This window comes from Sorex fumeus, unplaced genomic scaffold (genome assembly GCF_029834395.1).
Source record: "Sorex fumeus unplaced genomic scaffold, SorFum_2.1 ptg000002l, whole genome shotgun sequence".
Lineage (NCBI taxonomy): Eukaryota > Metazoa > Chordata > Mammalia > Eulipotyphla > Soricidae > Sorex > Sorex fumeus.
In genome coordinates this window covers 18,482,027-18,554,115 of record NW_026606059.1, presented here as the reverse complement: position 1 = coordinate 18,554,115, position 72,089 = coordinate 18,482,027, and the positions used below count along the sequence as shown (strand labels likewise).

At 43.8% G+C, this 72,089-nt stretch overlaps 2 protein-coding genes across 2 annotated transcripts in view; one reads left to right on the top strand and one right to left on the bottom strand.

Moving 5' to 3' along the window:
- The window catches only part of ZFAND1 (zinc finger AN1-type containing 1), an 11,515-nt gene extending 6,354 nt beyond the window's left edge, over positions 1-5,161 (bottom strand). Inside the window, exons 1-3 of the mRNA XM_056110793.1 lie at positions 5,064-5,161; positions 1,695-1,737; positions 350-389 (exon numbers count right to left, since the gene is read on the bottom strand). Coding sequence (XP_055966768.1) covers positions 350-389; positions 1,695-1,737; positions 5,064-5,118 — 138 coding nt within the window. The 5' untranslated portion in view covers positions 5,119-5,161. The remainder of the gene's footprint in view (positions 1-349; positions 390-1,694; positions 1,738-5,063) is intronic.
- A 10,112-nt stretch (positions 5,162-15,273) lies between these two features.
- On the top strand, positions 15,274-51,297 carry CHMP4C (charged multivesicular body protein 4C). Its single transcript, XM_056111095.1, has 5 exons — positions 15,274-15,592; positions 41,550-41,727; positions 45,461-45,575; positions 49,650-49,800; positions 50,145-51,297. The coding sequence occupies exons 1-5, from the start codon at positions 15,403-15,405 to the stop codon at positions 50,210-50,212; spliced, it is 702 nt and encodes a 233-aa protein (XP_055967070.1). The 5' UTR covers positions 15,274-15,402; the 3' UTR covers positions 50,213-51,297.
- Positions 51,298-72,089: the final 20,792 nt, after the last annotated feature.

The following is a 72,089-nucleotide window of genomic DNA, read 5'->3' as shown; positions in this document are numbered from 1 at the left end:
TCAGGAGTAAGCCCTGAGCACAGCCAGGTGTGACCCCAAAACAAACAAACAAACAAACAAAAAACTAAAATTATACATATCAAGTAGATTAATTTTCTTTTAAAACAAACTAAGAAAAATAACACTAAAGTCTCATCACATAAATCAGACTGAATTGAAGAGCAATGACTGATTTTGAATACAATCAAATTCTGGGCTATGGATCTGATCTCTAACAACCCTGGTGCCACAAGCAACACTGAGTACCACCGGGTGTGTTCCCAAAATCAAAAGAGCAAAACCAGCGACATTTCTGAACAGAAGTACGTGACTATAAAGGTGTTCTATTACATAAGAGAAATTAACATACCTCAGGACAGTTATGTGACGATCTGCTTCTGTGTTCAAGGCTTCAAGAAGTAAAAAGGAAAAAAAGAAGTTTATTTCGATATAATAAATTAATATAGCTTAAGATACTTAAAGTCATTTCATTATACTCATACTACATAAAGAACTCTGTGGATATGAATAAATGGAAATGCTACATAAATTTGAGATGGAGCATCTGTAGTTTCAAAAGTTGTTTTAATTTGTGGTGTCGTGATTGAACCCACGTCTCCTGCATGCAAAACATGTTCTTTATAATGCACTGAGTCCCACATCCAGCCCAACTTCAACACAACTGTTCAACCCCAATGTGTTCCCCCCAAAAAAGAATTCACCACTCTAAATCAACTTTATTTTACGTGCTTTATGTGTGAAAAAGAAAATGAATCTTTTTATTCTTTTACTTCCCCCAATCATCAGTAATGAAATATTGAACCTAGCTTGTTTTTGCTGTATTAATTTACAAAGATTTGCTCGAGCGGGCCCAGTAACGTCTCCATTGGAGACTTTGTTGTTACTGTGTCTGGCAAAGAACAATAAGCGTAACTGCATTCTTTACCATATTCCTTAGAATACGGAGATGTTGCCTCCTTGAGAATAAAAGATATAAATACAACTAGCCTGGCAAGCTACCGAGAGTATTCGATATGCCAGACACAGTAACAACAAAGTCTCCAATGGAGATGTTACTGGGCCCGCTCAAGCAAATCGACGATCAACGGGAGGGCCTTTACCTTTACCTTTACCTTATTATGTAAAAAATCACACACGGTGGGGCTGGGAATAGGGCGTTTGCCTTGCACACAGCCGACCTGGTTTCGATTCCCAGCATCCCATATGGTCCCCTGAGCACTGCCAGGGGTAATTCCTGAGTGCAGAGCCAGGAGTAATCCATGTGCATCGCCGGGTATGATCCAAAAAGCAAAACAACAACAACAACAAAAAATAAAAAATCATCATGGGCTGGGGAAGAGAACTCAAAGGGCTGGAGCACACGCTTTGCGTATGGAGGCCCAGGATCATTTTCTGGTTCCACCGGGTCTCCGGGGCACCAACAGGAACAGGCACAAGCACTAAGCTGGCAGCTGTGGCTCCAAAATAAATGAATCACAGAGAAATCCATTTTAGAAATTTAAAGATAAGATACATGTATGTGCAAGATCAGGGCTTAGTAGTAGTTTTTTTTCCCCCCAAGTAATTAACCATAATGGACGCCAAATATCAATGGTGAGGATTATACGATTTGAAATTATTCTGCTTTTCAGAAATAAACCATACACGATAAATCCTGAAATTACACAGAAATCCTGCATAAAAACTTAACTTACCAGAATATTCCTGAACAACCATCACATTTAAATGGGAGAAAATCTAAAATTGAGGCAAAATGTGACAGTTACTGGTCAGTATCAAGGTCTGATTAGTTTTCTTTGCAAAAAAGAATCTTAAAGTACTGAACCACCTTTAGAGAAGTTTTCCCTCTAGATCAATATTCCAGCGCAGCAAAAAACCATTATAATCTCAAGAACTCTGAAGTAAAATAATGAGATTATTGGATGTTTTTTGAAGGCTGTTTACTGCAAAAATCCTGCATCTGATGTGAAAAATCTGGGTTTTGATTCTGACTCTACCAGCATAACAATACCATGCAAGTTACTTAATAGTAGATATTAAGTAACATATTTCTATATGTGTGTATATACATATATAAATATACAAACATACAGATATTCATACATATAATACATTAAATACATAACTTTGATGTGTATAGTGTATATGCATATTTGATACAGTATATATGGATATGCACATGCATGTAGTATAAGCAAACAAAACTAAAGTTCTACTATTAGGTAAGAGATATAAACAGACATAAGTATATAGTATCAGCATGTATATATTTAAGTGTGTATTTAGGGGGGTATATATGTATGTTATAAGTTACACCTACTTCAATATTATTGTGAAAAACAAATGAGACATATATAAAAGATGAAAACAGTAAGATAGCAATCATAACACAAATGTTAGAAGAATTAGCCTGTTACTAACATACTCAACTCCAGAAAAGTCATAAGTGATTAGACAGAGATGTTTTCAAAAAATTTCCAGAAACTCAGTAATTGAATTGACTGATACTGAAAATTTTGGTTGAGTATTTTTTTTGATGACATGTAAATCAAAAATAAATAACTAGAAAGCTAGTTAGAAACTAAAATTTCGGAAAGCATAAAATAAAAACACCATTCTCCGATGTGGCAATTAGCCACTAACCAGGAGGTGTTTTTAAAGCAGCCCACATTCCAGGAATAATAAAGGGCATGTGCTTTCTCACTCAGTCCACAACCCCACCAGGAATGATCCCTGGGTGCAGAACCAGGAATAAGCCCTGAGCACCACCAGGCGTGGGCTCCAAACCAAAATATAAATACAAAGATAGTAAAGTAAAATATAAAGTGTATCCCCTTAAATTACAATATATAGCCAAGTGAGTCTGGATCTATCCAATCATACTGCTTTCACAAGGTGACACACAAAGGCAACTGTTCTTTAGAGAAATTGCTATGTCCTCCCAAAGAGGTCATCCTATACTGGATATACTTAATATGAAAGAGAAAGAAAAAGTGCTAGTGTAGCCCAAGGGACCCTTGAATAACTCTGCCTGTGGGGCACAGCCTGAAATACACCCCTCCCTCACTAGGGAGATGACTTTTTATTCTGTAATCATGACACCTTTTTTTTTTTATTCTGTAAGTGTTTCAAATTAGAAACTATGTCCCCATTTCTCAATAACAGAAAGAAACTGAAACAAACAATAGTCTGCAAAACTTCATGTATTTCTCAAACTGAAAGGATATTTTGAGACTATGAGTGACTGACTAGCAAACCCAGAGGACCCAGGGAAAAAGTGTTAATCATTTCCTAACACCTGGCAATCACCTTTCCAGATATGCAGAAGTGAAATACTTGCTTAACATATTTTATTATTTGTGGGGGGAGGGGCCGAGGCAAGGGGCTATGACTAGATATATTTAGGGGTTACTCTTGGCCCTGCTCTCAGGGATTACTCCTGGTTGTGCTCGGGGACCATATGGGATGCCGGGGATCGAACCCAAGGTAGGCTGCTTGCAAGACAAGTGCTCTCTACCCACTGTACTATCTCTCCAGCTGGTTTAACGTATTTAAAGTCTTAACCATCTTTACTAGTGCAAAGCCACTAGAACCTGATCTCATCTCAGGTATTTACCATTTAAGAGATTCACAGAATTGGAAAGGGAGACAAACTAGATCAAAGACGGCAGATACCAAGCAATCCATCACCAAAGTCCATAAAAAATGACAGCAATTGGGGGCTGGAGAGATACAGTACAGCGGATAGAACAGCTTGCCTTGCATGGCTGACCCCTTGGGTTCGATCCCCAGCATCCCATATGGTCCCCCCACTACTTCCATCCCAGAGCACTGCCAGGCTTAACTCCTGAGCACAGAGCCAAGGAGTACTATCCCTGAGCATCGCTGGGTGTGCCCACCCACCAAATGACAGCAATGGAGTAAACCAGGTCTACAATAACTCAGAATTAAAACCCAGCTGTTAAACTTCTGTATGAACCACCTGCGGAGTGGATGGTGTCTAAGCCGGTGGGACATGATGCACATGCAGAAAGATTTGCCCGCCTTTGCCCACTGCCACCAGCAAGCACTAGGCAACTGGGACCCCTTCCGCTAGATGTAGGTTAAAACCTTGGCGTGATTCAAGAATCTGTTATCAATGACTGAAGCTGGGACAGGAAAAGATTTGCCACTCTGCGTGATAGGAGTGAAATGTGACAGCATACACTTGAATTGGCACAGCCAGAACAAGGTCCGAATCTGCGGCTCCAATGTTTCAGGCAGTGATGACCCACTGCCCCTGGTTACTAGGATGGGTTATGCGTTTCCTTCGGTGCAGTAAAAACATCACCTTATTGGGGCTGGAGCGGTAGCACAGCGGGTAGGGCGTTTGCCTCGCACGCAGCCGACGCCGGTTCGATTCCCAGCATCCCATATGGTCCCCTAGGCACCGCCAGGAGTAATTCCTAAGTTCATGAGCCTGGGATAACCCCTGTGCATTGCCGGGTGTGACCCAAAAAGCAAAACAAAAAACCCATCGCCTTATTATGAATGCTATCACATGCTGGATTCGTTTCAAAGGACACTGCAACACATCCTGCATCCTTCTGAAGCCCAGCATCCGGAGAGACAGACCGCCGAACGGATGGTCATCACAATCGAACGCGGAGAGAGCAATCAGTGAACATCTGGCGGAACAGCGGAGGATCGGAATTCCCTTTTAAGAAGCTTACTGGGACACGCAATCAACCCAAAAGTTTGGAAAGGAGTGGCTGGCCCCTGGGGGCTGCGCGGGATCGGCGGGGAACGCGGTTACAGGCGCCGGAGCTCCGCATCCTCCTGCCCACGCGCATCAGAAGGGACTGGTGGGCATTGCAAGGCCCAGGTTTCGGGTCCTCCTTGCCCTGCCTGGCTCCTTTCCAGGAGGCCGCGACTCTCTTCCAAAAAACGCACCAGCTCCGAGCCGGCCCCGGACGGGTCGCGCCCTCCCCGTTCTCCTCTAGCTCCGCCCGGCCTCAAGGCCTCGCCTCCCCCGGCAGCACCGATCGGGAAGGCAGAGCGAGACCCGCGGTCTCCAAGATCACCTTTCTGACGGCAATGTGCCACCTGGCAGTGCTGCCCGATGTCCAATTCCGCCATCTCCCAAGCGCCGCGAGACCTGGAAGGGCAGCAAAGACGGAAAACGCCGCGCAACGCCGCGCACAACGCGCGAGGCGCCTGCTGGGAGACGGGCGAGCTCGGGGGCGGGGCCTGAGGGGCGGGGCCTGAGGGGCGGAGCCTGGGGGCCAGGGCCTGAGGGGCGGAGCCTGGGGGCCAGGGCCTGAGGGGCGGGGCCTGCGGGGGCAGGGCCTGCGGGGCGGGACCTGAGGGAGGCCTGAGGGGCGGGGCCTTCGGGGCGGGGCCTTCGGGGCGGGACCTGAGGGAGGCCTGCGGGGCGGGGCCTTCGGGGCGGGGCCTTCGGGGCGGAGCCTTCGGGGCGGGACCTGCAGGACGGGCCTTCGGGGCGGAGCCTTCGGGGCGGGGCCTTCGGGGCGGGTCTTGCGGGGGCGTGTCGGAAGCAGAGCGTTTGAAGGCCTGTGATCAAGGCGCAGAGCACAAAGTCGAGGGATTGCATTGCAAAGTTTGTCTCTTCCCTGAATGAAGGTCGTGCTCTAGTCCTTAAGGAAATACTCCAGACTTTCTAGAAATTTACTAATCGTTGTTTTTTTCTGGCAAGCAACAATAATCGGAAATGACCTCAAAGATTGTCTTTTTAAAAAAATTTTATTTATAACTCCAGGAATCAGGATAGTGTGTGGCACACATTTGCAAAAAAAAAATCAACTGAAAGAGAGGGACTTCGGTGGTTCAATTCCTGTTTCATACCACTCCGATGTTGGTTAAGTAAATTCTCTTGCAAGGAAGTCATTAGGCTTTTTAAAAATAAAAGGTTTTCTTTTCCTTTGAAAAGAAAAATTTGCTCCAGGGGCCAGAGTGATAAAGCAGATAGGTCACTTGCCTTATATGTGGTCAACTGGGATTCCATTCTTAGCATCCCATATGGTCCGTCAGGGGTGATCTTTGAGCACAGAGTGTAAGCCCTTGAACACTGCCAGGTGTAACCCAAAAAACAAAAATTCTGGACAAAATAATCTAGTTATTGAGGTGTGGAGCTTCATAGGGTATCCCCATTTAGAGGAGTTGACTCATTTAGCACTTAAAGAGAGCGTGTGGCATTTGTGGTTGGGGTGTAGGGGAGTGCCCTGTGCTTCCTCAAAGAGCCATTTGGAGGATCTGCTAGGTGGGGTACAAAGAGATGCCATTCCTCTGATGTGACACCAGACAGACTCAGAGTGGATGAATGACTTGTGACAGCAGCTGGCAAAGTATTAAATACTTTGGGCATTCCCCAATGAGCATTCGCTGAGGAAGGGGGAGGGGTGGGGCAAGGAATCAGAATTTACCGCAGAATAAACCTGCTGAAGATTTCCAGCTCAGACCTGCCCGGGATTCTGGAAATATTAGATTTTTAGAAGCAAGATCTCATCATGCTATCCAGCCTCCTGAGAATGGAGTAGCTCCCCAGCAGAGCTTGGGGGCCTTGAGCCTCCCGGTGCTACTCTCTCGGGCAGTGTGCCAGATGCCAGTGCTAGGACCCAAGAATGGAGACCTGCTTGGATGCTGTGGTACCAGGAACTGCCAGAACTACAACCTGCAGTGCTGGCAGGCCACACTTAGATTGTGTTCTAACTTGGGCCCTGGTCATGCCAGGAGTGTTTTCTGGGGGCTGAATTATCTCTTGGATCCCTGATTTTTCTTTTATAAGACCAGGAAACATCTGGAGATAATAATGTGTCCAAAGAAGTGAGACTCAACTAAAATCCTAATATCTAAATATCAAAGGCTTACTGGTCTTCTTGAATCTAAGAACCAATGGCTTATGTGGGTCTTATATGTTAATTTTTGCTGATTGGGCCAACCGAAGGAAAGTTTTCTAGAATTTTACTAAGTATTGGAATTTTTTAGATAGGTGATAAATATATTTTATAATAAGTGAAGTCATAGTAGAAATATTTTTATTTTTTCTCTTAGCTTGGGGACATGGTATTGGGTTAGAGTAGCCAAGATTGCGGTGGCTGGCTTTTCTGTTTTGTTTCCCTGGATCTCTCCTCTAGGTGCTACTTAGCCTGTCTCTTCCCCACCCCCCCACCCCCATTTTTTGCTTTTTTACCTATTCACCGTCACGGTCCTCCCATTGTTCATCAATTTCTCGAGTGGGCCCAGTAACGTCTCCATTGGAGACTTTGTTGTTACTGTGTTTGGCATATCGAATACATCACGGGTAGCTTGCCAGGCTCTGCCGTGCGGACGAGATAATCCCCATAGTTCTAATGATTTCGTGACCCATATTCTCCACTCAGAAATTTCTTTCAAGGTGAAGGATTGTATTTCCATTAATTTTGTTAAACACTTTGACTTGCTATCATTTGTCATGCAAAACTCAAATCCCAAATGCAGTGCTTCTTATTTGGGGCCTGAAAGGGGGCACACCCATCAGTGTTCCAGGCTTACTCCTGCCTCTGAGTTCCGGTATCTCTCCTGGCAGTGCTTGGGAGACACCACATGGGGGGCCAGGGAGGGAACTGGGGTGAGCCATGTGCAAGGCAAATGCTCTACTTGTTGTACTATCACCATCATCGTACCCTGCAATGCTTCTTTACCATAACATCTGTCTATAATGAAGATAATCTTCCAAATAAAATTTTTCTTTTTCCCCTTTTTTTTCTCTACTACAACTGGTAATTAAATACTCCCAGTTATGCTTTACAAATCTCTCTTCTGAATTCTGTTCTCTTCAATGTGTCCAGTTATTTCTTCCTCCCAAACTTACTTTCTTTCCCAAGATCTTGCATTATTCATAAGATTCCTTAGCATAGGAAGAAAAGGTCTTATGGAAAAACTTGTCAGAACGACCAGCCTTTGGTAATCATACTACCAGTCAGCTTTCCTATTAATACTTCATCTGGTTTCCTCACATTCTTTCTGGCTTTTTGATATATTCATACTTTTGCACATATCATTCTTTTCCCTATGAGTGTTTTCTATATCAGAATTTTCCAGATTTTACTGAGAACAGGAATGAGGTACATTGTTAGAGGTATTGGGATAGGTGCTGGGAAAAAAATGTACATTTAATAAGTTCTCACATTCATTCTATCACCATATCAGCCTAGGAAGTAGGTTTCTCTCTTACTCACCTAAAAAATGTCATTCTGAGGCCTAAGAAAGCACACAAAGCTGAGAGCAGGCTTTGTGTGTGAGCAGCCGTGGGTTTAATCTCTGTCATCACACAGACCTCTGAGGACCCTCAGGAACAATACCCCAGGACTGAACTGGGAGTATCATTGGAGCACCACTAGGTGTAAAATAGAATGTAATTCAATAAAATAGAATGTAATTTATCAAACATAATGTAATTCTGTAATTCTTTGATCTGGCAGGACTTTCAGAATGTAGAGGGAGAATTCAGTCTTCGAGTGCTACCTTCTCAAATTGTGTAAGTGAATGTGTGTAGTGAGGGTGGTCATAGAAAAATTGGCAAAAGTAACAGGTATCCGAAAACACAACAACCAAAAATTAATCCAAAAATCTACATAAGGAATGTAAGGTATTTCTGGCAGTATTTGTCCAGGTAATGTTTCTTGAGTACTGGTACCAAGTGGGAAAAGCCCTCATTAAGAAGCCTTCTGCTAGTCAGGCAGCTGTCCTAGTGGTACTGGATGTATACTTTTTGTATTAGTATTTACCTGGAAGTTTGGTAATTTTCTTGGTTGGTAACAAAAGTTTCCAGGAACCAGGAGATGGCTCAAAGAGCTGGATGCATGCTTTGCATGAGAGAGCTCCTGATTGTATTCCTGGCACCATGTGGTCACTTGAGTAACAAGCCAGTAGTATTCCCAGAGCATCATTGGATATGGTAGCACTTCCCCCCACCCCGCAAAAACAAAAAGTCAAACAACAAACAAAGCTTCAATGACATCTATAAGCTATAAAATACAATCTGCAGTTGAGTTAGTTAAGCAAGTGTCTTGAGTATCTGCCAGGTAACAGACTCTCTTGTAGGTTTGAAACGGAAGTGAGTAAGACATGGTCCCTGACCTCAAGGAACCCATACAATCTGGAGAGGAAGATCTCTGCTTGGAACGGAAAAGCATTAAACTTTTGGGCTAACCTACTTTTCCCCTCATTCATTGTCCCTTGAATGCCTTTTGACATTCTGGATTCCCCAGAGCTATGAGTGTTAGAAAAATCTTTCTGTTTTAGAAAAGTAGATTCAGTCTGATCACCCTGCAAGAATTGCTATATACTGAAGGAGAGATATATCACAGTATACTTATCAGCTCTATTTATTATAGCTCAGACAAAAAAATACCCAATGTCCATAATAAATCAAAAAACCATGACAATCTGACTCATTACTCCCTTCCTCCGTCTTCAAGGCTAGCAAAGTGGCACCACAGGAAAAGAACGTCTGAAAACACAACAACCACAAATTAATCCAAAAGTTCACATAAGGAATGTGAGGTATTTCTGGCAGTATTTGTCCAGGTAATGTTTCTTGAATACTGGTACCAAGTGGGAAAAGCCCTCATTAAGAAGCCTTCTGCTAGTCAGGCAGCTGTCCTAGTGGTACTGGATGTATACTTTTTGTATTAGTATTTACCTGGCAGTTTGATAATTTTCTTGATTGGTAACAAGTCGCTCTCACCAGTCCCTCTTCCACCTGCTCCTCTTCTTCCTTCATGTTTTAAGGATCTTTTCACTTACAATAGTACACCTGGATAATTCAAGATACTCCCCTTACATTCAAAACCTTGTAAGCCTTGTAAAGAGAGAAAATCACAGATTTCAGGATTAGAATGTGAATTTCTTTGGGGAGCCATTTTTTAAAAAATCTAACCTAGTATATATTATTATAACTCATACTTTTCTGTAGCATTTATCGTAATTTCCGAGTAGATATTTACATGGCATCTAATAAATATATCTACTCTTTGTCACTTGAGGAAAAAAGACCATCTTATCCATGATATCATACTTGTTTAGTGCTTGATCCTTGTTAAGCATCAAGAAAGATGTCTATTGAATGAGTGAATACTCAGCTGCCCCTAAATCTGTTATAATCTTAGCACTGCATTCTAGCACTGTGCACCCGTTGTTCATTGATTTTGCTCGAAAGGGCTCCAGTAACACCTTCATTGTGAGACATGTTGTTATTGTTTTTGGCATATTGAATACACCATGGTAGCTTGCCAGGCTCTGCCCTGTGGGCAGGATACTCTTGGTAGCTTGCCAGGATCCCTGAGAGGAACGGAGGAATCGAACCTGGTTCAGCCATGTGCAAGGCAAATGCCCTACCTATTGTGCTATCACTCCAGCCCGTTATAATCTTAACCTACATTAATAAAACAGTCTTTTCAGAACAAGGTACATGAAAATAGTAGCTAATGACATCCTGCCTGGCTCATCAAAAATAGTTGAAATATTGTGCTAAATTTTTAGTACCACACTTGTGAAAAAGACAACTTAGGGCATATTTCAAGAAGGGACATAGGAAAGTGAAGAATGAAAAAAAGGATTATGTAAAAGCCAAAGTATTATGTTAAGTTTAATCTGTAGGAATAAGGAAGGGTGTGGAGCAAAGAAAACCGCATGATTAAGGCTGCCTTTGCTATTATTATGCTGGTAACTGGGGTGTACTTGTTTGTGTATTTTGAAAAGTCTCATCTTTCAAAGCAAGCCAGAGGACATCTTGTAATATTTTCTCAGGCAGTTACTTTTTGGAGGGATAATTTTGCTGACCCAACGAGCACACATAAAATTAGTATGGTTTTCTTCAGTGTCCTTCACTTCCACAAACTGAACAAGGTCACCAGCATGAAGCATCCTGGCTCAGGAGAAGATGCTTAGATGTCTCTCTGTTCAGCAGCCTCCTTACTAGTCATTGTTCTCACCATATCTACTCTTTGCTGGCAGAAACAGGAACCACTCAGAATTTAAAAGCCTTTAACTCTCCCCCCCCACTGCATTTTATAAAATTAGTTTTGAAATAATAGCTTAAATTGCATTCTGGAACAAAGTGTGTGTGTGTGTGTGTGTTGTTGTTGTTGTTGTTGTTGTTGTTTGTTTGTTTTTTGGGCTGGGGACTGTACCTAGTGGTACTGTTGCTCTGGTCCCAGGTCCAATGGTTTTTTTTTCTGTTACCCTGTATGGTGAGTAAAATGGCATACTGATCTCAGAGACATGAAGCTCAGAATTATTACCTGTCTCTTCTGGATGATGTGATTAAATCTAGGAGACTCACTTATCAATTTATTCGTATTTTGTATGACCATTTGAGTATTTTAACATATATAGCTTATTTTTTGACTTATTTATTCGTTCATTCAGCAAATAATGAGAGTGCTCTCAAAATGCCAGGCTCTTTTCTCAGAATTGGAAACACATAGTGAGCAAAACAAACAAACAAAAAATTTCTGGTCGCATGGCATACAGTCAACTTGAGTGCATGAACAATAAATGGAATTTTAAAAACACAATAGCATGTGGTAGATGATGTTAAGTGCTATGGAGAAGAGGAATTTTGTAGAAAGGGGAAGAAGGGCTAATTTTTTTTTTTGCTTTTTGGGTCACACCTGATGATGCACGGGGGTTACTCCTGGCTCTGCACTCAGGAATTACCCCTGGCGGTGTTCAGGGAATCATATGGGATGCTGGGAATCAAACCCGGGTTGGCCATATGCAAGGCAAACGCCCTACCCGCTGTGCTATAGCTCCAGCCCCCAGGAGGGCTGAATTTTTTAATACTGTGATATTGACATTAAACTAGAAGTAACATTAAACCTAGACTGCCAGCCAGAGTCCATAGGGCATTTGCCTTTCTTGAGAGTGACCCAGGTTCAACTTCTGGCCCACCAGGAGTGATTCCTGGGTGCAGAGCTAGGAGTAACCCCCACATACTGCTGGGTGTAGCCCCCAAACAACAACAAAAATAAACTGAATACTCAAAGAAAATGAATGTCTGGGGGATGAGAGGTGGGGGAGGGGAGGAAGCAGTTTTCTAGTCAAGAAGAGCAGCCAATGTGAAAGATGCTGGAATATTTGAAGCAGAAGGAGTGGTTGGTGGGCTGGATCCAGGCGAATCAAGGGAACAGAGGTGAGATCTGGACAGGGAAGGGCAGGGAAAGTGATTCGGCAACATCACCTCACGGAGGAGTTTTCATATAATTTGTGAAGTTCGTGGCCTTCTGTTTTTTGGTTTTGGGGATCACACCCCAAAATGGTTAGGGTTGCTCCTGGCTCTGAACTCTGGGATCACTCCTGGCAGTGCTGTGGGGGCAGGGTTTGAACCACAGTTGGCCCCATGCAAGGAGTACCCATGTACTGTGTCTGTGGCTCACCTTTTTGGGTAATAATTAGAGCCATGGGCTTGCCGGTAGATGGGATGAAGGATGGAGAAAGAGGTGGGTGGGGAGGTATGACTCCAGGGTTTGGGGTCTGAGTGAAGGATGGCTGCAATCAGTAACGGTAACTGAACTGGAGACAATCAGTGTTCCTTGACTAAAAAGTAAATTTCATGTGATTATACTTAGGTATAATGAAATTCTGGAGGTAAGGAAAATGACAGAATCTGCTTTGGGTCACAAACAAAGAGAGATATCAGAGTAGAGGGCAATATTTAATTTTCTATCCATTAAGCGATTGACGTAGAAAATATTTATGGCTAAGTCTAACAACTCTTAAATTACATATATATTATATGAGGAATTGATATAGGAAAACATAAAGAATTATGCAGACAAAACTTCTTCACAAGGAACACCCATCTTCATTTTCAATCAGGGCAATAAAACTTTAGTTTCACGGAATTATTGTTTTTTATAATGGCTATTCCTGTACTCATTATTGTGACTAAATATTATATACAATGAATATGTGTTGCAAAGAAACAGAAAGAATTGCTGATGAAAAGAATGTGGGCATGCTTGTTGAGCTGCTTAATAAATAACCATTTGATGATTCTGCAGTATGGTTAGAGGGTAATTCTTCTTCTGTTGCTTTGGAGAGTTCATTTGGCATTCTAAAATGGATGTAATTTCAAGTGGTAGCCAAAATGTATCAATTAGCCTGACATCTAGGTCTTTTTATAGGATCTATAAATTTCCAATTTCCCTTGCCATCTTAAGCATGGTAAATCATCCTCCACGAGATCATTCTTTTGAACAACAGCCTCCTTATTAGCTCAGATCAATTGAGATTAGAAAATGAAAAATATACTAGATTCTGAGAATTCCTTATGAAACTACATTTGTGGATGAATATTGAATGAAGATTAATGTGTTATTTTCAACTCTACACCCATGATTTAAAAATTTATTCTCTATGTACGATTGCTGGATTAAATACTAATATATATTTGGATGGGTGACTTGCTCGCAAGTGTTATCTTTCCCCCGCGGAACCTGAGTATTAATGGAAGGAAATAAAATTGAATTCAAATGTATCTTGTTTTGCATGGCATCTAAGCTTCGGGAGAGTTACACAGAGAAATTGGGTAAAATTGATTGCTTTTCGATTGAATTGTAAATTAATGATTTAAATCTTTGTTTTAATTTCTGATCATTTGCTGTTTGGATAAAATATTAAGCTCATTAGCACATCATCTAGTCCTGAGCATTCTGGGTTCTGTCTACCTTTAAAAACAATTTTGGGGCTAGAGCAATAGCACAGCGGGTAGGGCGTTTGCCTTGCACGCGGTCAACCCAGGTTCGATTCCCAGCATCCCATATGGTCCCCTGAGCACCGCCAGGGGTAATTCCTGAGTGCAGAGCCAAGAGTAACCCCTGTGTATCGCCGGGTGTAACCCAAAAAGCAATAAATAAATAAATAAATAAATAAATAAACACAATTTCAAAGTACTCTCCCCTTTTCGTTTGCAAGTTTCAGGTTAGCTGGCAGTCTTTAAATGCTGTTAAGACTTAAGAATTCTGTGCATATTGTCTAAATCTTTGTTTTAGGCCATACTACGGTGCTGCTCAGGGCTTACTCCTGACTCTGTCCTCAAGGATAATTGCTGGTGGAGCTCGGGGCTGGGCAGGGGGGGGACCATATGTGGTTCAAACTCCAGAGGGCACAAGGCAAGCTCCCAGTGCCCTACCCACCGTAAAATCTTTCCAGCCCCAGGGCTGATTTAAGTGGGACCTCATATTAGCCCCTGAAAACTAGAATCCAGACTCAACTGCATGTTCTGCTTCATTGCAGCCTGAGGGTTTTTCAGCTGCGCCGCATTCTTTATAGTTATTACATATTTCTCTCCTTTCATCTCAACCATCACTGCGTGGGGATGGGACTAGGCTAGTGAGCACAGATAAAAGAGTTCCTTTTGTTCAGGAGAATCGCTCCTACGTGCCATTTAGTTTCTCTGGAGGGCACTTGACAACAGATAGATCTGAACACATTTCGTCCCGTTAAACATTTTTGAAACCTTTAGCATGGTGCTGGGGGTCATGCAGGGCTGGTATCAACCCCAGGGCCCAGTGTGTGTCAGCCACGCACTCCAGTTCCTGGCGTTATCTCCGGGGCCCTCTTGGAAAGGTTCTGGTGCACTAACAATCCATCCCACGGAAAGCTTCAGATTCCTGATCTCTGCATCAGATGCAGCCAGTACCCTCAGACGTTTAGACATATGTCCAGAGACACGGCCTTCATCTTTCCCCCACTTCAAGCCAGGCAAGGATGTTCTAGATCTCACCTACGCCAGCTGACAGCCAGGCACACAGCCGTCTGCCCTGTCCACACCCGCAGAAGCGAGTCCATTCGACAGCAGGGCACTTGGGCCCATGCCCGCATCACGGTGGACGCCAACCTCCCCGACGTCCTGGCCTCCACCCGTCAGCCTCGCAGTTGGAAGAACCTTTCTGACTCTTCTGATTGGCCAGGACGGAGACTGCACACAGGAACGCTTTGTCCCAACGCACGGATAGCACGCACATAAAAACACAGGTGAGGAACAGAGTTTTGGAAGAATCCGCACCTGCAAAGCCCACGCCGTGTGCGCACACTTTGAGACCCCCCGGCACCGCCGAGAGCCTCCAGGCTTCCGCCCGCGGCTCTGATGCACTCCCCCAGAGCCCCCCAAAGCTGCGAGCGCGTCTTTGCAGCTCCGGGGCTCTTGCTGGCCGGGACTCCCGCGGCCAAGTGCAAGTCCAAGGCCCTCCCCGCCGGGGCCGCGTCTCGGGGCGGGGCCGAGCGGCCGCAGGAAATGCCCGCGCGAGGGTGTCACCTGCCCCGGGACTTGTTGATTCCCCGGTGCCCGGAGCCCGGAGGACGAGCTCGCTCACCTGGCGCCAGGTGCGGCCCCGGGAGCTCCCGCCGCGCACAGTCATGAGCAAGTTGGGCAAGTTCTTTAAGGGGGGCGGCTCGTCCAAGAGCCGCGCGGCCGCCAGCGCCCCCGAGGCCTTGGCCAGGCTCCGGGAGACAGAGGAGATGCTGGGCAAGAAGCAAGAGTACCTGGAAAACCGAATCCAGAGAGAGCTCAGCCTGGCCAGGAAGCACGGCACGCAGAATAAGAGAGGTACGTCCGGGCGCCCCCCACTGTGGGGGGGGGGGGGCACAGACCACCCCCCCCCCCCCGCGCCCAGCGGCCAGGCTCGCACCCACAACCTGTCTAGGAACGGGCCCTCACCCCGAGCTGAGCCCTGATTCCTGGATGGTGAAGCGGAAGGGGAGCCAGTCATCTCAGTAAGGAGCTAGCAATACTTTGGTCCCGTATTTAAAAAGTTCTTCAGGGGCTGGAGAGATAGCACAGCATAGGGTAGGTCGTTTGCCTTGCACGCGGCCGACCCGGGTTCGATTCCCAGCATCCCATATGGTCCCCCGAGCAACGCCAGGAGTAATTCCGGAGTGAAGAGCCAGGAGTAACCCCAGTGCATCGCTGGGTGTGACCCAACAAAGCAAAAAAAAAGTTCTTCAACACTTGTGTAAATCCCACCCCAACCCCCACACACCCCATTATCACACTATCAAGATTTGAATTCAAGAACCACCTTGGTATGATAGATTACTCTTGCTTCAGGGGCTCTTAGGCATTTTGCATGGTACTTATTTACTTATCTTTTTAAAAAATGTTTTTCATAAGCTCATTTGTGCACCCTGAGTTTTGGCACTGATTTTGATGGACGGGCATTGAAGTATTTCTTGGTCGTAGGGGAGTTTGGTGTCTGCTTAAATTCTGCTTTTGGATCTCCTGAGTTTTAGGCCAGCTACTGCCGCCCCCAAGGCAAAATTTCCGATTTTCTGCTGGGTGTCGTATACACATTGTAACTTGCTTGTGGATCTTCAGCGAAGCCTGTGTTCTACTTATTCTTGCTCTTCAGCTGTTAAGATGGTGAGCTCCCTTGTGTCATGGAGATAATATGTAGCATCCCCTTTCCCCCCCAGAATCAGGGCATTGAATGTGAAGTTTTCAATCACTGCCTTTTGCCATATACAGGACCTATAATCTATAATGATTATATGCGTTATATAATATATAATGACCTTTAGTCTATAATGATACTTGGAACACCTGTTGCACCTTGAGCCCTTTGTTCTTGTCAGAGATCATTAGTTTGTTCAGTGTTCAGCTCTGTCCGTAGAGACAAGAGCAATAGCACCCAGGGCACATAAAAAAAAAAACTCAGCAAGAAATAAAATTGGTTTGCTTATGTAGCACCTTCTTGGCGGCAGACTCAGATAAGAGAAGGCATAATAACAAAACTTAGCTCACAAAACTGAGCTCCCCAGCTCAAGTCAGGCTTCTTAATTTAAGTCATCATGAGGCCTTGAGATTGAGCTGGCCAAAAAGTCACTGCCTTTGTTGAGAGCAGGAAAGGAATAATGGCTTTGTGAAAACTCGGCTGTTTCCCGTAAAAGTCTGACTAATATTCGAGCCCACTGATTACCAATCATAATAATAATAAAGGCCAAATGTCCCTTTTCTTTCCTCCCGCATTTATCTTTTGTCCCCATTCCAGCCTGTTTTGGAGTTAAGTGCTGCTTTCTATTTTGACTTTCTGTCTGAAAATATTTTGAGAAGTTATTCCATGGCAGTTTCTAAAGAGACCATGTCATTATGGCTTGAGCAAAGGCACCGGTCAGTGAGGTCCTGCCTGAGCCTTCTGTTTCCAGTCTGACATCCATGCTGACATCCATTCAGTTTCTGTCAAGGTTTCTTTTCTTGCCCCTTTGATTTTTCATCCACTATGGATATCTGCATATAGCTTTGTTTGCAGTGGTTGCTTAGTATCTATTAGTTTAAACATCTGGAAGACAGGGGCCAGAGAGATAGGATGGTGGATAAGGTTTTTTCCTTGTTCAGCCCCCAGAAACTGCTCTCTGAGTCCTGTCAGGTGTGATCCCTGAAAGCAGAGCCAGGAGTAAGCCCTGCACACCACCCAGTGTGTCCCCAAAACAAAATCAGGCAAACAAACAAATAAAAAAAAAAACCATGAAAAGGAGATTGGATACCAGCTTATAAAATAGTAAAAACATAGATTTGCTTTCTGAAGACAACCTAAAATAATAGAGACTTTACTGATGTTTTTTTTTTCAGAAGATTCTCTAACTGGCAATGCACTGACATGTATTATTTTTTAAGTTGACTTTTCTAAAGTCATCACAAAATTAAAGACGCTCATTTAGAGCAGTGCTCCTCAATCAGGGGTCAGATAGCACCCAATAGTCCCCTAGAGTATTCCAAAGGACCTATAGGTAAAAATTGTGTCAGAGGGGGTCACTGCCTGAGGCCTTCCAACATGTAAGAGAGTGGGGCACAGGAATGAAGCAAGGTTAGAAGGGGATCCCGGTGAAAATAAGGTCGAGAAGCACTGATTTAGAGCACTGATCTTTCTTGATCCCCAAGGTGCCAGTATCACGTGCTAATATCCCACAGGTGTTGGAAAGCCTTTGGTTCTTTGGGTCATTCATCTTTCTGGATGGAACTTGACTGAGGTGAGCCCAGCCTGGTTTCAAATGGTCCTAGGAGAAGGGAGAGATTAGTTTGCACGAGGTCAAATGTAATCTGAGCTATGGGAAGGACTCAACCACTGACTCTTTCTTGGTTTGGAAACTGCTTCAATATCAGCATCTTCCAAATAATTCAGATATCCTCGTAGACAACTAGTTAAGCACCATGAGCTATTTATAACACACATAAGTTTTGTGAGTCTCAATACACTTCATAGTAATGGGCTCTGTGCTGCTCAATGCCAGCTCTAGAATGGGTGTAATTTGCATTATAATCCAAGTAAGGAGGTGTGCAGTTTCTAGTTTTATCACACATAAAGAAAAGTAGTTGAATAACCAGTCAGCACAAGTTCCTCATTGATCTGTGTCTTTTAAACAGAAGCTTTGGTGGTTTATCAATCAGAATGTCAAAAATAAGTCTTACTGGTAAAGTTGATAACTTCTGTTTGTTTGGCGGGGGTCACACCTGGTGGTTTTCAGGATTTACTTCTGGCAGTGCTCAGGGGACCATATACCATGCTGTGCTCAGGGATCACTTCTGGGGGTGCTCAGGGGACCACAAGTAGTGCAGGGTATCAAAACTGGGTCAGCCACATGCAAAGCAATTACCTTAAACTCAGTACTATCTTCTCAGTTCCCAAATGAATTACCTTTTTTTTGGAAACATAACCTATGAATAACCTATATTTGAAATATAACCTCACTGGCAAAATTGTGTGTATTCTGGGGCAGAAGCGATAGCACAGTGGGTAGGGCATTTGCCTTGCACGTGGCCGACCCGGGTTTGAGTCCCACCATCCCATATCATCCCCTGAGTACTGCCAGGAGTAATTTCTGAGTGCACAAGCCAGGAGTAACCCCTGTGCAACACCGGGTGTGACCCAAAAAGCAAAAAAATAAAAATAAAAAAAATAAAAAAAGAAATTGTGTGTATTCTAAGCATGGATTGGCTGAAATAATTTAGAGATTCACTTCCTTGCTCAAGACTGTTGATCTAAAAGGATAACAGTTGGAGCAAGATTTATAATTTGGTTGAAACTTGAGGAGGTCAGTGACTCTTCATGTGGTTTGTTGAGATGACTGTAGCTCCTCCTTTAAAACAGGCATTTGCTCTGTGGAAAAGCCAACTTCTTGTACATCGCTTAATTTTTTTTTTTTATTCTTTCTGAGCTCTAACATCTTTGAAAACTCTTATCACTCTGGATTTATATTAAATCCACCTTGATGTCTGGCTACATTGACTGTTCTGAGATTTTTTTTTAAGTGTTCCTGGGAAGTCTGCCCTATAACTAGGATGGTAAAGGTAAAGGCCCTCCCGTTGATCATCGATTTGCTCGAGCGGGCCCAGTAACGTCTCCATTGGAGACTTTGTTGTTACTGTTTGGCATATCGAATTCGTCACGGGGAGCTTGCCAGGCTCTGCCGTGCGGGCGAGATACTCTCGGTAGCTTGCCGGGCTCTCCGAGAGGGGCGGAGGAATCGAACTCGGGTCGGCCATGTTGGCTATGTGCAAGGCAAACACCTTACCGCTGTGCTATCGATGAGAAAACTAAATCCAGGGGCCGGAGCGGTAGTACAGCAGGTAGGCAATTGCCTTACACACACCGGCATCCCATATGGTTCTCCAGCAATGCCAGGAGTAATTCCTGAGTGCAGAGCCAGGAGTAACCCCTGAGCATTGATGGGGTGACCCAAAAAGAAAAAAAAAACAACTAAATCCATAGTCACATTACTGAGGGAGAAGTACAGAACTTTTTAATCTTGGACTTCGTATTCTTTTCTGTATCCCGACTCTTAGACCATTGATATTTATGCGTGCTTCATTAGGATACTAGGAATTGGCCGTTTAGGAACTCTTGAGGTTCCAAACCGATGGGCTTAGGAGTCAAAAACATTAGCATATGGCGAAGACGACTAGCTTGGCCTTTTAAAAATAATACTGGGGCTGGAGCAATAGTCCAGTGGGGAGGACCTTGCATGTGACCAACCCGGGTTCGATTCCCAGCATCCGATATGGTCCCCTGAGCACAACCAGGAATAATTCCTGAGCGCGTGAGCCAAGAGTAACCCCTATGCATTGCCTAGTGTGACCCAAAAAGCAAAAATAAATAAATAAAATAAAATAAAATAATACCAATAAAAGGTACTCTTAGGAATCTTGCCAAAGAGAATATCTTGATTTAATTTTTAACACATCTGATAGAAGTAACTTAGTACTGGGAGAGCCCAACAAGCTACCAAGAATATCCCGCCTGCACAGCAGAACCTCCACGCTCACCGTGGCGTATTCGATATGCCAAAGACAGTAACAACAAGTCTCACAATGGAGACGTTACTGGTGCCCACTCCGGCAAATCGATGAACAACAGGAGGACAGTGCTACAGTGATACACCTCAAGTAGATAACCGGGGTTTGGTACCCAGCTGTGCCTTAGTACTTAGAAACTGTCATTTTAGACCAGTTGCTTTGTTTGTTCAATTCTTTCTCCTCATCTGCGTACTGGCAGTGACAAGGTTAATTCTCCAAGTTGGAGGATTAATGACATGGTTGTTCAAAGCCTTTAATTCAGTGTCCTCTAAATATCAGTTTTCTTAGTATAATTTTAAAAGCTGAAATGGGCTTTCTGGCAAGTTTCACTCACTGGCCCAATTTTCTTTCTCTGTTAGAAAAATAATTTTCTCTCTTTCTCTTTATTTCGTTAGCAGCTAATATATCCACTCCATCTGGCACATGAAGAAGACTGTTAGAATATTTGAGAGGACCAGTTGCTTCCCCAGCCCTTACCATTATCACTTCTTGAGCTGAAGTTTTTGCACCAACGCTGGGTCTGAGGCGAGCTGAGAGGGATGCCCAGAACACACTGGAACTTGAGAGAACCTCCTTCAATTTGCATCCTCATAGCATCCTTGGCCTTGTTGTATAGCTTGTCCCCATGTCATAAGAACTCCAGATATAATTATATGAAAAGGGCCGTAACCAGTCTGGAGGCTAAGCTCTTGGGAATGTGGATGGAAGTGATGAAACAGGAAGAGGCTAATTGGCCACGCCTCCTCTTCAGTCTCCAGTGAGAACTTCGTTGTGAGAACCTCCTCAAGGGAGGTCTTGCTGAATGGAACTTCTAGGTAGCATGTCTTCCCTCTAAGTGAGCTAGCTGACTGGAAAGTCGAGGCTGTTTCTTTCAAGGATGGATTTGCTGTTCGAGTCAGGAGGAGGACTGCTCTCTGGTGTGGAAATCTGTGTCTCATAGCTGGAGCATCTGAGTTTAGCTGGAATATCTGGGCTTGTGAGTCTGCTTTTTATTGTAGTTAATAGACTCTGTAAGCTCACATACCGGACACCAGATGACTTCTGTATAAGGAGAAATCTACATTCTTGTCAGTTAAGTGTTAAATTAGTGACGCCAGAAGCACAGCTCAGGTTATATGAGACAGGCATAGAGTGTGGACCTTGATGGAGGAAAGTTCCCCTGGGAGATATCACTTCCCTGGTGACCTCTTTGTCTTTCTTTCTCTCTCTTCTTTCATCCCCTTTCCCTCTCAGTCTCTGTCTCTCTTTCTCTCTGGAGTGGAATTCTGGGTGGAAGTTTCTTTCTTTTCCCCCCTTTTTTGTTTTTGAACCACATGGAGCTGTGCTTGGGGCTTTTCCGGGCTTTGTAGGATCACTCCTAGCAGTATTGGGGTCCACATGTGATGCCAGATTGAACCAGGCTCAGCCGTGAGCGAGACAAGCACCTTAACCCTTGTGCTATCTCTCAGCCTCATGTAGTCTCTTTATCAAGAGAATTTCTCAAAATGTGGTCAGCAGATCACTGACTTCCACCCACATTCCTGAAGAAGGATCTGGAAAGAATACGCTTACCTTTTATGTGGCCAACCAAGGTTTGATCACCCTTCTGGTCCCCTCAACCCCACCAGGAGTGATTCCTGAACACAGAGCCAGGAGCAAGCCATGAGTGCCTTCGGGTGTGACCCAATAACAAGACATAACATGAAACAACCCCACCCATAAAAAATTCAAGTTCCTTCAGGAGACTTGTTAAGATGTACACCCCTTTTCAAATAGAAATTTAGGGCCAGAGAGATTGTATAGCCAGTAGGACATTTGCCTTGCCCAAGTTCCATCATTTTATTACACTACCCTGTTCCATCATCCCTGATGCCACATATGGTCTCGTGAGCACTACTAGGAGTGACCTTTGAGCACAGAGCCAAGAGTATACCCTGAGCGTAGTCAGGTGTGCCTAATCTCCACCTCTAAACCCATCAAATATAATAGATTTAATGTAGTCCAGAAACCTGAACTTTGAGCTGGTAACTCCATGATTCTGATGGCCACTATAGTTTAAGAATTGAGGTGATTTGGGGCCAGAGAGATAGTACACTGGGTAGGGCTCTTGCCCTGTACATCTCTGACCTGGGTTTGACCTGGGTTTTATTCTAATCATCCCACATGATCCCCTGATTACTGCCAGGGGTGATTCTGAATGCAGGGCCAGGAATAATCCCTGCCTGAGCATCACCATGGCCCCAAAACAACAACAACAACAAAAATTGACTAATTACTGTCACCACATGAACAGTTAAGCTCATTAGGCACTTCTCTTTACTCATTTGTCTTGTTTTTTAAATTTTCCTTCATCCATTCCTGTTTTTTATCCTCTCCTTCATTATCATTCATATACTGGGATGAGAAATATCTAAACACCTTGTTCTCTGTTTCTGCCAGTGAAACATGTCTTATAAACCCTCATTAGCCACTGGAATTAGTTTTCAATAGGGATCACTTGATCACTTGATACCCCGTTACTCATCGATTTACTCGAGCGGGTGCCAGTAGCATCTCCATTCATCTCTGTTGCGTGCTAGCATAGCCCAATGGCACCTGCTCGTTCTAGGAACATGCAGAACCTCAAACCGATCATTCAGGGTCTCGATGAAGAAGTCTGACCATCTTGTAGGTGGGCGTCCACGCGATCTTTTGACGTCCCATGGAATCCAGTCAGTAATAGCTCTAGTCCAGCAGTCGTCTCCAAATCTCGTACATGTCAGCCCATCTGAATTTTGACGCCTTGGCAAATGAGACGGCGTCCCTGATTCTTGACCATCAACGGGGGTTGGAACTCCGGATTCCTTCTCTTGCTTGAGTGAAGCGTGATATTCCAAGCATAGCTCTTTCAATTCCTCTTTGAGAGACCCAAATAGCGTTCTCATCCTGTTTTCGTAGGGCCCAGGTCTCTGAGGCATATGTTAATGCAGGAAGAACAGTGGAATCGAAGAGATGTGCTTGGAGCTGGAGATTCTTTGTCCTCTTAGTTATTTCTTCAACGCTCTTGAAGGCATTCCAATTCAACAGGGATATTTCGTCCTATTCCACTGTAGTGCCAACAGCCAATAATAAAGAAACTCTGAGCTCTTTGGTGTTTAAATTACAACCCAACATAGTAAAGTATTTTGTTTGCTTCTGATTTTATGTCCATATTCTGTGACTTTTGGCAACTGATGGGGGCAAAATGTGTGATTTACTTACTGGAGCATTAACAGTCATTATTACTCTCCTATCCGCTGCCTTTTGTCCTGTCTGCAAAAGAGATCAATGTGAACTTCCCTCAAACTCCAACCTCAATTTCCTTTTTTATCTCAGGAATTCTTGCATTTTCATTCCATGGTAGGAGAACTCAAAACATTTGAACCCGTCTTTGGAACCCTATTCACTTAAGCTGTAATTAAAGAATTTCTCCCTTCTGCCCTGACCTCTGCATGTGCTCATTCATTTACGGAGGCATTGAACAACCTTGGTATCCTGAGTTTGTTTTTATTTTTGTTCTGTTAGTAAGGCACTTGCTTTTTCCCTGTTGGGTGGGTTAAATCCAAGTCAGAATTACCATTTCTTTTTGTTTTAAATCAGCTGATGGACTTGCAATTGTAAAATATACTAAAATCAATATATTAAGACATTCAGATATTTTAGTTATAAAATATATTGTTTTCAGTTAACTCATAAGATTAAGTATTTTATCTATTATTAATTTACAAAACTTTCCAGAGACTTAGTACAGAGACTAAGGCTCTCTCCTTATATGTGGTTGGTCAGCCCTGGTTAGATGCCCAGACTTGCAGATGGTCTCTTGAGCACCACCAGGAATGATACCTGAAATCAAGAGGAAGATCTGGGCACTGCTAGGTATGGCCACTGAACAAGAAAATAATCAAATAAATTACTCTAATTAAGTGTGTCTAGAGGAGTCAAAGATATCATTACTTTTAGTTATCTGTTCTAGGTTTTCAACCAATGTGAAACAACTAAGTAAATTTCATCGTTATTCAGTTTATCTTTATTGTGTTTGTCTACATTCCACCTGTGTTGCCAATAATGGGATTAACCAATTTATTATTTTTTATTTTTATTTTTTTTATTTTAACGAATCAACATGAGATGCAGTTACAGACTTATTTCATGGTTACATTTCTAACATATATATTTGATATGATATGTGTGTGTGTGTGTGTGTGTAATTATATAATTCTTGGAAAGTCTAGCAAGCTACCGAGAGTATCCTGCCTACATGGCAGAGCCTCACAAGCTACCCATGGCCTATTCAATATTCCAAAAACAGTAACAATAACATGTCTCATTCCTCTGACCCTGAAAGAGCCTCCAGTAAGGCACTGTTGGGAAGGATGAGTAAGGAGAGGCTGCTAAAATCTCAGGGCTGGGACAAATGGAGATGTTACTGGTGCCCGCTCGAGTAAATGGATGAACAACGGGATGATAGTGATACAGTGATACCTTTATTGTCTTATATATGAACTTTTAAAATTCACTAAATTAGTCACAAATTTATCAGCAGCCATTGTTTTGGGTTATTTTCTATAATCATGTGTGTGTGTGTGTGTGTCTGTGTTTATATCTGTGTGTATGTATCTGTGTCTGTGTCTGTGTGTCTGTTTGAGTGTCTGTGTGTGTCTCTCTGTGTGTCTCTGTGTATATGCCTGTATGTATGTATCTGTGTGTGTGTGTGTGTGTGTGTGTGTGTGTGTGTGTGTCTGGAGGGATCAAACTCAAACCTCCCACATACAAAGCAGCACTCCGTTCGTTGAGTTCTCTCTAGCCCCTGTCAAAATCCTTTTAAAATATATTGAGTAGGACAGAATCCAGGACAGCCTTGTGCCATGTCAACAGAGACTTCATCGCTGTCTCACTTGGTGTGATAGTGACTTCTCATCTACATTCAGCTAGACACAGTCCATTTTGAGAGATGGACACTCAGTGAGTCTGGCTGCGCTTCTCTCTGTGGGCACAGCTAACCTACGTGTCTGCTCCATATTATGTCTTCTCCAACATCTTGAATTTTCCCAACAACACCTCAATATATCCTGTGAATTGTATTATTAAGACAGAAGTATGTCCACACTCCTCTCTCTTTGACAAATGCTGGTGTGTGACTTGATGGCGTGTTCAGATTCACCTAAAAACTTTTTAGCCTGCCATACCAAGAGGTTCTATTTCAAGAGATCTGAAATTTGGTTCAACATCATGATGTTCTAATCTTTCTTTTCTTCTTTTTTGGCTGGCAAGGTGGGGGTGGGGGGAAGCGAGAGGGTTAGGCCATACTTGGTGGTGATCAGGGGTTACTCCTGACTTTTCACTTGGGAATTTCCCTTGGTGGCGCTCAGGGCACCATATGGGATAACGAGGATTGAACCCAGATCAGGCAGATGTACCGTCTCTCCAGTCCCATTAGTCTAAGTTTCCTCGATGATTTTCATTGTCTTAAAATTGTAGTCTTCTCTTGGTCTATAGTGTGTGTCCTCAAGTCGGCATCTAGTAAACTAAAGGAAAGAAAAAATGGAGTTTAGTTTGGTATTCTGTAAGCACATATTGGCTTCTATTTATCATGGTCTTATTTTCATCATAAATTTGACTGTAGTGTTTCTGGACTACAATCATTCTTCTATTGGTGCCATTTCTTGGATCATGCTCAGTAATGCTCAGGGCTTACTCCTGGCTTTGTGCTCAGGAATCACTCCTGGCAGGGATATGTATGGTGGGACCAAGTATGGTGCTGGCGATTGACTTGTGGTCAGTTATATTCAAGGCAAGAGCCCTAACTGCTGTCTTATCTCTCTGGTCCCCTACACTCATTCTTTCAAGTATCTGTGCCATAGATTTTTGACAGGTCACTTACAAGTAATAGCAACTTGTGGAAACCTCATTGGTGCCGCTTCCAGTGTTATGTACCACGAGACTCAGCTTGCTTCTCCCCTCAAGAATTTGGAAGACTCCACTTGAAATTATTATGAAACATGATTAAAAAGGAAAACCGGAAAACCAGGGCCATTAGCAGCAACAAAATCCCAATAGTAACTTACATGATAAAATAAAGGCCCTCCTGTTGATCATCGATTTGCTCAAGCGGGCCCAGTAACAACTCCATTGGAGACTTTGTTGTTACTGTGTTTGGCATATTGAATACGTCACGGGGAACTTGCCAGGGCCTGCCGTGCGGGCGAGATACTCTCGGTAGCTTGCTGGGCTCTCCGAGAGGGGCGGAGGAATCGAACTCGGGTCGGCCCTGTTGTCTGCGTGCAAGGCAAACGTCCTACCGCTGTGCTATCGCTCTAGCCCATGATAAAAAAAAAGGAAAAAAACAAATTAGAGCTTCATTTGTCCCTAGAACACAGCGTTTTATGTATTAGATAGTTACAGCATATAGAAAACCCAGCTGTAAGAGCATTAGATTTAAGGACAGGTGAAGTTATCAGATATTCTTCTAAAAAAGAATTTTGTGGTGGAGAACAGGAAGACAGCTCCAGGGGTTGAGCAAATGCCCTGATATGCGAGGCTCTGGGTTCTCTCCCGACACCACATGACCCCTGGGCACTGTGGGGCAGCCCTGGTAGCCCTTGGGCATCTCCAGGTGCAGCTGCAGTGGCTTCTGGCAGCTTTGGGCCCCAGCAGCACCATGTCACCCCTACCTGGAACACTGCACCATCAGACCAACACTGCCGGCCTGAGTCTTCCCATGCTTGAGGACCTCAAACACCAGTGGGAAGACTGCTAGCAAGAAAAAAAAAAGTCATTTAATTCAAATAGAAAAAAATAATGAAATATTTAGTCATATAAAAATGTCAGTCATCTGGCATAAAAACATATTGCTTTATAAATTCATAAATTTGTTACAGAAATTCCAAATAATTATCTTCAGTGTTTAAGAAGAGCTAATACAATAAAAAAAAATTCAGAACACTACTATAAATATTAGTACATAGCACAGCGGGTAGGGCGTTCGCCTTACAAGCGGCCAACATGGCCGACCCGAGTTCGGTTCCTCCGCCCCTCTCGGAGAGCCCGGCAAGCTACCGAGAGTATTCGATATGCCAGACACAGTAACAACAAAGTCTCCAATGGAGACGTTACTGGGCCCGCTCGAGCAAATCGACGATCAACGGGAGGGCCTTTACCTTTACCTTTACCTTACAATAGTATTTTTTTTTTTAGGTAGATCCCACAAAGCTGAGTAATAGAGCACATTTTAAAAACGATTTACGTGAAGCAAAAAATGTAATTTTCCTTGATGCATGCTATTTTTTTAGTTTATTGATTTAGCCACAACAAGGTAGAATAAGGAAGAAAATTTTATGTCATTTTTAAGATATCAGAAAAGAAAAATACATGTCATTCTAACCAATAAGATAGAAGGCAAATAACTAATACTGAGTTTTTAAGGTTTATGACTGCTTTGTTTTGAAGGTCGTGTTTGAAAGGGGCATGCATGTGATGGACTTTGGTTGGTATTCATATATTCTGGTTAGATGTGTAAGTACATATGAATGTACTTTGAAAGGATAAAATTATTGAAAGGTACTTAAAGTGTATGTATAGTAGTAAGATTTTGTAAAAAAATCACATTCTGAGTATTCAGCTTATAAAACTGTTACTAGAACTTCTAGTACATACTAGTAATTTTAGTTTCTCCTACATTTTCTTGGTTCAAATAAACACACAATTGGCTTAAAATTTTCATCAGGAGAAAGAATAAGAAAGCAAGTTAGTTATTAATATGAAGTAAATAGTGAGCTACTTTCTGAATGATTGATGTTCTTGTATGAAACTTACTTCAAACAGGTGGTGTTAATGGGAAGTTGCTTATTGGAAATAATATTTCACACCAAGTCGAAAGTTCATTTGGTCATGCCTTAAAGCAGCTCAGCTGCTGAATTTGTACTAACAGCTCTTACAGTCCATTGCTAACTCAAGTATTTCTAACTAGTGGGTATCTCCAGAGAGGATGGAGAATTTCTCAAGCTAGAGTCCCATCTGCTCTGTGTAGCCTACATTATTCTTTTTCAATCTAGCAATCTAGTGACTTAAATACCAACACTGTAATACTAACCCTATAATACCTACCATGTAATTGCTACTCTCAAAAAAGCAGACAACAGAAAGTGAGCAAATAAGAATGGTGATTTCAAAATTATAGATTGGGAAAGGATTCTGTTTTAGAAATGAGGAACTCTTGCATTGGAAGTGAAATAATTTATTTTTTATTTTATTTTTTGGCATTGGAGAGATACAGTCTCCCGAATTCTTAATTGAACCTAGGCTTCCCGCCTGCAAAGCATGCGTTCAACTCTCTGAGTTAGTTTGCTGGCCCTATATTATATATTTCAAAAAAGTCTAGGTTAAATGAAATAATGTGGGGTCAGAATGATAGTACTTAGCTTGCACGTTCTACCCAGGGTGAATCTGTGGCACTATATATGGTCTTCTGAGGACCACCTACAGTGATCCCAGAATTCAGAGACAGGAATAAGACCTGAGCACAGGCAAGTTTGCACCCGCAGTGAAATAGTTTGGAATTTCGCATTTGATTTAAATATAATTTAGAGGGATTAGGGGACGGTGCAACAGTTATGGCAAATTGCTAAGTAAGAGCCTGACCCTGACTGTTTCCTCAGCATCACATGGGGTGTGGGGACCCGGAGGTCCGGAAGCTTGGGGAGTGGATGTCGGAGACCTTTGGTCAACCCCAGGATGTGGTGCACCGGCAGAGTCTCCTCCAATGCCACCAGGTGTAGCCCTGGCAGGGTGTGTGGCCCTGCAGGCTCCCGGAGCACCATTGGGGTAGCCTGGATTTTATTTTTGGCTTTTTGAGGGATACAGTCCCCCAAGTTCTTAATTGAACCCAGGTTTTCTGAATGAAAGCATGTGTGCAACTCTTTGAACTAGCTTGCTGGCCCTACAGTGTGTATATATATATATATTTTTTTTTATATATATATATTTTATATATATATATATATTTTTTGGTTTTTGATTTTGTTTTTTTTTTATTAGTGAATCACCGTGGGGTAAAGTTACAAACTTATGAACTTTTGTGTTTGCGTTACAATCAATGATTGTTTACCCATCCCTCCACCAGTGCCCATTCTCTCTCCCACACCAATGTTCCCAGTATCCCTCCCACCATATTTGAGGGTTTATTTATTTATTTATTTATTTATTTATTTATTTATTTTTATTAGTGAAACACCATGAGGTACAGTTACAGACTTACAAATTTTTGTGCTTGGGTTTCAGTTATACAATGATCAAGTACCCATCTCTCCACCAGTGCCCATTTCCCACCACCAAGGATCACAGTATTCCTCCCACCTCCCATGCTCCCCATCCCACCCTGCCTCTGTGGCAGGGCATTCCCTTTTGTTTTGTCTCTCCTATTGGGTGTTGTGGTTTGCAAAAGAGGTAATGGGTGGCAATCATGTTTGGTCTATAGTCTACTTTCAGCATGCTTCTCCCATCCTGGGAGGATCCTCCCAAAACCCTTTATTTGGTGCTCCCTTCTCTATCTGAGCTCCCTTTTCCCCTAGCACGTGTGGCTGGCCTCCAAGTCATGGAGCAAAATTCCTGGTACTAATTTCAGCCACTCTTGGGTGTTAGTCTCCTATTTTGTTACTTTATGTTCCCCAGATGAATGCAGTCTTTCTGTGTTTATCCCGCTCTTTCTGACTCATTTCGCTTAACATGATACTTTCCATGTTGTACCACTTGTATGTAAATTTCATGACTTCATCTTTTCTAACAGCTACATAGTACTCCATTGTGTAAATGTACCAAAGTTTCTTTAAGCAGTCATCTGTTCTCAGGCTCTCAGGTTTTTCCAGATTCTGGCTACTGTAAAGAGTGCTGCAATGAACAAACAAGTGTAGCTGTCACTTCGACTATACTTTTTTGCCTCTCTGGGATATATTCCCAGGAGTGGTATTGCTGGGTCAAATGGGAGCTCAATTTCTAATTTTTTGAGAATCGTCCATATAGTGTATATTTGGCCTGGTGGCCTGGGTATCGCGGTCACATCTCTGTCACCACAGGGTCAGAGCAGCATTCTATCATCCAGCTATGATAGATGATCCAACCTTGTCTACAGCATGCAAGCCAAGTATATCCAAATATGTGTTTCCAAGAATACATGCTTTCTTGTATTCTTGAAAATGGCAGACTCAAATGAATTGCTAGTAATGCTAGCAAGTGATACGTTAATTTAGTTAGTTATATATTTTTGTTGTATCAGACATTTAATTGCTCCTTTAAAATGACATGAAGTGTATTTTAATTAATATATTGGTATTTTCTAATAAGAGATTAACTTTACATGCCTGGAAGTTAGCCTTGGATGCAATTAATTGTAAGAAATAATAATTGTAGTGTCTATTTAAAATAATCTTTTCTTCAAGAATTTCTTCATTTTTTGACAACTCTAGACTGTTAGCACTTTTAGGTGATGACCTACTTAGTTTTCACACTTACTTTGTTTAACATTCTTTTGTATGAAATCCTGGTGGTAAGAATGGTCTCATCTCTAAAAGTAACCATGAGCTCTGGCATGAGGAAAGGAGTATTGCTTAGGTTAGAAAATAACTTTAATTTCCATGGTCTATTTGTTATCTCCCTGAAGATCGAAAAGAGCATTGATAGTCCACTTTCTAATCTTTTACACTTGACCATATTATTCAATCACCATCTTTTTTTAGAGATTCTGCCAACATTGCTGACTTGCTTACATTATTGCTCTACTCCCAATGCTCTTTCCTTAGAATTTCTTGTTTGCCGTCTTCTTTCTTATTCTTATTTGCTGTTTTCTTGAGCAACTGCCTTGCTATTGCTATGTTCTAGTCTCCTTTGACCTTGTTAATTATCATTTTTATGTCACTTATTAATGATGAGACTTCATTATATGATACACCTAAATTGGCAAATTGGTGTATGATTTGATTTGCTCTATTTTGAGAATTTTGGTTTCTGGCTTTTCATACAGCTCAATCAGACCCTTTGTAAGTACTTGTATGTGATTGCTGGAGTGATAGCACAGCGGTAGGACGTTTGCCTTACAAGCGGCCGACCTGGCCGACTAGAGTTCGGTTCCTCCGCCCCTCTCGGTAGAGCCCGGCAAGCTACCGAGAGTATCTCGCCTGCACGGCAGAGCCAAGCTACCCGTGACGTATTCGATATGCCAAACACAGTGACAACAAGTCTCATGATGGAGACTTTACTGGGCCCGCTCGAGCAAATCGATGAACAACGGGAAGATCGTGACCGTGACCGTATGTGATTAGCCATAGGCGTGAAGATTGGGAACTGGAAGGAATTCCTTGCATAAGGCCTTCCATTTAAGTTTATGAGGAGAGAGAACTGATTTCATCCACATCACTTCCTCTCCCACCTTCCCTAAATAGCTCCTACATTTTGGTGTGTATTCACTCTACCTTGTTTCTACTATTATTTGTCTCTTTCCACTACTGCTTGAGGTCAAGGATGTATCTCTGCACAGTGCTGTAGATATAAAGGCCCTCCCGTTGATCGTCGATTTGCTCGAGCAGGCCCAGTAACGTCTCCATTGGAGACTTTGTTGTTACTGTGTCTGGCATATCGGATACTCTCGGCAGCTTGCCAGGCTCTCCGAGAGGGGCGGAGGAATCGAACTTGGGTCGGCCATGTTGGCCGCTTATAAGGCGAACGCCCTACCCGCTGTGCTATCGCTCCAGCCCTGTAGATATAGTAGACACTTAATAAATACTTGAATATCAATGTCATGTTTTGCTTTCTTTGGTGTCAAAACCTTAATTTTGGGGGCTGGAGCGATAGCACAGTAGGGCGTTTGCCTTGCACGCGGCCGATCCGGGTTCGATTCCCAGCATCCCATATGGTCCCCTGAGCACCGCCAGGAGTAATTCCTGAGTGCGTGAACCAGGAGTAACTCCTGTGCATCGCCGGGTGTGACCCAAAAAGAAAAATAAAAACCTTAATTTTTTTCCTGTTTAGCACCAAATATATTGCTGAACATGAATAGATCTTCAGTGCATTCTTGTGGAGTGACTAAAATAAATTTTAAAAACATTTTAGTGAATCAAAGTTTTACTGAAAAAAGTTCCAAGAGACATGAGGAGAGAAAGAGAGAGAAGAGAATAGAGAGAAAGAGAGAGAGAGACAGACAGACAGATAGACAGAGAGACACAGAGACACAGAGAGAGAGCAGAAGATTTTTTTTAAAAAATGGAGTGCTGAAAGTAGGGAAACAACACAGCAGGTAGGTTACTTGCCTTCCACAGGTCACCTGGGTTCAATCCCCAGCATCCCATATGGTCGCCCAAGCACTGTCAGGAGTAATTCCTGATTTCGGAGCCAAAATCACTCAATCCCTGTGCATTGTTGGGTATGGCCCTCAAAACAGTAATTAAATAAGTAAAGTGAAGAGATCCTAGATCTAGCCCTGTCAGATGTATGTTTCAACTTTGTAGTGTTTCCCCAGTTTTCCCCAATTTATCCTGAGACTTTGAGGAAAACGTTTTTTTTAAAGTTCGATTTGTGAAAGACTTACGATGTTTATTCCGCTCACATTTTTATGCGAATAAAATTTTTAGGGGGAAACAATCCGCAAATAAATAGAAGTTGTATTTAATGAGTACCGTGATTTGTATGTAAGGATTGGACTTACAAAAAGTCTCCCAGATAAAACAGCCTGATTATAAGAGTTCCAAGTCAAAAAAAGCAAATCAGGACATCGCCAATTATGTGTGACATTTGTATCTCAAATGCTCTCTGGGATTACTCTTCCTTTTGATTGTTTGGGCTTCATTTCTCAGCCTCATCTTTTAGACTTTCTCTAGAGATCTTCCAGTCCTAGCTAAGAGAAACACTGTTGTAATCCAATTTCATATTTCACAATTTTTTCTGTAGCCTCTGGATCTGAGTATTTCTACGAGACCCTTTCATTTTTTCCCAGTGAATGGATGAAGGAGACATTATCTCTTTCCTCTGTTTGTCTTGGAATGGTGCACAGGGCTTACTGCTGGCCGTGCTTGGGGGACCATATAGGGTGGTGGAAACCCAGGTCAGCCGCATGCAAGGCGAGTGCCTTATATTCTTTACTATTTGTCCAGCCCCCAAGGAGGCCCAATGATACATCTTGACCGAGTGACCTTTAAAATACTGACCATTCGAATCAAGACACGTTTTAAAGAAACGAAACTGCAGTGCTTTAAGCTCTTCTTCGGAGACGATCGAAAACCTTTCCCCGCTGGCAGCATGGTAAAATAGAGCTAGTTTTAGTTCTGGGGGATAGTTTTCAATTTTGTCCCATCCTCAGTGGGCTGAAGGGGATCTCTTGCTCCCATTAGCTGCGGTGCCTGATTGTGTCCTTTGTTGGAGGAGCATTGCTGTTACCTGAGACAGAATCCCTGACTGTGTCTCTCAAAGGAATACAGTAGGGTCCTTTGTTTGAGAAAGAATGCCATTCAGGTTTCACCAGCTGCTAAACACACACACACACACACACACACACACACACACACACACACACACACACACTTTGGTGGATTGAGTTGCACCTTCTGCACAGGGTAAATGACAAGACTCTAAAATATAGCCCTTCCACCCTTTTTTAATTTCCAAACCAGGATCAGTCGATTAGCAGCGTTTCTTCTACATCTTTAGAAAAAGCCTTCTGTTTCCTTTCCAATTTGATTATTTGAAAAGGAAGTCAGTCAGTCTGGCCAAAACTAGGCGGGCCAGTGCGCTCATGATTTCATTCAAAACAATCTCACATGAGGGAGGGGGACCCTTTCTCAACACTTCTTGGCTCATTGGAACAGAGACCTCTTGCTCGAATGTTTTGAGAGAAGCTCAGCATGTCAGACAGAAGCGGTAAGTGTCAGTTGTCCTGGGGTCGGGTCTGGCCATGCAGAAATCGTTGATTTTGCCTGCACAGGTTTTCTGAAATGTCAATTGGCCTGCAAGTCCGGAAGGTTTTTATGCAAATGCAGCTTTTTCGCTTCTTTGGAACATTTCAGTTGCCATGTCCTGCTTTGCTCCATGACAAAGTGAAGCTGTTGCTTCCATTGGATGGGATTATGAGGTTTGGGGGAACCTCCCAAGCGGTGCTCAGGAAGCCCAAGGGGGTCACGTCCACTGTTTCCAGCCAGCCAGGCCGGCAGTTCACTGCAAGGGCCTGAGGATTCAACGCTGTTTCTCAGTGCTGGTGTTGGAGAGTATTGGACTGGGCTAGAGGCTTCCAGGGCTGTACCCCAGCATATCCAGGAGACAATGGAGTTGCGGGAAACGGACACAGGCCTAGCATGTGCCCTAACCAATGTACTATCTCCAGGTTCCCGGATGAAGCTTTTGCTCCTCTGACTACCAGACTACCATCTTTTTCCTATTGACTCTTCGTCACGGGACCAGTGTCTACTGCATTGTTATCCTGGCATTATATATTTTTGTTGCACTAAACGAAAGATAAGAAAGCAAAGGTTTCCCCCCAACTTGATCCAAACTTTCTCTGCTTCATCTGCTTCAGTTACTTGCCTGGCCCTAAGGCAGGTGCCCTGCTGTGGACCAGTCTAAAATTTTATAAGATATGAGTAGAGATCTCAACTCTTAATAAATTTTTGAATTTCTCCCCAGTATTTTGAAGGGCAGAAACCTAGGCCTATAAAATTGTGTCAGGAATAGAAGTTTTTTTTTTCTTTTTGGGTCACACCCAGCGATGCACAAGGTTACTCCTGGCTCTTCACTCAGGAATCACTCCTGGTGGTGCTCGGGGGACCATATGGGATGTTGGGAATAGAACCCAGGTCAGCCGGACGCAAGGCAAATGCCCTACCAGCTGTGCTATCACTCAAGCCCCAAGTTGTTTTCATTAATAACAAATATTTACAAGGTTCAGCATTAAATTGTCCCTGTCAGAGAGTTCATTTAGAAAATTTTATTGTGGGACTAGAGCGGTAGTATGGCAGGTAGGGTGTTTGCCTTGCACACAGCTGACCCAGGTTCGATTCCCAGCATCCCATATGGTGCCCTGAGCACTACCACCAGGGGTAATTCCTGTGTGCAGAGCCAGGCACAACCCCTGAGCATCGCCGGGTGTGACCCAAAAAGAAAAAAAAAGTTATTGCCGGCACTGTGGTTTATAAGGTAAAGGTAAAGGTAAAGGCCCTCCCGTTGATCGTCGATTTGCTCGAGCGGGCCCAGTAACATCTCCATTGGAGACTTTGTTGTTACTGTGTCTGGCATATCGAATACTCTTGGTAGCTTGCCGGGCTCTCCGAATGTTCCTAATAGGGTGAAAGGATTTTGTGCATAACAGAACCCAACCCACACCCTTCTTAGTGTCTACTTCCTCCACCATTGTTCTGGTGTTCCCTCCCGTTCCCCCATGTTAAGTTTCCCACTGAAATCAGTTTTCTGTTTCTGTTGCCATTGGCATCTGTTATTGCTCTAGTTTTCTTTCTTTTATATGTCAGATAGTTCTGACAACTCTGTGACAGATAATGATGGTGATTGCAATGCTGATGGTGTGCTATGATGATGAGATAGATCCTGATATTTGGTAATCGATCACTATACACCAGTTACTGGACTAAACACTTGGTAGGTAATATTTCACTTATTCCTCAGCACCACAATGAGTTACATTCCCATTTTCAAAAGTAACTTATGAGCTATGGGCCCAGGTTTGAAAGTAAGTAACCTGACTCCAAAGAATAATACTCTATGGTCTTCTAAGCATCGCTGTCATTGCTGTTTTTATTATTCAAATAAAAGTTTAAAAAAATGCATTAGAAAGAGAAAGGTCACATGCCAAGCTATTGTGCATGGTTATTAATTAGTAGAGGTAGGATTAAAATGTGGATGTGGGTGGTTCCAGAAAATCATACTGTTTAACAAACTGTTTTGCTTGATTTCCAGAAAGTAATTAAAATTAACTTTTTTTTTACTAGAACATATGGCGTGTGTTTTATAAATTTAACTCTTTTCCCTCAAAAATGATAAACGACGCTATGCTTTTGGTCAATGGGTACCAGTTAAGCTCAAATAAAGACAATGAACCAGTTCGACAAGATAGGGAGGAGACACATTTTAAACATTCCATTTCTGGGAAAGTTGGGTGGAGATGTATATTTGATGTTTGTCTTCTCAAGTTTCTTTGCTGAGGCGTATTGTGTACTTCATCTGTTCAAATGTGGAATTGTTTTTCATGTATCTGTTGTCGTGTATTATGATAAGTTAGTAGGTAATTCTTTTGCCCATGTTCTCATAAATAAGATAATGCAAACTCATTAATGATGCATATAAATAGCTATTATTAATAATAATATCTAGTTGCTAAGTCTTTGCCATCGACAGGAACTGCATAAAGTGTATCCCACAAATTATTACTCATTCTTACAACAATCATCTAGCCTCATGACATTCATAGCCTTATTTCCCTAACCAGAAACTAAGCTCAGAGAAGGGAAGTGATTTGCCCAGAATGTACTTTTTGTAAGTCTTAGAAGAAAGATTCAGACAATAACCTTAAAGGCTATTCTCTTTTCATTATACCAGCGTATCATTGTCCTATCTGCACAAAATTATCAAATTGGTTCATTTAGTACCCATTCCTTTCTTCTTCTGTACAATGTACCAATTATAGCATTTATTCAAGTTTTTTTGTGAGATGAGGAAATAATCACAGAATGCATCTAAAGCACTTACAAAAGTTTGGACCAGAAACAAATGTTGGTAAATGTTAGTTTTTGGTAGTATTTATTGGTTGCATGTCAGCAATTGGCCAGGTAGATAAGATGGATAAGATGCTATTATCTTTTTTTTTTTCTAGCGGGCTTATAATTAGCATTGGGAGCATGAGAAATATAAATCTTACAGTTAATGGGCTGAAGTGATAGCACAGTGGTAGGGCGTTTGCCTTGCAGTAGGGCACTTGCCTTGCGCACGGCCGGCTAGGCCGAGCTGGGTTCACTTCCTCTGCCCCTTTCAGAGAGCCCAGCAAGCTACCTACAGTTTCCCACCTGCACAACAGAGCCTGGCAAGCTACCAGTGATGTATTCGATATGCCAAACACAGTAACAAAAGTCTCACAATGGAGATGTTATTGGGCCCGCTCGAGCAAATCGATGAACAACGGGAGGACAGTGCTACAGTGCTACAGATAATGACGATGCAGTGTAGTGAAGTAACAGCAGACACAGATCCACAGCAGAGTGACATCACAGACTGTCCACCGCTCACTCCCCTGGGTGGGAGAAAACACCTCGAGCCCAGGCATCAGTGATGACCCGGCTGGGTGGTGTTGCAAAAGGCCTGATGATGCAGGGGACATGTGAGGCGCTGGTGTGGAGGGATTGAGGCATGTGTCTCACACGCAGCCGCCGGTGCCTGATCCCTGGCACTGCATGGACCCCTGAGCCCATCCAGGTGTGCTTCAGTGGTGCCTAGCCCCCACGGCCACCCTGGGAACCTCTCCTCAACCTGGTTGAAAGTCAGTGGAAGTGTTCCCCGGGCACCCTGTATATACATTTTTTTCTTTTTGGGTCATATCCAGCGATGCACAGCGGTTACTCCTGGCACTGCACTCAGGAATTACTCCTGGCAGTGCTTGGGGGACCTTATGGGATGCTGGGAATCAAACCTGGGTCTGCCGCGTGCAAGGCAAATGCCCTACCCTCTGTGCCATTGCTCCAGCGCCTCCTTTTTTCTTGTTTTTTGGGTCATACCCAGCATTGCACAGGGGTTACTCCTGGCTCATGCACTCAGGAATTACTCCTGGCGGAGCTCAGGGACCATATGGGGTGCTGGGAATCAAACTGGGTCGGCCGTGTGCAAAGGCAAATGCCTTACCTGCTGTACTATAGCTCCAGCCCCGGTACCCTGAATATTGCTTGGGAGCCCCCCAAAACAAAATAAATCAACAAAACATTTTTTTAATTTCCCCAAAAGGGTAGGTTAATCAAAACAAAGAAAAGCTTGATTTTATTTTATTTTTAAATCCCCAAAGCTGACCGAAGTTGATATAAATTTGCCACTTTTGCGGGGAGAGGGGGGAGCCGCAAGAGACTTTTTTAGGGTCAACCTGGTCCATGTGGAATCCTCAGTTCAGCCCTTGGTCGTTGACTCTTCCTGCAGTGCTCAGGGGATCACACGGTATTGAGGATCAAAACAGGTGTGTGTAGGGGAGGGCTGCGTTGAGATGGATGCATGTGTTCCTGTCCACTGAGCTATCTCTTCGGGCCCCTAAAAACTGCTTTGTTTGTTTATTTGTTTGTTTTGGGGTCACAGCAGGCAAAGCTCTTGGCTCTGCGCTCAGGAGTGAATTCCTGATGGTGCTTGGGGGACTGGATGGGATGCCGAGGTTCAAACCCAGGTTGGCCCTTTGCCAAGCAAGCACATTACCCTCTGTATTCTCTCTCCCACTCCCCTAAAAGCTGCTTTATAAATACAATTTACACATGCTGCACCCCAAGGACATAAAGTTGCGGTGCTGCATTTGGAGAAGCAGAACAACTGGGTCTCCACGACGGAGGGTGCAGGGGAGGGCCAGGAAAGTGACCACTCAGAAGGGAAACAAAAACGTTCCCACGCCCACAGCAAGTCTTTCTTTAGCAGCAGTAGAAATCCTGAGCCTGTTTGCTTCCTTCCCAAAAAAGGAAGCCTGCTGCCTGGCCTGCTCCTCCCGTTTCTACCCCTGGGTTTTGTCCCTTTGCTGCTGGGGGCAGGGCCCCGGGGAGGCACCACCGCAGAAAGAGGCGCAGCAAGTTAGAAAAAACGTTTTCAGTCTTTCGACGTGATCTGATTAAAAAAAAAATCACAAGAACTTTGAGGAAAGCTAATTTTATACAAGAGAAGCATCAGATGAAGCAAAACAATAAACAACCGAACCCAAGAAAAGATAGATAGATATGGTAGGAACTAAAATATGTTAGCTATGTACCGTAGCTTCAGAGAGATTCAGACCTCGAGTGAGAACACAGGAAGGGGGGGGCGGAGGAAACACGGTGGGACCCCTGCTTCCACGTCTCAATCCCCCAGCACCCCACGTTTCTTCTAGCCCTTGAGCTCCACAGGGTGTTTTTCTCCCAAAGAATGGAACTTCAAAAAAGGATGGGGATTATCTACAAACAATCACACACAAAATATCAAATATACAAAGATGTGTAGCCCCCCCCAAAAAAGTCAATCAAAGATATTTTTGAAATAATGGTCCCCATAACATTGTTAGAGGAAAATTGCAACAAAAAGAAAGCTGAAATAGTAACTTAATATAAAACAAATGGAATTTGAACAACAAAAATAAGGCATAATATTTATTGATTTTCAGTAAGAGTCACAAAAAAAGAGTGTCTGCATCTTGGTGCTCCAAAGTAAACCTTCTAGAATTTCAATAAGACAGAACAGAGCTCTTTTTCAGAAATTTCTGGTGTGAGAACTTATGTGTCCCACTCTGAACTCTTAAAATGATTTGATTTCTTTTGTCAATTCAATCATCACTAGACACATTCATATTTATTGTAGTTCTAATATTCTATCATATTCTGCTGGTCCATTCTCCCTAAGTATCTTATAAGCACTCACATTTTTGTTTTGCTTTGGTTTTTTTTTTTTTTACCACATCTGGCAATGCTTCGGGCTTACTCCTGACTCAGTGCTCAGGAATCAGTCTTGACTGGGCATAGGAGACCATGTGGGATGCTGAGGATTAATCCCAGGCCAGCTACATGCAAGACAATCACCCTCCCTGTGCTACTCTCTTTTACGACTTTTTGTTTGGGTGACTTCCAAAGTGCCATAGTCAGAATTATGTTATTGTTGATGTTAATATTGTTATTGTCCTTAGAAGGAGCTAAAGAGAGAGTATTGAGTGATCATTTCCATGAGACCAGATTTCTTTTTCTTGGAGTGGGGGTATTGGGCCACATCCAGCAGTCCTCATGGGTTACTTCTGACTCTGAGCTCAGGAATTACTTCAAGAGGTGCTTAGGGGACCATATGGGGTACCGGGAATTGAACCCAGGTCAGTCATGTGCAAGACAAGTGCGCAGCCTGCTGGACTATCTCTCTGGCCCTGAGACCAGCACTCTTTCTTTCATTAGTATGACAACTCATCTATTTTTTTTTCTTTTGCTCTTTGGGTCACACCTGGTGATGCACAGGGGTTACTCCTGGCCCTTCACTCAGGAATTACTCCTGGCAGTGCTCGGAGGACCATTTGGGATGCTGGGAATCGAACCCGGGTCAGCCACATGCAAGGCAAATGCCCTAATCACTGTGCTATCGCTCCAGCCCCACTCATGGTCTTCTTTGGAACAGGTCACATAGCTTCTCTGAGTCTCAGTGAGTCTTTGAAGCAAGTAAATGGGGTTTGAATGTCATCAAGACTTCATATCCCTCTAATGGCTCTTTGTTTTATTGGTTTTCTGGACCAGCTAGCAGTGCTCAGGGCTTAGTCCTGGCTCTGTGCTCAGGGGTCACTCCTGGAGCACCTGGGGGATGGGGTGCTGGGATCAAACCCACGTGCCCCGCCCAGTTTCGATCACTCTGGACCCTAAAGATTTTTTTCTATTGCATAATTTTTTCTCATATCTTTTTTTCCCCTAAAATTACATATTGGGAGAAACACTTCTCTGATAAACTTTTTTTTTTGCTTTTTGGGTCACACCAAGCGATGCACCGGGGTTACTCCTGGCTCTGCACTCAGGAATTACTCCTGGCGGTGCTCGGGGGACCATATGGGATGCTGGGAATCGAACCCAGGTCAGCCTCGTGCAAGGCAAACGCCCTACCCACTGTGCTATCGCTCCAGCCCCTTCTCTGGTAAACTTTATGGAATATAGAAATTAACTTCTCCTTTTCTGAGTCTTGCCAAGCTGGTGGATGAAGATGGTGTGTCAGACAGATAGAGGGGGTTTGCGTGCTTGCCTTACGTCCATCTGACCTGCTTTCAATCCCTGGCACTGCATAATCCCTTAAGCATTGCCAGGAGTGATCTCTGAGTACAGGGCCAGGAGTAAGCCCAGGAAACTGCCATAGGTGGCCCTGATGTGGACAGATGATGATAACTGGTGGTGGAAAGGCTAGAGGTCACCGTTGCTTCTCAGCCTGAGGTGTTGTCCTCTGAGGTACCATTGGGGGCTGAGCAATTGTCTCTCACGTGACTTGGGCGCTATCCCTGTGACACCTCCGCCTTGTTCAGCTGCGTTGCAGGCACTCAAGAGAAAGAAGAGATTTGAGAAGCAGCTCTCTCAGATTGACGGCACACTCTCCACCATCGAGTTCCAGAGAGAAGCCCTGGAAAACTCACACACGAACACTGAGGTGTTAAGGAATATGGGCTTTGCGGCCAAAGCCATGAAATCCATTCATCAAAACATGTGAGTGACTTTGCCCTCCACCCCTGTGCCGCTCCGGTCAGGAATTCTTCAGTGCTGAGAAATCCCATGGGCTTTGATGATGATCCTGGCAGAAACGGGCTGACTCACTTGGACTTGCTTCCATGTTGGATGGATTGCTTCCTCAGATAGCCACTTACTATAGTGGTAAACAATGACCTGAAACAAAACAAAAAATGAACATGTACTTAGTCCTTAATGTTGCCCAGTTATGTGCGTATTATCCAACACTCATCTGTGCATACTTTCATTTTATAATTTTCAGAAGGTTTAAATGGTAGCGTCGGGGAGATTGTTAACGTGGCTGTCAAACTGGTGAAATTCAGAGTCACTGGGAAACTGATAAGGTCCACACAACTCACTAGCTCCTTCAGTAAGGGGGCCAGAGCCCAAGCCTTGTCCAGCAGCTGGGGCACTTGCCTTGCATGCAGCCAACCTGGGTTCAATCCCTGGCACCCCATATGAGCCTCAAAACCCCTCCAGGAAAGATACCTGAGCACAGAGTAAGCTGTGAGCATCAACGGGTATGCCCAGCTCCCTGCATTCTCCCCACCGAAAAAAGTCCTTATACAACACGTAGACCACTTGCCTACTGTCTTGCACATGACTGACCTGGGTTCAATCCCCAGCACCCCATATGGTCTCCCAGCCCACCAGGGGTGACCCCTGAGCACAGAGCCAAGAGTTAACCCTGAGCACTGTGGCATGTGGCCTAAAAACCAAAGCCAACCAATCAAAAAAAAAACAGTAAGAATTGGGCCCTTATGTTTTAAATTGAATCCCCCCCCAAATGAACCTGATGCTAGTGTTTGAGAACAGTTATCAAAAAATGATAGTTGTATTTATGGATTTGTGGTTTAGATTTTCAGGGTTCCTATCTTAGTTTCATGGGCATTTCTTTCCAGGCAAATTGCTTTGCCACTCCCTGAGAATATCCATATCTGTAAATTGAATATAATCATAGTATTTACCTTTTGGTTATTATGAGGGTCAATAAACTACTAAATACAAAGTTCTTAGCATAACTTCTGTCACCACAGTGATCCTTAGTGACTATGGTTTTGGTGCAGTGACAATTTCCTTTCCATTCTCACTTGGGAAATAAATAGCTCTGACCCAAACTTTTCCTAGAATTTGATGTGATAGTCCAGGATGATGCCCCCAAACAGTAAATTCCAGGGGTTGTAGAGAAGTTTCCGTGGATAGGAAAAGGTGGAAGGAGGGTAGGCTGGGGTCAGTGGACACATAGCCGTACTAAGAAATTTTTTGCTTTGACAATACATGGACAGTTATTATTTTGACAGATGCAAAAAGATCAGTAGGTTCATTGTCAGGGACAAAATTCTCTAGGTTGCTTTAAGCTGAGTGCTAAAAGGTATCGCAAAACCATGGCCTTTAAAAAGGTATCGCAAAACCATGGCCTTTACACATCCAGTTTACTTAGCAGTATATCTGATTGTGTTCTTTTTGAGAGAAAAATTAACTCACTTCCAGGCCCAAACTTTAACTCTTTAACTCTCCTCATCTTACTTTTAACAAATATGTTCATTAAATATTAGCTATAGGGGTGGAGCGATAGTACAGTGGGTAGGGCATTTGCCTTGCACGGGGCTGACCCGGATTCGATCTCCAGCATCCCATATGGTCTCCCGAGTAATTCCTGAGTGCAGAGGCAGGAGTAATCCCTGAACACTACTGGCTGTGACCCAAAAAAGTGTTTCCCCCATAGTAGCTATGAATATAATAATGGAGAGAACAGGTGTTAAGAATATTCTCTTTGGGGGACTGAGAACATTGGGTAGGGCATTTGCCTTGCATGCAGCTAACCTGGATTTGACCCCTGTTATGTCATATTGTTCCTCATGCTCCACTAGGAGTGATTCCTGTGCACATAGCCAGGAGTAAGCCCTGAGCACTGCAGGATGTGGCCACCTCCCCCCCCAAAAAATGCAAAATTATCTTTTGTTACTACATGAAATGATCTCACAATGCTCAAGTTTTCTTGAGATGAACCTGGGAATTTGAACAAAATGATTCATTCCTTTGGGAATTAAAGTTACAAGTTTAGGTGACTTGATAATGAGCAAAACCGTCACTGTCCATTTACCCCGTCACTTTGGCCTGTTTTCAGAGACGTGAGAGTGAGTGGAATAGAGAAGCAGGGCAGAGCCTAATGCTGAATACTGGATGCAGATTTAGGGGCCATGGGACTCTGGAGCTAGAAACTGTCTTTGTTGAAGCCGTGTTCCCCAGTCTGGGGGCCCTGCACTCCTCTGCGGACAGTTCTGAGTTTTCATGGGGGTTTCTAGTCCAGTCCCTGCTCATGCCAGTAATTCCTCAGCATAAGCAGTTACTGGAAGACCTCAGGACTATTGTCCAGGACACTGCTGGTCATTCTGAAAAAGAGCTCCCCTGTTTCACTGCACCAGACGGTGATGCTGGCTGAGAATGTCACTCCATCCACAACACCATTTCCTCAGGAGCTGATTTGCAGAAACATATGTTTGGTTTTGGGGTGTGTGTGTGTGTGTGTGTGTGTGTGTGTGTGTGTGTGTTTTGGGTCACACCCAGCGATGCTCAGAGGTTACTCCTGGCTCTGCACTCAGGAACTACTCCCGGTGGTGCTTGGGGGACCATATGGGATGCTGGAAATTGAACCTGGGTTGGCCGCATGCAAGGTAAACACCCTCCCCGCTGGGCTAATGCTCCAGCCCCGCAACATATGTTTGAATTATGTTTGATTTTTTAGTTTAGTTCTGGTTTTTTTTTGTTGTTTTTTTTTTTTTTTTCCTTTTGGGTCACACCTGGAAATGCACAGGGGTTACTCCTGACTCATGCACTGGTTATTCCTGGGTCACGCACTCAGGAATTACTCCTGGCAGTGCTTGGGGGACCATATGGGATGCTGGGAATTGAACCCAGGTAGGCTGCATGCAAAGCAAATGCCCTGCCCTCTGTGCTATTGCCCCAGTCCTACCCTCTGTGCTATCGTTGGGTGGGAAGGACTTGGCTCCAGGCCCTGAGAGTCTCATGGCTTCCACAAAGATTGGCCGTCATTCCAGCAGGGTTCGCCAGGTCACACTTCTGGTGCTGGGGTTGGACAACTCGGTGGTAGAGTTGGTAGAACTCAGGGACTGTCACATACCCGCCTCCTCATGCTCTGCTGCCTGGACCATCTTCCCAGGCCTATGTTTAATACTGGATGGCCCCACCAGACAATTGCAAAAAGGATCTACACATATTGTTGATTATGAAGCTATTGATCACCAGAGACTCCCCGATGTTAGGGCTAATAGTATGATTTTTAAAAAATATCTGTGCACAGAGCTGGAGCAAGAGGTGGTCCAGTCCAGCAGGTAGGGTGTTTGCCTTGCATGCAGCCCACCCTGGTTCAGTCTTCGGCATCACATATGGTCCTGGAGCACGGCCAGGAGTGATTGCTGAGAACAGAGTCAGGAGTAACTCCTCAGCACCTCCAGGTGTGGCCCAAACACTAAAAAAACAAACCAGCAAAACTGTACACGGATAGGGTCATTACTTTTTAGATGCAAATTATTGTAAAGGTGAACACATGACCAACTAGGAATTTTTGGTTTTATCTACTGGAAAAAAACAAAGTTTCTATGGCTTGAACTCACGGTCCCTGTAGAATTCTATCTAAGTTCATTATTTTAAATAAAAATTCTAAGACATTTCAACAAAATTTATTTCCTAGGGATCTAAACAAAATAGATGATTTGATGCAAGAGATTACAGAACAACAGGATATTGCTCAAGAAATCTCAGAGGCATTTTCTCAACGGACTGGATTTGGTGATGAATTTGATGAGGTGGGTAACTCAATATAAAACTCCCGGCTGTGGACCGGAGAGAGAGTACAGCAGGTAAGGTACTTGTCTTGCACGTAGCTTACCCAGATTCGATTCCTGGCGCCTCATATGATCCCCACGTTTCGCCACAAATAAGCCCTGAGCACTGAGCCAGGAGTAAGTCTTGACCACAATCAGAGGTAGCCCCCATACCAAAAAACCAGCACTCTTCACAGGAAGAAATGAAGTGTCTGTAGCTCCGATTTAAAGGAAAGATTAATATACTTTGGCAAACAACCCTCTAATTAAGTTTTCGGCTATTAAGGAAGAGCGGTATGTGATTATGTAAAGTTAGTGACTTTTAATGGTCGCAACCTAAATAGCCCCATTACGAGGAATTGAATGCTCGAACATGTGTGCAAAACCAAGCCGACTGTGTCACTCTGTAAGGAGCAGATGGATCATGCCTCGTCATTGTCGTCAAATTAGAGGTTAGGGTGCCTCTGTTTTTGACTCAGGCGATGAAACCAAATAAATGTGGAGTGGCTTTATTAGCACACATTCCATTTAAACTCCTCAGCCCAGTAATACAGACTATAATTGTAATGGTGCTGTCTACACTGTGAATTTCAATTGTTCTATTTAAAGCATATACAAAACAGGACTAGTATGTATTTTTGAATAACTTCAATTTCATAGATTAGTATGGTGGAGAATCTGTCTTCCCACATCTCTGTGGTAAAAAGAAATGATAGCCTCATATATATATATGTATATATATATATATATATATATATATAATGGGTTTCCACGCATTTGAGGCAATGGAATTGGGTGTCAGCAGTTTTAGATGGTGAAGGCTGGGGCTGGAAAAACAATTGACTTCTGGGCTAAATACTTTCTACCATCTATTTTTGGTGACCAGCGAGATAAGGATATATTTGTGAAAACATGTTTAAAAGGTTGCAGGAAACAGAAATAGCAGCTAAGTAGACTGTGTGACAGACACCATATGTGGCCTGCAAAGCTTAAAATATTGTTATCTGTCCACTTACAGAAAAAAAAATTGCCACTGCCTGTGTAGGCTAACAAGCATTTTCACAGTGCATTTGTGATATGTCAGGAAGGGTTCTGGGCTTCAGAGGATTTGTTCCTCAACAGTGTGATCTTTTCACTTTTCTTATCCTTAGTTTTCCTATCTGGCAGCGAAAAGTTCCTTGGAGCCAGAGAGATAGCAAAAGGGGTTAAGGCACTTACTTGTCTTGCATGTGATATAATACTCCTGAGAACCTCAAGCTAGGAGCACTGCCTGGTGAGGCCCTGAACTAAGAGAGAAAGAGAGTAAAAGGGAGAGAGAGGGAGGGATTGAGAGGGAGATGAAGAGAGAGAGAGGGGGGGGGAGAGGATAGGAGGGAGGGAGGGAGGGAGAGAGGGAGAGAAAGAAAAATAGGGAGAGAGACAGAGGGAAAGAGAGAGATTTTGAGAGTAATCAGTACCTGGATTACTGATTATCTCTGAAGTTTCTTAAAGTTTAAAATTCCTCAGTAAATGACCAAGTAAATATCTGGTAGCTGAAAGGTGAACATGATAAAGGGGAGATGAATATTCTGTTGCCATCGTACTTGCTAGAGAAAATATCAGCATCTTTTCATCTATTGATAACTGGTGAGTGGTATTGGTGATTCTGGGCACACAGACAATAATTGATAGTGGGTTCTACCATTTCTGTATTTGTTACATGTGTTTCTGATCAGTTGGGAGCAGATATAGTACATTCCAAAGGGTCTATTTTTTAATTATTTGATTTTATACTGCCAGGGATTGAACCCAAGACTCTTGCATGCAAGGCATGTACTTTTCCACTGGGCCACAGCCCAGTCCCTGAAAAACAAAAGACCTTGTGCAGTTGCTGGAGCCATAGCATAACGGGTAGGGCACTCGTCTTGCATGGATTCGATTCCCAGCATCCCATATGATCCCCCCGGCACTGCCAGGAGTAATTCCTGAGTGCAGAGCCAGGAGTAATCCCTGAGCATCTCCGAGTGTGACCCAAAAAGGAAAAAAAACAAAACAAAACAAAACCTTTTGCAGACACTTGGTTCTCATGGGCTGTGGAGAGCCGGAAAACACACACCATGATCCCGTGACAGGGCAGCTGGTCCAATGCTAAACACATTCATCTTTCTTTTGTGAAGTAATTTAGCTGAGATCAGATTTTTGTTTAAATGCTGTGATGGCTTGGAATGATGCACTTAGCCCATAAAATCATTACACCCATTTTAGTATTTATCATTAAATATTATTAATAAATAATTTATTTATTAATATTTATTATTTATTTATATACCTCTCCTCTGACTTTCAATAGTAAGCTGTTTCAGCATATGGACTATTGGCTTAAATTTGTGTTCCCAGGATAGAGTTGATACTTGACTTGTAATAAAGTCTGTAAGTTTGTTCAGCGATGTTTAAATGAAGAATCTCCTGAGTTGAAATTATACTTTTTTTTTTCCCAGGTCATTTCTGATAGTGACAACTTTAGAATTCCAATGACAATGAGTTTCGTTTTGACAGATCTGAGAGTTTGTAAGCAGAACCTGGTTTAATTCTCAGCACCCTCGTATAGTCCCCCTGAGCACCGCCAGAAATGACCCCTGAGTACAACTGGATGTGGCCCCCAAGTCCAAACAAACCAAAACCAAAACCATATTAGTTTTGACTTTCAACCTTTCTCTGAGGAGTCACGAAGCCGGTTAGAATGAATTTATCACAGAGCACCTTATATCTGTCGTCAGGCTACTTTTACTCTTAAAGTCATTTTTTAATTTAATTTAATTTTTATAAAGTTACTCACAGTAGTTCACTACAGATAATATTTAAACACTCATCCCACCACCGTGCACCTTCCCACCACCATAAGAGGAAAATGTGTGATTGTTGTATTTCATCCCGGAGCCCTTTAAGCCCTTGTATAAGAGATTACAAGCATGTTTGTTAAACCCGAACAAAACTAATGTGTGCTACTTTAGGTACATCAGTGGGCTAGAGGATAAGAGGTCACCAGGACGTTGTGGGTGGCTCTCTTCCAGGAGCTTTAGTTTATAGTTTCTGGATCTGGGTCGTTGATGAGATTACATGGCGCCAGGGGCAGTTTGTGGGTGTGACTGCCAAGCTACTGGAAAACTGGGGGCTTGGGGGAAGGAGGCCCAGTCCATTTCCTACCGAGCTTGGAGATCTCGGTCACGGGTCCTGCATACCTGGGTTTTTCTGCAGGTTCCCTCATAGATGAGGCTCGTCCGAGCATGTGGAGAGTGGCCTTGAGGATGGCTGCGATTGGGTTCTGGAGGTTTTTGGCTGCCAGGGTTCTGCTGGGACAGGGAGGGAAATTCAATCATCCCCCCCCCATTTGCCCTGGTGAAGACAGCCTGGCGGGTGATGAGGACATTCTATTTACTCTTAAAGTTAAGTATTCTCTTTTCAAGGTTCATGGGGCGAAGAATAGTTTAGGATTAAACTATACCCTCTGTGTTTATCACCAAAAGAAAGACATATGCCTAGTTTGACTTAACTTTTTCTTAAACACAAACACATAGTATGATTTATATTGGTATTGGTAATTAACAAAGTGACCAAGTGTCTCTGATCTTTTTTTTCTTTACTTTCTGTATATTATGGATTTAAAATACTTGCTGTTTTATTTTCAGTAGCATTAGCCCAGCCGAAAATATTTATTTCTTCCAATTAAACTTTCACAGATTTTTAATTCAACAGCAGAAAAGAAAAGATGCATTGACAAAATGACAAGCAATGTGTAAATTTCCTAGATACGGTGGTGGTTATATATTCAGCTAGCACAAATTGGATAACTGTTTACTGAAGTATTATAAGATTAACAACAACAAATTTGCACAGCCCCAAATATTCATTTTTTAATCATTGTTCAGTGTTGCAAAAAATACTTAGTCTTAAAATAAATATTCCGTTTCACTGGGTTCTCACATATCAATTGGGTAGCAGATGTTCTTGTTATTGTGTTTGGGGAAAGCCACTTCTTGAAACGTTAACTCCGTAATTCTTTCTTTCTCCTGTGTTCAGGATGAGTTGATGGCAGAACTTGAAGAACTGGAGCAGGAGGAATTAAATAAGAAGATGACAAACATCCGACTTCCAAATGTGCCTTCCTCCTCCCTCCCGGCCCAGCCCGCTAGGACGCCAAGCGCGGCCTCTGCACGCCAGCCCCGGGCAGGTCTGTTCCCCATAGCGACTCTACTCATTTGTCTGAGATAAAGCCAGCCCCAGCCATCCCTGTTAGCGCTTATTTTTATTTCATAAATATACATCTCTTCATACATAATTCATTCCAGCTTCCTGTGCCGAAAGCATGAATGTCATCAAGTAATAATGTTTTGGGTTTTGGACCATACCCAGCAGTGCTCAGGGACTTGGGGTTGTTTCTTCTGATGGGGGGGGGGTGGAAATGAATCACGCGGTGCTGGACTCACACCTGGCCTTCACACCTCACACGCCCTTGGCCCTTGAGTTCTCTCACTGGTTCCCAGAAAACTCATTTTGATCCATTTTCTGTTTCAGCATCTTCCCGGAGGAGGGCGGAAGACGAGGACGATGATTTCAAAGAACTGGCAGCTTGGGCCACTTAAATGAGAACAGGAATTCTTTCCATCTCTATGAGCTATGCAGGACACATGAGAAAGCATGTTTTTCCAAGTTCAGAATGTAACGAAGGTCCGATGTTGTATGTGCGACTGGATGAGTAATTGTTTTTAAACTTTGTGAGTCAAAGTTTTCAAAGGAGTTGCGTGCTGACGGAATCGGGGTGGATAGGAGCTACCTGGTCACTTCTTGCCCCATCCCCCACCTTCCCCGGGGGCTGGGGGGCATTCTATCATATTCTCTATTGTATTTCTGATGCTGGCACATAGTTGGTGCTTCCCAAACATTTGTGGAAAGGAAAACAATTCTGACGACTCATAAAGCATAAGTTTGGAGCTGGAGAGATAGCAGAGCCCTTAGGGCACTCACTTGCCTTGCAAGCAGCTGACCCGGCTTCGACCCCCATCATCCCATGAGGTCGGCCATGCATCTCCAGTAATAATTCGTAAGCACAGAACTTGGAGAAACTCCTGAGCATTGCCAGGTGTGGCCCCCAGACCAAAAAGACAAAAGAACAGAAAGCCTGCTTCTGGAAGGCCTTTATGCTGACAGCGTTTATGCTCGCTGAGGGGTATCACTATCTTTTCTGTACCCATTATGTCTTTGCTGTGGATCCACTTTAGACAGGGTGGCAGTTGCCACCACTGTAAAGACCCCATCTCTTCTGAGAGTGACTTTATGTAGAGAAGAACCCGCATGAGTCTATATGGAAATGGTTTTATTTTTATCTCGCCATTTGAAACATTAAAAGGGCTTTAATTGACATTTATTATGCCAATTAAGCTTGAAATGGGGCAATGGCTGCGTTTCCCCAAATGTCTGAGAGCACTAACAGCCTCAGCTGTTAGGAGAGTCCCCTGGGTGTCGTTGAGTCACTTAGGGAGCTGCGTTAACAGGCCCGGGCCATTATGGTGCTGTTAGGGCTCAGCTCACTAAATGTGGCAATGTTCATTCTGTCCTGTTTTGTGTTCTCTTGTACAGTTATTTACACTTTATGGCACACTCTTTGTAAATACTTAAAAATATAGGCAATTAGAAGTCTATCCTGAATAAAATTTGGGCCACTGGTGTTTGTAAATGAAAATCAGTTTCAGTTTATTTATTGCCCGTAATATGTCATGGACCATAAAATGATAGATATCATTATATGTGGGGCTGGAGAGAGAGTACAGGTTAGGGTTAGGGTTCGGATTAGTTCTGGCACCGTATCTGGATGGTTCCTGAGAACTGTCAGGAGGAATCTCTGAGAACAGGGCTACGAATAAGTCCTGAGCACTGCGGGGGTGACCTCAAACCTAATACATACCATAATAATAATGATTAGGGGCTGGAGCAATAGCACAGTGGGTAGGGCGTTTGCCTTGCACGCGGCCATCCCCGGTTCGATTCCCAGCATCCCATATGGTCCCCTGAGCACCGCCAGGGGTAATTCCTGAGTGCAGAGCCAGGAGTAACCCCTGTGCATCACCAGGTGTGACCCAAAAAGCCAAAATCATCATCATCATCATCATCATCATTAGAGGGAATGTCCTGGTATTCCCTGCACTCACTGAACAACCTTGAGGTAGTAGTCCTGAGTCCCAGCTCTTGCTCCTTCACTTATACAGGAACTGCCTAAACCTGGAACGTTTGTTTCTTCACTGAGAAATTCTTAGATTTCTGCACTAAGAAATCTCCATATCACTGTGGCTCAATCCAAACATGAACCTGTGTACGCTGTTTTTCTTGGCAGTCTCTCCAACCTCTACAACACAGATACACCATCTTAGTTCTGAAACTGCATGAAGTGTAACTGAAATATAACTCAGTTATTGTTCCTTTGCCTTTTAAGGGCTGTGAAGACACTAACTCTATTTATACCATTTGCAGTATTAGTATTCACAGACGGCATTCAATAATAGTTGTGAAATCAATAGCTGTTTTTGGTTTTAAATCTTTGTTTGAAACCTGTCACTGTCACTGTCCTGCTGCTGTTCATCAATTTGCTCAAGTGGGCCCAGTAACGTCTTCATTGTGAGACTTGTTGTTACTGTTTTTGGCATATTGAATACTTCAAGGGTAGCTTGCCAGGCTTTGCCGTGCGGGCGAGATACTATGATCAAATATAAAACCTATGATCAAATAATAGGTAGTGAAAATTTGCCTTCTATTCTGAAGCAAATACACAACTTGGCCAAAGTATAAAACAGTTTCTAGACATTGTACAATGGATGGCACTGGACTGTGATTCCGGAAAGAGAAAACATTTCAGCTGCCCACCTCACCACTCTGAGGGAAGGGCGTGGAGTCTGCTAGCCTCAGTGATGGGAGGAACCTGTCTGGGTGAGTCTTGGAACTGGGCGAGGGAGAGAAAGAGAGAGGCAGAGAGAAATGCAGAGAGATAGACAGAACAGAGATTTGCAGAGAGATCCTTTCAAGTTCTATGTTTTCAAACATATCAATTACATTTTTTTTCTTTGTGTTGAGTAATAGGATGAGCATTTAAGCTAACTTGAGAAAAAAATTTGATTTAAAGAGGTGATTGAGGTAGTTCCTGAATCAAAGGAAATGCTTAAAATGCAAATCAAAGACTCTTAAAAGGCAAATGGGAGGCTCCAGATACTCCCTCATCTAAAATGCAGACTGCTGGTTAAATAAGCAACTACCACCTGGAGCAAGTTGCTATTCTGCTTTTAAGTGAAACTGCATCACTGGGATGTTTGAGTGGCTGAGAGTGGCACAGTGACTAGCTCTGAAGCCAGCCTCTGGAACTGAGATGCAGGATGGGAGATTTACTCTAACAATCAATGCGCTCCTTTCTGGAAAAGGGAATGAATGCAAACTAATCTTAAGCAATAGGCCTTCACTCAGCCACTGTCCCTTTAGTTCCAAACTACAGCATTTTCTCATCCTTGGTAAACACAACCTGAGTATTGTTTTATTTAGTAGAAATTGAAGTGGGAAAGAGTTTGTATCCCACAATGGTATGTCTCTTATTAAAACAAATTGGATAATGTGTCAAAGTTAGTAATTCGAAGAAGGAGAAGAAAAAAGGAAACTGCAACTAATAAGGACATCTGGGACCATTACATTTACAGCCCCGGGGAACAAATTGGTGAAATGTTGGTTGCTTTTTTTTTCATCTGTTGACTTTCTTCTCCCTGTCTCCTTAATTTCAGACAGATATTAATGTTTCTACTGGAGAAAGCATTTTGTAAAATGGCAAGAAACTTCCTCCAACTTCAAATTCACTTTGCCTCATTTGTTTCTAGCTTACTGGAAGTTATTTTCAGAAGAACAAAGCTTAGCATACATGAAGGGAGTACAGACAAGACCAAGCATAGATCTGATTATGAATTATTCTCCTGAATTTCTAATATTCACAAACTATTGAAGGTTACACATGCACTGTCATTTATGCTATCAGAGAATTGAGCAGAGAGAGAAAAATTCCTCCACTTTAGGCTTCTCTATGGAGCACTGTATCCATGAAATTGTAACCATGTGCTTGATTATTTTATTATATGTAATAGGACTATAAATACACAAATATGTGTGGTTAGGCTACATGTACTTAAGTGCAGATTAAGTATGCTCCCATGCTTCCAGTATTGATATATCTGCCTTCTATACTCTTTTTTTGTTTGTTTATTTTTGGGCCATACCCAGTGATGCTCAAGGTTACTCCTGACTCTGCTCTCAGGAATTACTCCTAATAGTACTCAGGGGACCATATGGGATGCTGAAAATCAATTCTGGGTCTCCTATGTGGAGGGCAAGAGCTCTACCCACTGTTCTATTCCTCTGACCCTTCCTATGTCTTTTATATTCTTTGAAAGACTTTTCCCCTATATTTCCTAATCCCAGCTCTTGATTTTCATTGTTCCTAAAACAAGAATGGTTCACACATCCTTCATGATTGAGTTCTTTGGACTCTCTTCTTTGTATGTTTTCTTTAAAGATGAATTTTAAGTTCTAACTTCAATTGTCATGCTTAGGAAAAAAGAGTGCATGCATAAATTTATATGTTTGTCCAGTTAATAATGACTAAATACCCATAATGCCCTGCTATTTGAGCTAGTGTAGGGATTAAAACATGGTCTGAGTCATCATGGATATTTCTAGTCATGGCTTCTATATCTCAAGGACCAATTAACTAGAGATTTTATCTGGTTTTCTTGCCATATCTTAATTTCAACACTATTTTAAGTCAATTTTTTCCAATATTATTATATTCACTTCAGCTCTCTCTTGGTTACAGCTTACATGAAATATACATATTCCAAATTTTCACTCTCAACCTGTATTTGTGTTTGAATCAATAGTGAGTTTTATCAATAGTATTCAGTTGGATATTGCTTTTTAATCTACTTACTAACATCTGCCCTTGAACTGGGAAATTAATCATTCACATTTTTTTTTTTTTATTTCTTTATTGAATCACCGTGGGAAAGGTTACAAAGCTTTCAGGTTTAGGTCTCAGTCATGCAAATATCAAACACATTTCCCTTTACCAAAACTTATTTTTCACCATGAAGAACCCCAATAAAACCCCACCCCCCCACCCCTCCCAGTCCCTGTGGGGCAGATGAATTCTAGTTAACACTCTATCTGCTTTGATTAGATTCATTGTTTCAATAAAAGATTCACCACTATTATTTAGAGTTTACCCCCCCCAAATCAGACATGCTGAAAAAGCATTGTGAAGTGATTTGCTTTCTACAGCTGGGTTCAAGAATTAAATGTTGGTTTTGAATTTCTGCTATTTTACTTATTGACCCTGGAAGTATTTCTACTGAAAGTCAGATAGTTAAGAAATTGGTTTCTGTGCACTGGAGACGTGATCGTGCTGGAGAGCCGCTAGTGGGGGGCAACTGGTGGCCTCGGTAGGGCGTGAAGGGCGGAGCGAAACGCCCCCCTTCCCATGAGGTTTTAGTCGCCCCCAGTCCCCCGGCTCATACCTGCTGTCCACAAGGCTCCCATGCAGCCGCCATCTTTCTTTCCAGAGAGGAGAAGGCGACTGGGGCAACACCCTTTCCCCTCTGGACAGACCTGATGGCCTGGATTAACGCATAGTCCATTCACTTTTCTGCTCCAAGCTGCTGGGTTCTGCATTAAGTCCTTGTGCTTCTGGAGCCGTGGCCGTGCTGGAGAGCGGCTCACGGGGGGCAACTGGTGACCTCGGTAGGGCGTGAAGGATGGACCGGAACGCCCCCCTTCCCATGAGGTTTTAGTTGCCCCCACACCCCCGGCTCATACCTGCTGTCCACAAGGCTCCCATGTGGCCGCCATCTTTCTTTCCAGAGGGAGGAGGGCAGAAGGGACCAACACCCTTTCCCCTCCGGGCAGACATGATGGCCTGGATTAACGCATAGTCCTTTCACTCTTCTGCTCCAAGCTGTTGGGTTCTGCATTAAGTCCTTGTGCTTCTGGGGCTGTGGCCGTGCTGGAGAGCCGCTCGTGGGGGGCAACTGGTGACCTCGGTAGGGCGTGAAGGACGGACTGGAACGCCCCCCTTCCCATGAGGTTTTAGTCGCCCCCACACCCCCGGCTCATACCTGCTGTCCACAAGGCTCCCATGTGGCCGCCATCTTTCTTTCCAGAGGGAGGAGGGCGGAAGGGACCAACACCCTTTCCCCTCCAGGCAGACATGATGGCCTGGATTAACGCATAGTCCATTCACTTTTCTGCTCCAAGCTGCTGGGTTCTGCATTAAGTCCTTGTGCTTCTGGGGCTGTGGCCGTGCTGGAGAGCCGCTCACGGGGGGCAACTGGTGACCTCGGTAGGGCGTGAAGGACGGACTGGAACGCCCCCCTTCCCATGAGGTTTTAGTCGCCCCCACACCCCCGGCTCATACCTGCTGTCCACAAGGCTCCCATGTGGCCGCCATCTTTCTTTCCAGAGGGAGGAGGGCGGAAGGGACCAACACCCTTTCCCCTCCGGGCAGACATGATGGCCTGGATTAACGCATAGTCCTTTCACTTTTCTGCTCCAAGCTGCTGGGTTCTGCATTAAGTCCTTGTGCTTCTGGGGCTGTGGCCGTGCTGGAGAGCCGCTCGTGGGGGGCAACTGGTGACCTCGGTAGGGCGTGAAGGACGGACCGGAACGCCCCCCTTCCCATGAGGTTTTAGTCGCCCCCACACTCCCGGCTCATACCTGCTGTCCACAAGGCTCCCATGTGGCCGCCATCTTTCTTTCCAGAGAGGAGAGGGCGAATGGGGCAACACCCTTTCCCCTCTGGACAGTCATGATGACCTGGATTAACGCATAGCCCGTTCACTTTTCTGCTCCAAGCTGCTGGGTTCTGCATTAAGTCCTTGTGTTTCTGGGGCTGTGGCCGTGCTCCAAACTTAACTATGATTTTCAGAGAGAAGCGTTGGGTAGTTTACTTTGTATATATGGATCAATTTGTATGTAGAGAGATGTCGCGCGGCCGCATAAGCGGCCGCGCGGTTTTGAGGAAAAGTCCTAGTTCCCGCATACTCGAGCTGTGGTTGTTGAGGCTTCTGGTCACCGGGGTTCCATCTGGGGGAGGCGGGATGTGGTACCTACCCCATCTGGGGCTTCCCGATGATCTCGGCTCTTTTTGGAACCTGTTTTTTTTTTTTTCCTTCGGGATCTGTGGGTCCCGCCCTCCATGTTGTCCTTCTCTTTGGCTGAATGCTGTAAATATGGCGCTGGGGGGCGGGCTGTGGGTGTGACTTCCGGAATCAGAGGTTACCTGGGAGGTGTAGTCCCGGGAGATTTGAGGAAAAGTCCTAGTTCCCGCATACTCGAGCTGTGGTTGTTGAGGCTTCTGGTCACCGGGGTTCCATCTGGGGGAGGCGGGATGCGGTACCTACCCCATCTGGGGCTTCCCGATGATCTCGGCTCTTTTTGGAACCTGTTTTTTTTTTTTTTCCTTCGGAATCTGTGGGTCCCGCCCTCCATGTTGTCCTTCTCTTTGGCTGAATCTAATCATTCACATTTAATGTAGTTATTGTGCCTATAATTTTCCTATTTGTTTCCTATGTCTCATTTTGCTTTCTAAAAAAATTTCTTCATTGCTTCTTTAAAGAACTTAACAGATACATTCTAAAGCATATATTCTAGTATATTTCAATTCCTTTGTACTTAGATACATAATTTTGAGTTAACTTTTATTGTAATTTGGGGGGGGATTACAAATAATACCTTAATTTATAATAAGCCAGCTCAGATAAATATAATTTCAGTAGTGTGCAATAACTTTACTCTTGTTTCTATATATTTCCACTTCTTTTTTATGCTGTGTAAATTATATATTTATATATATGTACATATTAGCAGAGATATATAGTTATCTATATAGATATATAGTCAGAGACTATAAAACCCAGCTCCCGGAAGAGAACAGCATAGAGTCTCCTGCCCCCGCACCTGGCTGTCCTCACCGGGGTCCCTTGGAAGGGAGCAGGTTGAGTTTGCCTCCCCACCCCGACCAGGGCTCCAGCAGCCGAAGACCTCCAGAACCAGACACCACTATGCTGAGACCACTCTCCGCACACATGAAGGTACCAGCAGAGGAACAAAGGCATGTGGGTCCCGGGACTGAGATCTCCAAGCCTACTTGGATCGGGGCTGAGCATCCTCCACCCAGATCCTCCAAATTCCAGTAGGCGGGGGTCACACCCACCAACTGGCCCCCTGGCGTCGTGTAATCCCATCAATGGCCAAGACCCAGAGACTATAAAATCCTGCTCCTGGAAGCGACATCTTATCATCTCATTCCTACTTTGGACAAACTGGCAGGCTACGGAGTGTAACCTGCCCACACGGCAGAGTCTGGCAAACTCCCTGTGGCGTACCCAATATGCCAAATACCAGTAACAATGATGGGTCTCATTCTCCTAACTCTGAAAGAGCCTTGAATATGGCACTTTTTAAAAAAATCTCAGGGCTAGGACGAAGGAGACATTACTGGGGCCTGCTTGAGGCAATCGACGAATAACAGGATGGTCGTGATCGTGATCGTGATCTAGTTATTCCATAATACACTTGTCTTTTTTTTTTTAGGATCAGAATTTGATTTTTTTTTATTTAGTCAACCACTTTCTTTTCTTTTTCTTTTTTTTATTAGTGAAACACCATGAGGTACAGTTGTAGATTTACTACACTTGTCTTTTAAGCCAAATTGGAAAAAAAGTTGTGTTGCCAACAAAAGTACCTTAAATCTATCTTTTATGTTTATCCATGTAGTTACCTTACCTGGTGGTCTTTATTATTTTATGTGGATTCAAATGACTGTCCCCCATAGAAAAGATTCCTTTATTTCACATGTCTTAGAGGGTAGTTTGCTAGCAGTGAACTACTTCAGGCATGATCTGGAAACATCTTAATGTATTAGCTCTTTGGGTTATTTTGGGATACTTTGGGTTATTTTTTTCATTTATTTTAGGGCCACACCGGTGATGCTGAGGGGTTACCTCTGGCTCTGTACTCAGGAATCACTCTTGGCAGTGCTTGAGGGATCATGTGTGGTGCAGGGATTGAACCCAGGTTGGCGGAATGCAAGGCAAGTGCCCTATCTGCCGTACTATCTCTCCAGCCCTCTCCTGGGTATTCTTGCTTGATAGTGATTTGTTCAGTGCCTAGAACATATTCTTAAGATCCTGGATCCAAATGTATTGTCACTGTCACTGTCACTGTCCTCCCGTTGTTCATCGATTTTCTCGAGTGGGCCCAGTAACGTCTCCATTGTGAGTCTTGTTGTTACTGTGTTTGACATATCAAATACGTCACGGGGAGCTTGCCAGGCTTTGCCTTGAGGGTGAGATACTCTTGGTAGCTTGCCAGGATATCCTACATGATGGTATGTGTATCACTCTGTGCCTTTTATGTGAATCTGTAGTTAAAATTTATGTTTCCACCCAGCAATACCACTTCTGGGAATAAAGAAACGAGGGCACATCTACACAATGGGATGCTATGTAGCTCTTAGGAAAAATGAAGTCATGAAATTTGCCTATGAATGGATGGACATGGAGAGTATCATGCTGAGTGAAATGAGTCAGAAGGAGAGAGACAGATATAGAAGGACCACTTTCATTTGTGGCATATAAAAATATAGTAGAAGAATAATATCCATGGCCAGGGAAAACAGGAGCTAAGAGGACTAAGTGGTTGGAACAAACCACAAGTGAATTTAGGGCTGAGGGGAGGGAAGAGAGGGAAGAGACCAGTATGACAGTAATAGATTGGAATGATCACGCTGGACAAGATCTGGAAAGAATACCCCTTTACCTAAAAGTAGGTAAAGGGGTATTCTTGATAACCTTTCAGTATCAATATTGCAAACCACAATACCCAAAAGGAGAAAGAGAAAGAGAGAGAGAGAGAAGAGAGAGAGAGAGAGAGAGAGAGAGAGAGAGAGAGATTGGGGGGTAAGGGGTGATGGGAGGGAACCTGGGGATACTGGTGCTGGGAAATGTCCTCTGGTGTAGGGATGGGTGTTGGAACACTGTATGGCTGAAACCCAATCATGAATAGTTTTGTAAGGGTCTGTCTCACAGTGATTCAATAAAAAATTTTTTTAAAAGTACTCTTATGCCTTGTTGCTACCTGTTTGAAGAAAGTAATGATACTATTAATTTTCCAATAACTCCTGTGACTTGTAAAGTGCCTGCTACTTAATACTCAACAATAAGCTTACCAATGGATCGATTATGCCCTTTTCATAATAAAAATCAAATACCATAAAATAATTAAAAAAATAAAATTTATGCTTTCTTAAAAGTCCAGTAAAATTTGTTTCTTTGACTGTAACGAGCAGTTTTCTCTACAGGAGTGAATAGAACTTACATCTAGTTTATACATTCCTAAGCTCATTTGTTTGTTCAAGTATTCACTTTCCCAAAGACTACCTTAGTTGTGAATTTAAACAGGCAAATATCTTAGATAGGTTCTAATCCTGCTGTGTGATCTTGGGAGAGTTTCTTTATCTCCTTGAGGCTAAAATTCTTAATGACATTATTGGAATACACTCAGTGACCTCACAAAATTGTCAGGAGAATGAAATGGGAATATATAGGTAAAGCTAGTAATACAAGCTTTCCATCTGTTCTTTTGAATTCACAAAATTACAGAGGTGCTTTAAGAAAGAAACCTCAACCGTTTATCATATGTAATCTAAATGCCCACCGAGTACAGCCTATTCAGCATTTGCATATAAAACATGAATATGAAGTTGGTATTAGAAAAATAGTTATTAATTGATGTTGATGATTGTTAATAGCAAAATTGAAAAAAGTTTAGAAACAATTTCTAAGGACACACTATTGCTAAATTAAGATCGAGACTTTGAATTCAGATCTACTCCAGTCCAATACCTGTATCATGAACATTTTTTCTTAAAAGTAGTGCGGATACTAGTACTTCTTCCACAAAATGAAAAACTTTCAAAGAAGTAGTTGCTTACCAGTAGAAGAAGGCAGGAAGGCAGGAAAGCAGGAAGGCAGGAAGGCAGGCAGGAAGGCAGGCAGGAAGGCAGGCAGGAAGGAAGGAAGGAAGGAAGGAAGGAAGGAAGGAAGGAAGGAAGGAAGGAAGGAAAGGAGGAAGGGAGAGAGGGAGGGAGGAAAAGAGGGAGGGAGGGGGGAAAAGAGGGGGGATAGAGGAGGGAGGGAGAGAAGGAAGGGGAGAAGGAAAGAAGAAGGGAAGGAAGGAAGGAGGGACGGGAGGAAGGAAGGAGGGAAGGAGGAAAGGAAGGAGAGAAGAAGGAAAGGAAGGAGGGAAGGAGAGAAGGAAGGAGGAAAGGAAGGAGGGATGGAAGCAAAGAGAGAAGGAAGGAGGGAAGGAAAGAGGGAAGGAAGGAAGGGAGGGAGAGAAGGAAGGGAGAAGGAAGGAAGGAGAGAAGGAAGTAGGAAAGGAAGGAGGGAAGAGTGAAGGAAGGAGGGAAGGAGGGAAGGAAAGGACGGAGGGAGGAAGGAGGGGAGGGATGGAGGGAGTGAGGGAGGAAGGAAGGATGGAAGGAAGGAAGTAAGGAAAGAAGGAAGGAAGGGAGGGAGGGAGAGAGGGAAGGAGGGAGGGATGGAGGGAAGGAAGGAAAAGATCACCTCCTTGCCATTCCTTAGCTGTAGAGGGCAGCAGAGAGCTGCGAGAATCTGGATTGCAGACCATTTCTCCTCGGTTATTGGAATTGGACGATGTGAAATTACAACTGTCACTGTCACTGTCCTCCCGTTGTTCATTGATTTGCTGGAGCAGGCCCAGTAACGTCTTCATTGTGACAATTGTGACACTTGTTACTGTGTTTGGCATATTGAATATGCCACAGGTAGCTTGCCAGGCTTTGCCGTGTGGTCGAGATACTCTCAGTAGCTTGCTGGGCTCTCCGAGAGGGGCGGAGGAATCGAACCCGGCTCAGCCGGGCTGACTGCACGCAAGGCAAACGCCCTACCCGCTGTGCTATCGCTCCAGCCCTACATAGAACTAAAACTATGTAATAAGCTTCTGGGAAACAGAGCACGATTGACAGGACTCTTAAACTATTCATTCTTCCAATTTTCCTGCTTTTTTAAAAATAACATTTTTCTTTTTCTTTTTCTTTTTCTTGGGGGGTGGGTGGGCTGGGGGTGGGGGCGGGGACGGTGCAGGAACAGGCAACCTCAGTCAACAAGATGAAGGAAGCAGCGGCTCAAACTGGCCAAAATGCTCCCCTCGGATTCCATTTGAAACGCCCTTCTGTAGTTCAGTTCTCAGTCAGGTTGGAAAAGTTTCAAAGGAAGGTTCAAGGGCATCAGGGTTGTGTTTTTCACTTTGGTGTCTGTGCTGAGGATGTTTGTAGGCAGTTGCTGGAGCCCTTTGCCAGAGCCCAAGGCTTTAGTCGCCTGCCACACTTGAAACCGCACGTGCAGATTTGAGGCACAAAAAAGTCAGTGCAATGTGGCCACCAGGGATTAGCAAAATTTACTGAGAGCCACGGGTAGGGCGTTCGCCTTGCACGCGATCTATCTGGATTCGAACCCGGAATCCCACATGCTTCCCTGAGCAGGACCAAGAGTAATTCTTGAGTGCAGGACAAGGAGTCAATCCACAACTCACGTGGGTAGCCTGCAAGGCACGTGCCTTAGTTGCTGTAGTGTCTCTGGTGACGCTCTTTGAAGGTTTTGTTTCTTGGGGCTGGAGGGTTGGTGCAGGATTACGGTGCTTGCCTTGATGCAGCTGAGCTGAGCTCAATCTCTGGTTACAATGGTTTTCAAAAGCAGTGTTCAAAAGGTTTGGTTTCTTTTAAAGGTCTTCAAATACCCAGTAAAAAAGCGTGCAGGGCTGGAGTGACAGCACACCAGGTGGGGTTCTTACCCTGATGCCGATGAACGCTGACCCGGGTTCCATCTCTGGCTTTGCATATGGTTCCCCAGCAAGACCAAGAATAATACTTTTATTTAATTTAAATTTTTTTTTTTTTGCATTTTTGGGTCACACCCGGCAAAGCACAGGAGATACTCCCGATTCATACACTCAGGAATCACTCCTGGTGGTGCTCGGAGCACCATATGGGATGCTGGGAATTGAACCTGTGTCAGCTGTGTGCAAGGCGAATGGCCTACCTGCTGTGCTATTGCTCCAGCCCCTATTTTAATATTTTTTAATGAATAACCACGAGATACAGTTAAAGACTTACAAACTTTCGTGATCAGGTCTCAGTCATACAATGATCAAGTACCCATTCCTCCACCAGTGCTCATTCTCCACCACCAATATTCCCAGCATCCCTCCTGCCACACCCCATTCACCACCCCCACCCCACCTCTGTGTCAGGGCACATTCCCTTTTTACTCTCTCTCTCCTTTGGGGTGTTATCATAATAGGTAGAGGCCATCATGTTTGGTCTCCAGTCTACTTTCAGTATGCTTCTCCCATCCCGAGTGAGCCCTCCAACCATCATTCACTTAGTGGTCTCTAGGGTCAAGAGAAAGAGAGCAGAGCAAGAAGTAAAATCACGAGCATCACCAGGTGTGGCCCCCTAACGGGGGGGGGGGGTGGAGAGAACATTAATTAAACTCAAATTAAGCAGGTATTTAAGGAGTAGGATTATAATTGCTAAGATTTTTATTTTTTTTGCTTTTTGGGTCACAGCCGGTGATGCACAAGGGTTACCCCTGGCTCATGCACTCAGGAATTACTCCTGGTGGTGCTCGAGGGACCATATGGAATCCTGGGAATCAAACCCGGGTCGGCTATGTTGGCTATGTGCAAGGCAAATGCCCTACCTGCTGTGCTACCGCTCCAGCCCCAAATTGCTAAGATTTTTGAGTTTATAAAAATATTGACAAAAGTCTGAATTCAAGAATGATCACTTGATCACTTGACTTCCCGTTAATCATTGATTTGCTCAAACGGGTGCCAGTAACGTCTCCATTTGTCCCTGTCGCGTGTTAGTGTAGCCCAATGGTGTCTGTTCGTTCTAGGAATATGAAAAGCCTCAAACTGATCGTTCAGGATCTTGATGAAGAAGTCTGACCATCTGGTAGGTGGGCGGCTACGTGGTCTTTTGACGTCCCATGGAATCCAGTTGGTAATGGCTCTAGTCCAGCAGTCCTCTCCAAATCTCATTATGTGTCCAGTCCATCTGATTTTCGACGCCTTGGCAAACGAGACAGCGTCCCTGATTCTTGATCATCGATGGAGGTTGGAACTCCAGATTCTTTCTCTCATTTGAGTGAAACATGATACTCCAAGCATAACTCTTTCAATTCCTCTTTGGGAGACCCGAATAGCGTTTTCATCCTGTTTGCGTAGGGCCCAGGTCTCTGAGGCGTATGTTAATGCAGGAAGAACAGTGGAATCGAAGAGCTGTGCCCGGAGCTGGAGGTTCTTCGTCCTCTTAGCTATTTCTTCGACGCTCTTGAAGGCGCTTATTAATTTGAGCCTAAAATGATGAACTTTCGAGAGTAATTTGCCTTTAGAAGTTCATCTCCACCAATTTCTGGCGCAAATAGCTGAGCAGAGGGCGGGGAGATGAGGACATTAGAAGCAGTAGGTTTGGATCAGCAGAGTTGCTGTATGCAGCCGATCATCACAGGGCTGTGTGCAGAACATAATCTGCAGAAGAGCCAGAATTTGGAGACAGTGAACTGTGCTTTTAGAGAAAAGGGTGGAGCGGAGGGTTAACTGAGATCCAGCTAACGGATATCGTAACTGCAGGAGGAGTTGAAGAAATAGTGGGAAATTCTGAGAGGCTTCCTAGTTTCCATGATACTGTCTGATAAAAACATTCCCACTTCCCTTCGGTCAAGGAACAACTTTTTTTTTTTTTTTTTTTTTGCTTTTTGGGTCACACCTGGCAATGCACAGGGGTTACTCCTGGCTCTGCACTCAGGAATTACTCCTGGCGGTGCTCAGGGGACCATATGGGATGCTGGGAATCGAACCCAGGTCGGCCGTGTGCAAGGCAAACGCCCTACCCGCTGTGCTGTTGCTCCAGCCCAAGGAACAGGTTCTTATTGTTTCAATGATTTAAATAAAGTCACTTCTCTCAAAATATCCCACTCTCCCTCCATGGATAGCAAAGGAGTCAAGAGGAAGAGTTTCACCTTTTTTTCCTGAGTAATAAATTTCTAAAATTTAGAAATGATTAGAAAACAAAGTACAGCAAAATGACGGAGCTCAAGATGACAAAACAATCTCTCAGCTAACAATTTGTGAGAAATAAAAAAGATAATAAAGGTGGTAGTACTGCCACAGAGCTATTCAAAACTTTCAGAAACAAGAAAGCTTTAAATATTGAATAGTTGGCACTGGTATCCTGAGGAAAAAGAAGCAAAATACTAGAAACAAATGTGTTTTTAAAAGTTTTATTAAAATTTAAAAAGTTAATAATAAGTTTTAGCATATATGTCTACGTAAACTGGTAAAAGACAGGTAAATTTCATATTCTTTTTTGGTTATATTTATTTATTGAATCACTGTGGGAAAAGTTACAAAGCTTTCAGGTTTAAGTCTTGGTCATACAATGATCAAACACCTTTCCCTTCACCAGTACTTATTTTTCATCACCAAGAACCCCCAAATACCCCCGTCCCACTCCTCCTAATGCCTGTGAGGCACATGAACTCTACTTAACTCTCTCTACTTTGATTACATTCATTATTTCAACAAAAGATGCACCATTATTGTTTAGAATTTCCACCCAACAATCAGAGCTGCTGAAAAGGCATTGTGAAATAATTTGTTTTCTATAGCTGATTATGAGAACCCTACGATGTACTATCACTCCAGCCCAAAATTTCATATTCTTAATTTAAAAAGGTTAAGGGGGAAAAAAAATCTTTAGGAGTAGTAGTCAATCGGGGCTGGAGCGATAGCACAGCGAGTGGGTAGGGCATTTGCCTTACACGCGGCCAACCCGGGTTCAATTCCCACATCCCATATGGTCCCCTGAGCACTGCTAGGAGTAATTCCTGAGTGCATGAGTCTGGAGTAACTCCTGTCCATCACCAGGTGTGACCCAAAAAGCAAAAAAAAGAGTAGTAGTCAATGAAGTACCCTTTCCGGTTTAGTTGGTGTGAATACCATGACTTAGCCTATGGGCGTTCATAGACGGGATAGTCACTCAGGATAAATATCCTTGGCAGAGATCTGCATTGGACTCTGAAACAGCAATCCAGAGCTGAATCACTGAAACCCTAAGCTTTTTTTTTTTTTTTTTTTTTGCTTTTTGGGTCACACCTGGCGATGCACAGGGGTTACTCCTGGCTCATGCACTCAGGAACTACTCCTGGCAGTGCTCAGGGAACCATATGGGATGCTGGAACTCGAACCCAGGTCGGCCGCATGCAAGGCAAACGCCCTACCCGCTGTGCTATCTCTCCAGCCCCAAATCTGAGCTTTTTAACAATTTTTTAACTTTTTATTGAATCACTGTGGGATAGACCCTTACAAAGCTGTTCATGATTGAATTTCAGTCATACAGTGTTCCAACACCCATCCCTCCGCCAGTGTACATTTCCCAGCACCAGTGTCCCAGGCGTTTTTTTCCCCTCCTCCTCCCCCGCATCTCCCCCTTGACTCTGCAGCCTTGCAGTTACTTCCCTGGCGGTCTCTCCCTCTGGACTGACGTCATCACGTGATCCTCATCATCCCCACTAGGCGGCACTCTAAGCTCGCCATAAACGCCCGGGCTCGTCCACCCTCCAGCTAGAATCTTCCCCACAGGCTGCAGTTTGCGGGGGGAAATGGCAACAATTTCCATCTTATTAATTGAAACTTTAGGATGGAAAAAAATATGACTCATTATAAACGAGGCGACAAGGCGAACCATATGGCTTTACCGAGTCTGAACGTTTGTAGTCTTTGCAATGCTTGGCTCTGTGTTTTCCCGGGCGCTGCAGACCAGCGGGGCGGGGCCCGCCAAGGATGCAGGGATTCTCAGGGCGGCCTGGAATTATGCTCAATGGGATTTGCCATGATCTCTTTGGGGGGTGGGGAAACTGCTTCTGCATCTCAAGGATTTTGTAGCACCCAACAAACGTCGTCAATTGCACCCAGGACAGAGGTGGGTTCTGTCAAGGTACAGGTAGATGCTCTTCTCTGCTCCCCATCACCAGCGAGAAAGCAGGTCTGCCCGTCAGCAGCTGTGGCCAGCACAGATCTCATCCCCAGAAACTCAGCTGAATGTTTCTCCTTGTTTATGAGGTCCTGGAAAAAGCAGGTTTCAAAGGCTTCAGAGAAGTGTGTAACACAGTCCAGTTGAAAATAACTGACTTCTGGTGACAGGAAGAGAGGAACAGGGGCTGGAACGATAGTACATCTACATCGGGTAGGACGTTTGCCTTGCACGCAGCCGACCTAGGTTCGATTCCCAGCATCCCATAAGGTCCCCCGAGCACTGCCAGGAGTAATTCCTGAGTGCATGAACCAGGAGTAACTCCTGTGCATCGCCGGGTGTGACCCAAAAAGAAAAAAAAAGAAAGAGAAGGACACACATAGTAGAAGGAGTGCACTCATTTGTGGAGTATAAAATCACAGAATATGAGACTGACGTCCAAGGACAGTAGACACAAGGGCCAGGAAGTTTGTCCCATGGTTGGAAGCCTGTCTCATGAGCTGGGGGAGAAGGCAGCTGGGATAGAGAAGGGATCACTAAGTCAGTGATGGCTGGAGGGATTGTTCGGGATGGGAGATGTGTGCTGAAAGTAGACAAAGGACCAAACATGATATCCTCTCAGTGTCTATATTGCAAACTGAATCTAGTTGGTTCCCAAATAGGCCCCGTCTTCATCGGTATCTTCTCAATTGGCAGCACAATGGACCCAAAGCGTAAATTCCCAAGGCCTTTTCTCCTATACTTCCCTAACTCAGGGTTTAGAAATCTTCATAAACTCTTGAGCACTTGCTGCATGCCAAATCCTCCTCGGAAATGGTGGTGGTAGTGGTGGTGGTGGTCAAGGGAGCAGAGGTTAGAAGGAAAGCCAGCCGGGTTTTGTGAGAGGAGGAACCTCTGAAGAGGTGGGAAGGTGAGAAGAGAGAAAAGAGAAATCTGGCTGCGGTCACTATTTTGCAGACTCCTCAGGTTGCCTGCAGAAGCAGTGCTTGAAGCCAGATGGGGAAGAGGTGGTTGGGTTGCAGGAAATGGCTCTTAAAGGGGGATGTGGCGGCCCCAGGAAGCCCAGGATCTTAGAGACGGAAGGACAGAAAGGGATCGGCTGCCGAATGGACCATTTTTCTAGGTTGTATAAAGCTCTCTGAATTTTTTTTTTTAGATTTTTGTGTCACACCTGACAATGCACAGGGGTTACTCCTGGCTCTGCACTCAGGAATTGCTCCTGGCAGTGCTGAGGAGACCATATGGGATGCTGGGAATCGAACCCACGTTGGCCACGTGCAAGGCAAACGCTCTACCCGCTGTGCTATTGCTCCAGCCCCAAAGCTCTCTGAAATTCTAAAATATTAGACATTATGGGTAACTTTTTTTTTTCTTTTTGGGTCACACCCAGCGATGCTGAGGGGTTACTCCTGGCTCTGCACTCAGGAGTTACTCCTGGCAGTGCTCGGGAGACAATATAGGATGCTGGGAATTGGGAATCCAACCCGGATTGGTCACATGCAAGGCAAACGCCCTACCCGCTCTGCTATCGCTCCAGCCTGAAGAGATTTTTTTTTCTTTTTGATATGGGAAACCTTTGAACATTTTCAGGGTATAAAAAGAAACCCACATATGCTTGTTTTTTTGTTGTTGTTGTTGTTGTTGTTTTTCTCCTAAGAGGGTTTTTCCTAGTATGGGAGGTAGGATCAGAGAGGAGCAGAAATGGCAGGTGCAGGCCAGGCCACAGACCCCTGGGACTGTGCATCTGAGATTCTGGGAGATTTGGGTCAGGTTGGTATGGCACAGAAGAGGACTGGATACATTCAAAGTGTTAAGTCATCCCCCCCTCCCCCAGCCTCAGAACGCACGATTCATTTACCTGTCAAGATTCCCTAAAAGCACACTGGGCTGCTGTTCTCCTTGGCAGTCTCATTGCTCAAATCTTGTCAACTCTTGGAAGGTCACAAGGTGCTGTGTGATTACCAGGAGAAGTTTTGTTCCTATGTTTACCCCTACTTGTTTATATATGAGGATCTGAAATAGCGAAATACGAGAATTAGATCATTTCCAGGAAAAATCAGGTAAAACAACATGGAATGACTTGATGAAAGTGTGAGCAAGGCAGCAGGTAAGCTTGGGGCGGGGATGTCAAAATGGAGCTTCTAGGGATTACAATCTTAAGGTAATAGGTTAAGATTGGGGGGAGAAGTCAAAATTGAGTTTCTACAGATTACAATCTGTGTCAGCTTTCTGGACTTTTCATCCCTGAATTACAAACATCTTGATTACTACACAATATGCAGATGCGTCTATATGAGAAGCCTTACTGCTGTGGGTTGGTTGAAGGAATCACATGCTTCCCAATACTTTTTATAACCCAACGCCAAACACGATTACTACTGGTTGAGTGAATTTAAAACAAACAAACAAACAACTGCCTATGTTAATCCTTTGAGCTGAGAAATATTTGCATAACCATTTGACAGTGTTATAGCCATACAATGCTGCTATGGGACTCAATGTGCCTTGCCTCAGCTTCCAAATTCAGGTGTTGGAACCGCACACCTCAGTGTGGCTGGATTAGGAAATAGGGGTTTGGCCTCTGAGGAGATCAGTGAGGCGAAGGAAGGTGACAGAGCAGAGGCCTTGATCCAACAGGAGAGTTTCCTCAGGAGAGGCGCCAGAGGCCTTGCTCTGTGTCAACACCACACGCTCTCTGAGGAGAAGCACGTGCCTGTGAGGAGAAGGTGGCAGGTGTTGGCAGTGGGAGAGGGGAGTCAACAGTGAGCCTGCAGGTAAAGTGACGGTAACGCTGACCTCCAGAAATGTGAAAAAAAAAAATAGGACGTTGTTTAGGACACGCAGTCTGAGCCATCTTGATGAAGCAGGGTAAGAGACTAATTATGCAGAACATTCTAGTCTTTTCTTTCATATTTTGTTCTCAAAGGGAGGCTTTTCTGTAATATGAAACTAATACCCATGCACAGTAGAAATAAGGGCCAGGAGGACTGTTCCAAGCTTATCCAGAGTGGAACGTTGTGGGGGTTGGGGCGGGGAAGAACAATGAGGACAGAGAAGGGACCACTGTGACGATGAGAGTTGAGAGGACCACTCTGGACAAGAACTGCATGCTGAAAGGAGGTAAACGGATATGCACAATAAACTCTCAGTAGCTGTATTGCAAACCATAATGGCCAGAAAACCATAATGGCCAGAAAAGGTGGGGGGGGGGGGAGAGAGAGAGAGAGAGAGAGAGAGAGAGAGAGAGAGAGAGAGAGAGAGAAGAATGTGCTGACAGAGACAGACAGGGGTAGGGTGGGGGAGGGGATGTTGGTGGGAGGGGAACTGGGGAACTGGGTGGGGGACATTGGTGGTGGGAAATGCGCACTGGTAAAGGGATGGGTATTGGAATATACTATCTATGGCTGAAACCCAATTGCCAATAACTTTGTAACAGTATATCTCTTGGTTATTCAATTAAAAAACAATTTATATAACAAACATGCTTCTCTTTTTCACAAATGGTGATGATTTATCTTGAATAGGTCTGATAAATGTTGCTCTTACCTTGTTTTCAACAAATTTTACTTATTTATTTATTATCACACTGGGCTGTGCTCACAGCTTACTCCTGACTGTGGTCAGGAATGACTCCTGGTGAGCTCAGAGGACAATATGGGATGCCAAAGATTAAACCCGGTTGGCCACAAGGCAAGCACCTTACCCACAATACCATTGCTCTGGCCCCAAATTTTCATTTAAAAATTTTTTAAAAAATTTTTTGCATCACACCCGGCGATGCACAGGGGTTACTCCTGGCTCTGCACTCACTAATTACCCCTGGCGGTGCTCAGGGGACCATATGGGTTGCTGGGAATGGAACCCGGGTTGGCCGCGTGCAAGGCAAATGCCCTACCCAGTGTGCTATTGCTCCAGCCTCCCCCAAGTTTCCATTTTTTAATGACAAATTATACAATATCATTAGATAGAAAAGTCTTAAAATTTTTCTCTTTTTAAAAAGATTCTCTAAGCTATAATCCAAATTTAACATAACTTTTTATCTTAGTAAAATAGAAAATGACAAAAAAGGGTGGTCCCTCATGCTTGTCACACCTCATGTTTGTGTATGAGAGGATGGTCTAGAATCTCTGGAGATCAAAATTAATAAGAGGCGGGGGGGAGGGGGGAGAGGCTGGCCAGAGGCTCCATTTCTTATTGGTAAAGCAAGAAGATAGTAAAGACAATTTGATTTGTTTCACCGGTCATAAACATGTCTTAAGGAACTGCCAAGGAAGTTGAGAGAACAAGTATTTTAATTTTCCAGTTCCTACTGGGGAGGTAAAGAAGATATGCAAACACCTGCTGGGTTAGTCAGGGAAAGGTGTTCCCTGCAGGGAACAGGAAGGTATGCTGGGCAGATGGCTGATTCCAAAGAAAGGAATCTCCGGCTCTAGCTATCATCTAATTAACACAATTGTTCTTCAGCTTGCAATTCCAGCTTGCAATTAGCAGGACTACAAACATTCCAGGAGGGTATGTCAACCCTGCACCGATTATTGTCATCTACTGAGAAAACCTAGCCCTATTATTTTCATCTGACTTTCATCTACTGAGTATACTTTGGCTGCGTTGGTTTCTCTTGCATTTGTTCTCTGTGGAGATATTGCCAGTGTCCTCTTTACTTGTTGTCAATGAGAACATGGCAAGTTGAATTTGTTCTCATTTGAAGTTATGGCTAAGAATATCGGTTTCTCAGTAATGTTTGCTAGCCACATGGTCCACACATATCTGCCCACATACTTGTCCACACATACATATGGTTCACTCTGATTCCTACCAAGACGGCAGTCAGGAGTAAGCCCAGAGTACTAACACCCTCACCCCTCCAAAACTTGAAATTAGAACAGAAAGGTCCCTAAATTTATTAGCCTACCACCTATCCCTTTCGAAAAAAAAAGGCCACTCATGTCCATGGGAACTTACATTCTTTTTTTTTTTAATAATCTTAAACCTTATTTTTTATTTTTATTTATTTTTTGTTTTTGCTTTTTTGGGGTCACACCCGGCAATGCACAGGGGTTCCTCCTGGCTCTGCGCTCAGGAATTACCCCTGGCGGTGCTCAGGGGACCATATGGGATGCTGGGAATCGAACCTGGGTTGGCCACGTGCAAGGCAAATGCCCTCCCCGCTGTGCTATTGCTCCAGCCCCAACCTTATTTTTTATTTTATTTTTTTTTAAATTTTTATTAGTGAGACATCATGAGGTACAGTTGTAGACTTACAAATTTTTGTGCTTGGGTTTCAATTATATAATGATCAAATACCCATCCCTTCACCAGTGCCC

What these genes read in the sequence shown, in the direction of transcription:
- CHMP4C (XM_056111095.1), top strand. Translation starts at nt 15,403, where the DNA reads ATGAGCAAGTTGGGCAAGTTCTTTAAGGGGGGCGGCTCGTCCAAGAGC. An exon ending in AAATCCATTCATCAAAACAT is followed by an intron (nt 41,728 to 45,460) that starts GTGAGTGACTTT and finishes TTTATTTCCTAG; the next exon opens with GGATCTAAACAAAATAGATG. An exon ending in TTGGTGATGAATTTGATGAG is followed by an intron (nt 45,576 to 49,649) that starts GTGGGTAACTCA and finishes TCCTGTGTTCAG; the next exon opens with GATGAGTTGATGGCAGAACT.